This window comes from Xiphophorus maculatus, chromosome 9 (genome assembly GCF_002775205.1).
Source record: "Xiphophorus maculatus strain JP 163 A chromosome 9, X_maculatus-5.0-male, whole genome shotgun sequence".
Classification (NCBI taxonomy): Eukaryota; Metazoa; Chordata; class Actinopteri; order Cyprinodontiformes; family Poeciliidae; genus Xiphophorus; species Xiphophorus maculatus.
Genome location: NC_036451.1, coordinates 19,741,952 through 19,806,746, shown reverse-complemented (window position 1 = coordinate 19,806,746; position 64,795 = coordinate 19,741,952). Strand labels below are relative to the sequence as shown.

Here is a 64,795-nt window from a genome sequence, read left to right as displayed (position 1 = left end):
TCCTCCTATCTGGCCTTTATTAAACTCTTAAGGGTGTCCTGTTTGCACACCAAAGTGGAGCATATCCATGAGTTAGAATGCCCCAGTCAAAGTCCAGACTAAAAATCCAATGCAAAAAAATTGATTTTCACAGACACACTCATAACAAATCTGTCCTATTTCGGACAAAAATTGATAAATCACTAGATTTTCAAAACTGATACTATGAAAACCACGTATCATTTCCTTCCACTTCACAATTTCCCATTGAAAATCCATGAAAATGAAAAATGTTGAAGCGATCTGAATGCTTCTGCAAGGCGGTTGGTAAGTTGGAGGCCGCAAATGAGCGATGGATTTCTGTGGAGTAATTTACACTGCACACAATTCACATTCACATTCACAGGATTATTTAAGCCTCAGTCGGTGATGAGACCCCGGAAAATCCAAGAGGGACACTCTGCAGGGTTCACGCAATGAGACGGTGGAGGAAGGTGGAGCTGAAAGAGGAACACAGCAGGGGGACAGTTGGAATCCACTTGACTATTTCCTCATTTGCAAGAGAAATGTGAGAAATATTTTAAAAGTATTAGAAAAAAATTCCACCCTCAATAGTAGTTTGAACATTTCTGAAAACATTTACTTTTCATAACATCAAATATTTCTATATGATCAGTTGCAAAGGTGTAAAAATAATCTTGATCACAGGATTTCTTTTTTTTTAGGCTTTTTCAAGTTACAGTTTTCATCTCATTAGTGACTTTCCCCTCTAATTATATCCATCACAAGCAACTCAGGGACATCAGCAGAGGAATCCAGGCCAGAGGCAAAAAGCTATTTCTGCCAGCTTTGGGCGTCCTGAGTGGAAACTAGCTTATTGGCATATTTTCCAACGCTGCTCCACCAAAGAGGCTTGTGACCATGAAGCCTCGGAGAGTTTTCAGTCACACTGGGCGCAGCAACAAACGTCAGCCGGCACAAAAAGGATTAACTGGAAAGGCAAAGGTCAAAAGGGGTGTCACATTTGCAAGTCACAGTGCAAAGCATTCAACTTGTTGCACGCTCTGCTTCTGCAAAACTGTGACTTATGCGAGCACGTCTGGAAAGTCCTTCGCCAAAAGAAGAAAATTCTGAAAGTTTTCTCTGAAATTTGTTTCTATATTTACAATTTGCACAATCTGCAAAAAAAAAAAAAAAAAAAAAAACGAATTGAAGGGATTTATCAGTCAGTTGAAAAGTTTCAAAAGAGTCCAGGTGGCAGAAGACACTGAATGATGCAGAAGTTTCGACACAAGAGGAAGGAAGAGAGTCCGGAGGTGCTGCTCTGGAGTTATTTACGCGCTGCTTCAGTTCCCCTTTTCTTTGGCATGACTGGGCGCACGCATGAGTACAACAGAACGCACCATAGGGCCGTCACCTGCGCTAAGCGTGCAATTAGAAAGGGACAAATAAGAGACTGCTTCTGCACAGTGGGTGTGTGCTCATTCGCACTCATGCGTGAATGTGTCATCTCGTGCCCAGGCACATTCAGTATGTGTTTTGGAAAAAAGGAAGGGGAGCAGATCAGCTGAAGGCAGACTGTAGGAAAAGGCGCGTGAACCTGCCCCAGGAGGCAGGGGAAAAAAAACAAAACACTCAGGGCCTGATGGAAAAATCACATGGGACTGAGGGATGTGACCTGAGAAGAACGGGGGGAGAGAGGAAAACTACGTTCACTGCAGGGTTGGCTTATCCAGAGCAAACAGATGTTAGCCTTGTTTGGACAGAGCCAAGCGTCGTCTGCACTGGGATCGCTCGTATTTATCTGGTTGCGTTTGCTTTGCTTCACGAGCACTCGACCACCTTCCTGCAGGGGGGCTGCATTGTGACACTTACATAATCCGCGACACACGTGGCAAATGTTCCTCCTGTGTGTTGGCAATCAGTCACCGTGTGGCAATAGGGCCGCCAATCATGTATGGGAATTTTCTTCAGGTTCATCTTGATCTACGTAAAAGTTGTCAAAGTCAACCGTCTCTGTCATCTTGTGGACAATCTACCTGATTTTATAGTCCGTCACGTGCACAGCCGCATATGTTCAATTTTTGCAGCGATTCAGTTCAATAAGGGAAATGTATAAATAAAATATATTGATCGCACACAGAGAGAAAAAAATTGTTTTATGTTCATTTTGAAGCTTAGTTTTTTCTCAAATTTGTAGTTTTACACAATACCAAGGAGAGGAGTTCAAATATTTGCTACCAATATGGAGGAGACAAAAAAGGTCACAGTAAAGAATCCAGCTGTTCACAAAGTGATGCAAACTGATGGAAAGTTGAGAGGAAGGAAAAGCGTGTTAGGAAAAGGGGCGGAAATAGCCTCGAGAAAATTACGTTGAAACTGATTCCTCACCTAGAGTGATATTTTTAAAGAGTTAATTTAGATGACTATGGTGAACAGCTAATAAAAACTGGAAGATTTCACTGCTGTGACTGAAATGTTAAAATCAACAACAAATTGCTTATGCACACATAAATCTTGATCCTTTGAAAAATGTATGACACACTTACAGTCTTTTTGAAGGATTACGCAGACTATCTTCTGTAGGATCATCAGTCTTATCCTTGACTATGTAGACCAGGACAAAATCCCTTTGTTGTTGATCTTATATCATATTGCAATTTTCTCAAAAACAGAGATTAGAGATTTAATAATGTGTTAGCCATAAACATCAAAATTAAGACCTGCGATATACTGCACAAATATTTCCAATGATATTGTAATTTATTGAGATGTACAACAGTATTATAAAATTATTTCTGTATATTATTAATCTTTCTGCACAGAAGTGGCTACAATGATACCCTGTGAAATGCACTACCGCATGTGCTTTCTGCTTTGTTGATGACTTAGGACAAATAATGAGAAACATATAGCCTGAAAGTGCCTCTTCGTTGGCCTCATAACTAAATATAGATCTGTGAATAGTGTTGCTGAGGTCACAAAAGGCCAAGCTTCTCCCTTCTCATTTCCTTGAACAGAACCAATATCCTATAAGTGCGTCGCTCGACCTTTGACACAGATTCAAAGAGCTCTCCATCCTCACCTTATGGACCTGACACAAATATTCACACTTCCTAAATTGGCACTGTACATACTGTACGCTGATGATAGGTTCCACCCTGCAGATACACACCGCTGCAGGACGTCGAGCTGGAACGTCAATGCTCATTATCAGGAACCATCTTGGCCAGAGGTAACTTGGCATCGGCCCAACTTGCCATGGACAGATTTAATACATGCAAGAATGCAAATTAAATGTCCCAAGCAAAACTATTCACCTCCAATTAGACCAGGATGTGTTTGCTAACTTATTGGGAATGTGATATTTATTGCGTGAGAGCGCAATGTATTTGCAACATCACACGAAAGAAAAACAAATCTTCATGTCACCTGGGCTCCGTAGTTTGTGGCTTACTTTAAACTAGACTTTTCAACAATTAACTGTTTTCTCTTCCTCTTCCACCACGACCAGATTCTTTTGAGTGTGCAACCGATATTTATTCTGTCCACGGGTTTTTGCTAAACACACAGCTCCCCCAGAATTACACTGGCACTCCTGGTCACTCATTTGACTAAAGTTCTCCTTACCTGTTGTTGTGTGACTCTTTCATGACAAGAACAAGCCAGCTTCTGGGAGTAAAGTCTACACAAGGTCAGGCTGACTGTACGGGACAATGCTACAGAGTAAATGTTGGATTCAGCTATAAAGGCAAAACCCTCATCACTTTTTGCTGAAGTGATTTTTTCTTAAGCAAACGACGTGTTGGATTTGTATTGTATTTCTTTGAGAGCGATTGAGCCGTTTACTCTCGCTGTTCCGAAGCTGTGTGTAAAACATCTCCTGCTTCCTAATAGGAGTCTTAAATTAGCAGTAAAAGGAATTAAAAAGTGTGTGTTGTTTATCAGTAATGAGTAACCCAGTTGAGTTTATCAAGGGACCGCTTAATGAGAAACACATTAAGGATGTGGAAAAAAAACTCTGATGTCGATTCAAGCAGATGTGTGGCTTCAACCTTCCATGTAAGCCTACTCAACCTGGGTTGCTTTTGGGGGACAGGGATTTGCCTGAAGTTTCTCTTCTTTTACTATTATTTTCTGTTTCATGGTTAAACAAATGTATTCTGAGGATATATATATATATGTATATATATATATACACACAGTTTTTAAAAAGACTCTTTTTCTTGTACAGCTGACAGCTTATGTGCTACAGCGCTTGCAACCGGCTACCCATTTGGAGTTCTTTTATAACTGTGCGCGTTTGAGTCGGCTGCTCATTTTCGGAGCGAATATGCCCAGACACTCGCATGGAAAGGACGGAAAAAAGCACTTTCCTCCTCTCCCACAGAAGCACTCAGTGCAGTGATTACCTGCCTTGCCACTCAGGGGGCCATTTGCTGCTACCACAAAGCTGATTATCTCACCCCTACAGCAGGCTGTTTGCGGCTTTGCGATTTTTCTCCCAAATGCCCACACTGCTATTTGTAGAGAAATGTTACCTAGCTGGCACAGGTTAAAATCTGTTTTTGTTTTGTGTGTGGATGTTTGTGTCTGGCTGAGTGTTTTTGCGGCGCTGCCTGGCTCTTCGTCTCTGGCAGGTGGATGGGTGGGTGTTAATGTGGAATGGAAGGCTGGAAGAATGCAGAGATGGATGACACAAGCAGGGCAGAGTGGTGGGAGGCTGGTGTCAGGGCCCCTACTCCCACTACCAGGCTGGATGCAGTATCTGACAGCTGACTGAGAGTCTGCAGGCCCCCTCTTTGCACGGTCCCACCAAAAGGTCAGCACTTCAATCAGCTCCGCTCCCTGGATGCCTCTGTTTCTCTCTAAAACCGCCTTTCATGCAAACTTGGACTCGCTTGACCGTTTCTCACAGGTGAAAGAATTTCTGCGCATAAGAAAGCCATCCGAGGAATGTGTTTATGCAGCTGAACCACACTGACATCTACGGTATAATAAAATTTCGAAGGCAGATAATTATGCACGACGGATCCTATGTGTAATTTTGGAACACTCCGGCTTGTGGAAAATTGCAGTCCTCAAAGTCATAACCGGCTCATTGGTGAGAGCATTTAAATTTTCCAGACCTTTAATTTCCTCTTCATTCCTCTCTCAGGTCTCTTATTTGCCTTCATACATCAGGCACTCCTAATATCCCGTAGCTTGCCACCTGCTATGGGAATACACAGTCCTTTGCAAAACTTATTCACAACCATTTTTTATTCACGTTTTGTAAGGTTACGGCAAACATTTTGCATTTTATGTGGGTTTTATGTGTTAGAACCACCATTCACTTTTTTCTACTTCATGTCTAGAGAATCTATCGGATCCACAAACTCCAACTCCTTTTGCCAATTCTTCTCCAAATTTATTCAAATTGGATGGGAGCTGTGTGTGAACATTTGTTTTGCATAGGTCTCGTCTTCAGTTTGTAGCTAGATTTCAATCTGAGCATTAACTGGTTCATTCAAACATATGACCGTGATTGAACTAAATTTGATCTAAAGCATTCCGTTGTAGCACAGACTATGTTTATGGTTGCTATTTTGCGGAAACCTCTGGTCCAGTCTCAAGTATTTTGCTACTTCTAACAGATGCTGCCACACCCACGTGTCAAGGTTGGGATAGTATAAGTAGATCTCAAATCAATCAATTGCACTGGATTTTATTTAGGGGCACTGTGATAGAGGGAATTGAAAAATACATGTCACTTTTTTTTTTTTTTTTTTAGATATTTGTAAAGTGTTTTTGAAAACCATTTGTCATTTATCTAACATTTGTCTACCACACAAAATGACAATAAACTACAATAAGGTTTTTGGTTCCAACTTGATGCGGAAAAGATCAATGGGTACGAATACCGGTGAGAGTATTAGTGAGAATAAGAAAAAGATTGTAGATAAATCACATTTTGTCACTGGCTAGACGTTGAATTCAAACTAGAGCTTAAAATCCTCCTTCTTAAATTTGAAACTCTTGGTAATTAAGCGCCGTCACAAATTATTGATGTAATTTTTCCATATGTGCCCAATAGAAAACCCACTGGCTGAACAGAGCACTCACTGGCGGTCCCTACAGTTTGTAACGTAGAACGGGATGCAGATCTTTTAGTTAGCAGCCTCCTCTCCTGTGGAAACAGTTCCCGGTTTTAGTTAATAAGACAGACACCCTGTCTACATGTAAGACCAAACTTTTTGTTAAAGCTTATAGTTAGAGTGGATCCACTTATTCTTAGCGATGCTGCTATAGGCTGACGCTGCTGGAGGACATACCCCGTTTTCTCCACCTGCTATTTTTCCCTTCTGCTCTCCATTTATGAATTACCTACAATTACAGCTGCCTGTAACTCAATGTTCTCAGTTGGCCTTCCTTAGATAATATTTTACCCTTATGAATTATGAACCAAGTTATACTGCATTGTAAAATGGCTGTATAAGATACAAATAGACTGATTTGAATGCATATTTCTGCATCTGTTTACCTTAAACTGTCTTATAATTTAGCACCTTATTTTAAACTATATACCTTTGCAAGACACTAGATTTCTTTCTGTAAAAGTGTAATGCAGATATTATCTAGGGCGCCAAGACTGCATTGATGTTTACAGAGTGCAGCCTCCAAACAGGACGAGCCAGAAAAACAGATGCACCGGTCCATTGTTCTGTTTCCTGCTCATACATCCCATAAAAACATTACATTGACTTCAAGTAAATAGAAATTCAAATCTTTTTTTTTTATTTTTATGGTATGCGCATGTAGCACTTTTTTACGAGTCACAGCATGCCAGTTAATGCGTCATCTGTCCCTCTCTCATTTTATTTTTTTTTTACCCCGCCACCCTTCTATTCAATCATTACACTATTTTATTTGTCCCGATTGTGACTGATAAATCCACGTGTCGCCAACTGCTGTCAGCTGCTTGAATTATCATTAACACCAAGTGTGAAATGTCAACGTGAGTGTGCATGAAGCGTGTCCAACGGTGTTCGTGAGCAGAATGAGAGCACTGATGTAAAAGCGGTGAAGAGGATTTTTGGTTCGAGCGTCCACTCAGAGACTCTGATCTGCATTTCAAGGCTGGGGAGGTTAAAGTTGGTCTGCTTGCCTCAGATCCATACAAGCTGGTGACTAAAGCCTGCATAAAAACGCCCCAAAGAGACACAGGAAAATGTTACACTGCCTCATAACGAGAATGTGTCATATTCCAGCCTTTACCCACATATAAAGAAAATCTTATGCCTCAGTTCTATCGGCTTTGTGATTAATTTTATTGCCCTCTGCATCCCTGCAGAAAGCTCAGCCATGCTGGTTTCAATGCTTTATGTGATTGTCTTTGTTCTCTGCTTCAGAGGATGCCATGTCCATCAGAGAACTGAAAACTGTTGATCAAAGCCAAATGTCAATCCCACTGTTAGTTGTCAAAGGTATTGCTTCACTTTTTTTGTTTGTTTTTTACAGTCAGTTGTTATGAACTGGATTACAGAGACATTGCTTAACAGAGGGCTACACATTTGTATTCACAGTGGTGTAGCGATACACATGCATCAGAATTGTGTTACAAAAATCATTTACTGAGGGAAAAAAAATACTCAAATCGAGCTGTCACTATTTGAAAAAAGTAACAACACTGTGTAACTGTATTTATCCACATTTTCTGATAGTTTCAATAGCAATTGCCATGTCTCACTAAGCAGTTACATATACTGAGCATGTCTCGCGTCACAAAGTAGGTGAAAGATCTCAAAAGGAATGCATCAGGTTACTCTAAAGAACTTCAAGAGCAGCTGAGGAGTTGCTCCAGGAAGTCTTCATATATGTATGCACTGTCACCTTCTTATACCAGGAGCAGTAGATTTAAAACCTTTTTATAACCGAGTTTTTCACGTCATTATTTGATACTGCCATTTTCCACTGAAAGCATCCCAAGTGGCACATTTAATTAAACGCTACAATACCGTTTTTAATTAGCACGAACCACTTTTCAAAACACATTTCTTTAAACTGAAGGGCAAAAAAAAAAAAAAAAAAATTGATCTCTTTCATGTCTGTTTCTGAGGTGACATCATTGTAAATAAAATGACTCACATGGGCTGGTCTCCTGTATTCCCCATATGGTTTATTTAATAAACGTGCTACGCTACGCTTTCCCAAAGCTGTGACTCGCTTCGTTATGGAGCACCACTCAAAGATGACTCTGTGGACTGTCATAGCCTGGATGATGTTATTCACTCCCGGGCGCAGACGGTACAGTCTTTTAATTACAGTACATGGGGTATAGACGGTGACTTATTATCCCAGGCCCTTACTCAACTCGAAATGGCTCTCCAGTAAGGGCTCTCACTCAATACTCATCCCCTATTATCAATGTGCAGCAGTTATAAAGCGGGATGCTTTTTGCTGCCATGCAGCACTTAGACACTCAGGTCTGAAAGCCCATTTATGAGACATTCACTTAATCTGGATGCGCGTCTGAGGAAGACAAAAAGAAAAGAAAAAATTTTAAAAAGCACACCGTGCCCTCACCTCACATCTATCCTGTTGACTAAAAATACATCCATAAGCAATCTGCACTGGAAACGCCACAACCTAAAAAAAAAAAACAAACAGCTTCCTCAATTTCAGAGTCTTTATTTTCCACAAACACCCAGCAGAGTTTTACACACCAGAGCCGGTCACTGTTGTGGAAAACACAAGGCCGCTTTTTGATGAAGAAATCAGAAGAAAAAAAGACAAAACTATTTGGTTTCACCTTGCCTCAAAATAAATCTGGATTGATGATTCCCACATATACAGCCGTTTTTCTCTGAAATGCCACGTGCCGTGCATTGTGAAAAACCGATGCACGAGGATGAGTCTGCACTCTTTATAAATGTTGTCAGTTGGAACGAGGTTTTGATGACAGATTAGAAAGAAGAACAGAGAGAAGGATGTGAAAGGTGTCGACCACTGCTTTTTTTAATCCAACTGCGTTACTCACTTGGGTTCCCATCTGTGCCTCACTTTTTCTGATTAAAATGGATGACTTTAAAATAAAAATGTAACCTAAATCTGAGAACGGTTTCAAATGAATGTGCAGCAATTACACAGCATAGTGGTGTGTGGAAAGCAAGGCTTTCTACACTCAAACTTACAAACTTCAATTTGTTTTAATTGGATTTTATGTAATAGACCAACACACCCCTGACTAAAATCAAGCACTGCCGAATACAAAGTATACTATAATCTAATCATAAATACAACTTTTCTATTAGGGTCTCAGAGCTCTGTTAGAGAGCATAACATGACAAAAAAAAAAAAAATCAACCTTACACTTACTGCGGGTGTTGTGTTTTTAGAAAGGCTTGTGGTTCTTGTTCTGAGAACAACAATTCAGCACGTGATTGAGGTCACTGCCTCAGAGTGAATGAGAGCTGGACGCTGTGGTTGCAAACCAAGCGTGAGGCTCCGTTTTCCACAGAACAGACAGTGGAGACATTTTACTATCCTCATCACCGATGCTTTTCGTTATCTCTCAGAAGTGGGCACTGCCAGCTCAATCTTTTGGGACATAGGATTGCAAGCAATGCTAACCCACACATCTCTTTATGGCAAGTCACAAAGCAACAGCAGTTGATACCGGGTCCCAGAACCAAAGAAATTAGAAAATTCCCAAGTTTGGGGGTTTACTGACAACATTTAGGAATGGCATCATCATAACTTTAGTGAGGGATGTTTCATTTGTCATGACAAACAAAAAATGGGTCAGCTTAAATAAGGTTAATTACTCTCTGCTGCCATCAAGTGGTGGTAATTGCTGCTGCACGGAAAACTGCAAGCGATTCTGATAAAATGACGTTACTGAATTGTATAAACAGATATGGAGGTTAATCTGAAACAACGGCACACTTTGAGCATCAAAATAACAGATTTAGGAAACACTTCACAAAGTAACTCCAAATAAATTTATTGTTAACTTCATTCACTGTACAAAGAAAGAATGGTATTTTCCGGACACTGACAGGTCTGAGCTGGAATCCCAAGAGGACAGAACATTTTCATCCAAGCAACAAGTTCTCTGAAACCAAAAAGGAGAACAAAAACACAATAATGCGTCAAATGTCCAGCTTTTTCACTCAAAATTGATAAAAGGAGCTGAGAAGTTGTACCGCAAGTCTACTCCAGAGCCTTGACGATGGCCTCGTTGGCTTCTATGCTGATCTGAACTTCTGCCCTTACTGCCTCATCAGCTGCACCGGCCAATTCGGACTGGGCTTTTTCAAGGTTGGCCTTAGCTGCCTGAAAATGAATGGAAGAAAAAAAAAAGGGATGGAGCAATGAAACAAAAAAGTGAATTCAAGCTCTGCAATCTGGAACAGGCATCCAAAGTAGGAAAATAATTCAGAGATCGTGCAGCTTTATGAGTCTGTTTTTTTCTTAAAAAAACAAAGGAGGATTTTTTTTTTACAAACCCAGACTTTGTGCTCTTTTTTCTATCAGTTTTTACCATACAAGTAAAAGTACAAAAACAAGAGTTTAATGCACGTTTCAACAACAGACACAGTTTAAACTGAAAAAAAAAAAAAAACTATAGGGAGGGAGGAAGGGATAGATGGACGATTCAACATTTTTACAGCTGTGCAAGAAATACGGTCCAGAAATAAATTTTTCTTCCAGACTCTCTTCTCCTTTTCCATCTGTGTGTAGAACAGGAAAATACTTCAACTCCAAACATTTCGAGACTGTTGGCGTGCATCTCCCAACGGGGATGTCCAAGTTGAAATAGCCAGACCGAGCAAGAGTGGAAAGTGAGGACAAAGACGAGTGGAGAAAATCCCCACCGTCTCTTTGCTCTGAAAGCTCCATTTGTCACAGTCGCGATTAGAAACGAGAAATGCCAAACATAGCTGGAAGTTAAAGGTCTCCCAGTAGGGACTTGGCACATCTGCTATAACTCGACAGTGACTGACCTTTCCCGCCTTATTAACAGTGTGGGCCCATGTGCATTGTTACTATGGAGTGAAAGACAACCAGGAAGGAAAGAAAAAAAAAAATAACTCATTTACTGCGACAGAGTCAAGCTGACAGACTGTAACACTGCCCAGAGCGAGAGACTGACAACTCTATGATGAGTGGATGATAACACGGCCCAACATTATTGTGACCAACATTTAAGCTGAGCTTCACCTCCAGATTGGTCAGATGGATAGGAAAATCTAATTAGAGTTAGAGGGAAATTAAGCCAATTGATATTGCTTAGAGAACAACTTAGAAGAGTAAAACATAAAAGCTCCCCTCCTTTGTAGAGTTTGCGACTAAACGTACTGGACGTATACTTTAAAGGGAAGCTGGCGGCTTTGACAGCTTGAAGTGATAAACTGTGACATCGACCTCAGTGCTGCGGGTCTCGTCCTCAGACACACGCCATCACATTAATATCAAACAGAGATTTGGTCATCTGTGAAAGTCAAAATCCAAAGTCAGTCAGAGACACCTCCCTCAGAGGAAACCAACTGATTAAATTTTAAATGAGAACTTTATTAAAAAAAAAAAAAAAAAAAAAAAAACAGGAGTTGTTTGAAGTGATGCTAATAGCATTAACACATGTCTGGCTTAACCACAATGTGGGCTATTAAGCAGGTTTTCCATTTAATAACAGGATCACTTACATTGTTCCCTTTGTGTGAATGAATCCAGTGTGCCAAGGAGAGGCATGGCAACAAGCTTCTCGGTTTTACAACCCGCTAAAATATAACATCTCACAGTTCCTACGGCTTAAACAGTCTAACAGAAAGGCAGTAGCTGCATTTCCATTGACCTTAAAATTGCACCAACTGGAATTATGGAAATAAATTTGCTTTATTTTCATAAAGAGTTATGTTTATGAAAATATATTTAGTTATGATTTTTCAATAAAAGGTTTTTGCACAAGGCTGAGGTGCTTTCTCAGTTGTACAGACATTAGTGTATTTTGCAAAACTGCAATAGAAACACTTTTCGCATCACACAAGTCCTGTGATAAACAACCAGATGTTAGTACTGGTGGAAAAAACGAAGAAGATGACAGGTAGGTGTAGGAGGATGATGGCGCGGCATGTTTTCTTAATGACTTATCAGCTGGACAAACTTAATTCACGTGCGTTTTTAATTGCCTTTCTTATTTCATGGAGTCACTGCATTTGAGAAATTCTGTTTTTCGACATTACAGGAATATGAAAGGTTTGTCCACATTTGTAATGGAAATGCAGCTAGTAACAGTAAACAAATAACTAAATGCTGCTCCATGTAAGCTCACGAGTTCCACTTCCTGTGTCAGATCTTCATCCTTGTCAAATGGACCGACTGACCCCGATGGCGTTTTCTGGTTTTACAAAACATATTCGTTTTGTTCTCTGAAGCTTGGAGCGTAACAGACTAAAGTTATTTTTAAAAAACACCCACATCATCAACATCATAGCTGAAATACGTTAGACATGCTCCAATTACTCCTTTTCTGGACAATACGCATTTCCAGTTGTGTTTGAAGTCTAACTTGCTGGTTCAGATTTTGAATGTGCTGCAGGTTTCTTGATGGAGGTAGTAGTTTATACCCAACAGAAAAAAAGGAATAAGAAGATTATTTCCTTTAATTCATCTGCAACTCAAAAAGGTTTAATGCCATAGGAACCGTGATTTGTTATATTTTAGCGGTTTTGATGGCAGGAACCTTGTTGCTGGTGGTTGATGCTGCGCAGAGTTAAGTTAAGTTTGAGAGTTAAGTTTTAATGCATTTAATAAACAAATTGCTTTGTTATGGTATTCTTTGCAGTTTTCAATAAAACAATTATATCATAATTATTACTATACTATATATATATATATATATACTATTAAAATAAATATTCCCAAGTTATAATACTGTAAGAGTCTTGAAAGATCATGGTAACATGGTACATGTAAAGAATTAATGCCTTGATGTCAGGGCCTGTTTAGAAAGGAAGGAATGTGACAGCAGGGTATAGATTGAAACATCACATCTATACAGTTATTTTGCCTATTTTGTTTTAATCATAGAGTATGTTAAAGACAGATTTTAGACCTTACATCAATGACTTCATTTGTTCCTTGTGGTAATCTTTGACATAATTCAAAATATGTGTTCATGTAAAATAAGTCACAATTTAGCATTTGTTTTAATTTTTACAAACGTATAAACAAAACTGGATTTTACTCGAGCTCAGAACCTTCGACTGCGATGCAGCAAATTTCCATCAATTCCTGATTTTAGCGAGGCATAAACAATATGAAGCCATGTCTGAAGATCTGGGTCTTTCAAAGAGCACAAACGCCTCTTCTGCTTGGGCTAAACTTTCGCTACTTCATTTGGTGCCGTTTTTCATCCAGCCCAGTGTACGCCATGAACAGCAGAGTATTGCAGAGCTACTCCCAGCACCAGAAGCACCAGTCACACTGTTTCAAACTTTGTTAAGCCGACAGAGACGTTCTTTCAGAGCAGAATGCACATGATCTGAGACTGCAGGGACAGATAACCTTTTACAAAGAGCTCAAGAGAAAAGCTTAATTGATGTGAAGGGGGGGAAAAAAGCTGACCGAATTGATGCCAATTGTGAATGAGTAACCAATGGCACAACAACACAGCAAACTCTCCTCATGGCATTTTGTGAGTTTTGTAGCTTTAAAAGCACCAAATATTCAGTTTACACACAAACGGCATTAGTTTTCTTATGTCAGCAAATTTGACATTAGAAAATGTCAAATTTTGTAATTTGACATTTTTTTTCTTATCTTATGAGGATAAGAAAAAAAATCCCAATAAACCCTAGCTTAAACTTTGTTTTAATTCAACAATCAGATGTAAACATTCATTGGTAAGAATGTGCTGCACCTTCCTTGATATAGGTAGTAGTTTTTAATCAAGGACAAAAAGGAATGGCTTATAATATTAGAGTACGCCCTCAATGTCCCAAAAAGAAATCAGAGGACATTCCGCTTCTAATTAGCTTGAATACTAAAACATGGTGGGGTTGGTTCATTTAAATGCAGTTGTTGTGCAGAAGAAATTGTGATTTTTCCTAACTGCCTTCCTTATTCTTATTTAATTAATCTTCTAACTCTGGTAAACTTTACTGTCTCACCAAAAGAATGCCTAAATTGTTATGTAAAACATCTAGCAAATTAATTTGATAAACTGAAACCATACGTTTTTACTTGATTTATATTGGTATTTTGAAAACTGCTATTACCTAAATGTTGCCTGGAAAATCCAACAAAAGTTCAGACGATATTTGTGTCTGAGCTTCTAAAATCAACTGCAAAATGCTCATTAAACATTTAGCTCTAATTGTAAACTTGTGTCTTTTTCCAGTTACCTTTATGACAAGAAGCAACTTGTAAAAGAGATGTGAACTAGTATGTCGTAGTCGTAAAGATTTATTGAGCGCAGACGTAAATACAAAATGTTAAGTGAAAAACTGTAGAGAAATGTGCTGTAATGGGCATTACAAGTTATGCAAAGTGGAATAAACTGAGGTGGAATTCCAGAATAGCAGAGAAAATAGTTTTTAATCTAGTGTATTAATTTAATTAACACCTTACAGCACAGGTGAGTAATACAGCAGAGTTTATACTCACTGCTACGTCCAGCTGGTCCAGGGGAACAGCCTCCTCAGCAAGCAGCTGCACGGAAGAATCAGCGTTGACCGTCACTGACCCGCTACTCACTGCAAAAACACACACAGTGTCTTTTAGTAAGAACTTCTAAATGTGTGATTCTAGATGTGTGCATGATAGGCAAAAAGAGCAGTATATGCCCAAATACATGTGGTCTAATAGAGTTTAACAGGATTCCTACACATTTCTCCTACTCGAAAGTCTTTGCTTTTCCATGAATCAATTAGCATAGTACTCGGTGCACAAAGACAAATCAAAGTTTACAGTGAAATGTAAATGTAAGATGCCATGCTAGGACAAGGTCATTGCAATTAACGGATTTGTTTTGGTTATGCGTTTTTGACGTTTACGTTCGTCTACCGGACGTCTCCACCCCCCGGACTGTCCCCTGGTCTATTTCCTCCTCTCCACCCCCATCTTACGTTCGTTCGCTCGCTCGCCTGCCCTCCACCACTCCACGACATTTCCCGTATTCTCAAACCCAAAGCTCGACAGGTATGGGGCAAGGTGAGAATTCATCTATTAAACTCACTGAAGATGAATACATAAACTAAAAGCTGGAGCATAGACATTTTTTATAAGCGTATTTGTGAGCCTGCTCTTTATTATTAAATTGAATATAATTTCAGATTTTTGTATAACTTTTATTCTTGTTAATTTAGAAAGTGAGCCACTATTATTACAGGTTAGTTTTCTAAACTACAAAAAAGTAACTTTTAGGGAGGCTCAAATATGAAAAATTGGACTGATATTGATATCTGATAGTAACACCGGTGTTATGCCAGATTTACCAATATTTTATTTGATCCTTTTTTTAAAATCCCATTACTCGATTAATCGTAAGAATATTCAATAGATTACTCGATTACTAAAATATTCATTTACAACAACGCTGATTTGTTCATTTAAATTCAAACTGGTTATATTTGAGGTTTAAATATAAATCACTAAATACGTGCCTAACATTGTAATCAAATTCCACATTTTGCCACAGTGTGATGTACATGTTTATGATACAGGCAAAAGTGCTTGTGTAATAGCACCAGAGTAAGGTCTTACCAAAGTATTTGGCAGAGGAGCCGTCATCATTAAAGACAGTGACGACACCGGGCCTGAGCACCTGCAGGGTGGGTACGTGAGCCGGGAGGATACCGAACGCACCTGTAAGTGTGGGGACGTCAACCTGTTTCACACTGGCCTCTCTGAAGAACACCTGGGAGAGAAAACACACATATAAAACAACATTTATTTTTGTCAGATGTTTTTTTCCCCCCCCAATTATTGCATTATTTACTAGTCCTTTAATTATTTGTGATCTCTATTTTTTTTTTATTTTTTATGTCTAGCTCTGTTTCTCATCAACAGCACGGTTGTATTTTCTTAGTCCTGAAAACCAATTTCACATCTGTGATCCTAACCCACCCCCCTGCATATTTATTGTAAATATAAACTACGAGACATCTGAGTGAATTTGTTACCTTGGACATAAAACATCTTTTATTTTTTTAAAAGGTATTTTTCTGTTGGTTAAGGTTGATCACATCAGTTAGACAAAGATAAGTATTTAGGGTCGGGTCAACATTTTTGTTGTTGTTGTAAAAACAGGTAAAAAAATAAGTTGGTTAAATTAATAGAAAGGGTTCTTCAGTGATAATGATTAAAGACAAATGACACAGAACTGGCTAAAGCCACTGAATGACAGCCAGGCTAGCTATCGAAGCTAACCTCATCACAACGCTAACTTTGACCTAAGCCGCGTTTTTGACGTATTCTACATCTGATGCAATGGCAGAAAATGTGTCCAATTGCTAAAAACCTGCACAACACCAGGGATATGCAGGTTAGCAGCCGGTGACAATGCGTTTTAATTGCAAAAATGTGCTGTAAATACCAGACAGGCTAAGCTAGGCCTTGAGCCTAGCTAACATCTACAACCAATACCTGCGTCGGAGAGGCGAAAGTGAAGGACATTTGCGGGGCACCGGAGGCGGCTTCAGCGTAGGAGCGAGCTTGCCTCAACGCAGGGAGAGCCCGGCGGAGAAACCTGGCAGCCATCATGTTTGAAAGTTTTTATTCTATTCAAGTACAGGTGAATGACAAAAAAAATCCCCGGCCCGAGCGTGAAGGCAGTCGATGTGCGCAAGGACAAGGACGTTGGGGGTTACCCATAAGGCTTTGTGCTCGCGCAAAGACGCAAAGGACGTTGGGTAGTGCAGTTTCTTGAATTCCTCAAAAAACAATATGCAGCTCTGGAAAAAATTAAGAGCCCACTGCACTGAACTCCACTGGAAACCTCATGGTTAATGCACAAAATATTGATTTCTGAACTCTTCCTGAGCTAAAGTATTAGTGTTGTTGTTTCTAAAAATAATATGAACTTGTTTTCTTTGCCTTACTTCAGGTATGAAAGCACTGCATCTTTTACGTTATTTTGACCATCCCTCATTTTCTGTAAATGCATGCTAAATGTTTGCTTGGAATTTGGAAGACATGTTGTCAGTAGTTCACAGAGTAAAAGAACAATGTTTATGCATTTGCAATATATATTTCATTTTCACTATATTTTGCAAATGAAATGTATACTCATTTGCAACTGCGAATCTACCAAGAGACAGGCCTATCCATTTAAATCGACCGGTCAAATAAAGGAACTAAGAAGCCCTACGGCAAGAGAAGAACCTGCAGAGATCCTTAACCCAAAAGCAATTATGGACACAGCATAGCATAACTCATAGCCTCTCGCTGCCAGGTGATGGCGCCAAAATTCCTTTGTTGGCAACACAAACCATGAACCCACAAGGTTATTTTTTTATAATTGAGAAACACAGTTGAGTTGGTAGATACTGGAGCATGTTTTGATTTACTAAAATGAGGGGGGGACTCATAATTTTATCTTATTTTTCCAAATAATCTAAAGGCTTTGTTTACATCTGTAAATCAAATGAAAGGAGCTATAAAAAATAAATAGCAACAATTCCTTCGCTATGACGAAGGTGTGTAAAATATATTGTTCTACATATAGTTCAGCCTCCCAGGCTTTCCTCTGGCTGTGCTCCAGCTGTGATGCGCTTCGGGATGATTTGAGAGACCCTTCATCCCTCACTCCCTTTACCTCACTCCCTACGTCACGTGGTGCGCCTCTGACGGGGCGGTGGGCGTGTCCCAAACGGTGGCGTTTCATTCATAAATACTTTTAAGCTTGAAAAAGAACACATTGAAGTGCTCAGAGGAGTGTTTTCTGTTGCTGCCTTCGACCCCTCTACCACCTGTATGGACCGGGCTGGTCGAGTAGGTGAGTGCTGCCCGTAGCCGCTTTGTGTGTGTGTGTGTGTGTGTGTGTGTGTGGGGGGGGTGTGTTTAGGTGTGTGTGTGTGTGTGTGTGCAGCCAGTTCATTTCGTGAGCCGTGCTGCTGCCTTCGCTCAAGCTTTGCCAAACGCCGGACAGATCAAAATCAAAGGCGCCTGTGAAATATCAAGATGCCTCGCTGCATCCATTTGTGCATTTTTTTTTTTGTTTTCCAATAATTTTCCAAACAAAAACATACGGGATCAGTCTGCATTCTTTCAGAAATTATAAATCAGAAAAAGAAAAAAAACACACACAATCACAAAGAATTTTTTTTTTTTCTTGAAATCTTGCTGCTATTTTTCTTTCTTTGTTGGAGGCGTTAAGATAATTGGCGCTAAAAGATGGAACAAAATCTAAACGCGCTGTGTGACACCGGTAATGCAGCTGGTAGGAATTGAGATTTTAAGCGTGAAAGGATACGGTACTGCTGGGTCACCCGCGTCTCACCATCTGCTTTGGCAACTAATCAGCAGAGCTATTTTCAGGGCTTTACAACACAGCGAAACCTGACAGTTCTTTTACAAACTCATGCCACAGCTCGGGTTTTTTACGGCTCCACCAGACACTGAATATCTATCATTTTCATGTAACCATTTAGACCAGGCGATGAAAGTTATTGTTATTGTTATCATGCTGTACTTAAAGCAGTTTTCGTTCCTTCGCATGGTGATGCACCAATCATCAGTTTCTTGTCCGACACGCCGATTTTTCATTGGCCGGAAGATTTAGCCTTCAACCAGTCGCAATTTCTGTTTCAACCAGGACTATAAAACTTCAAGGAAAATTAGCTGCAGGTTCTTCGATGAAGCTAGCTAAAAAAAATAAAATAAATAAATAAATAAAAGTACAGTTGTTCTAATTTTCACGTCAAAGTCTATGTCCCTAATCTTTGTGTTTGTTATTAAACTAAGAAAAGTATCAAAAATACTTGCTGTTGGTAGGTGCAGTGATAGATTAAAAATGGCAAACTATTACTTCTGATTCATTCACTGTACAGAAATAATAATAATAAAAAAAAACAACAACTCATTTTTAGTACTTAATTAGCCAATCATAGCCAGAGCTGATCAAGTTCCAACCCTCCACCAAGTCATCGGGAGAAATAAAAGAAATCTTCAAAATAGTCTTACAGTAATTGTTGAATATGGGTAACTGAATCATGTCAACAGTGTAATAACATAATAATTCTCTTATTTGTTTGCCTCTTGCCAGACATGCAGCGCTTTCGTCCCATTGCTCCGAGGCCAGCGGGGCGGTCCTGAGGGGGAAGCACTGCTGCTCTGCTCTGGCTCAGTCGGCTGAGGATGCAGCAAGGGAGCCGAGGAGAGTCCTGAGCTATACAGCCTAACACACACACACATACGCACACACAAATCCAGAGCTGCTGCTGCTGCTGCTGCTGCTGCCGCTGCGCGCTGCCCTCCATCAGGGTAAGATCACTGGGCTGGCAGAAAGCAGGATGTGGTGCAGCAATATACTGCAAAGCAAACCATTCTTTCTTAGATGGCTTACAAGTGTATGGAAGTCAGATGGGAGCTAGGTAACAGATTAAAGATTGTGTTGCTGAAGTTGAGTGCTGCAGTGATTGACTGGCAAACAAGAAGAGCTGAATGCTGCTGGCATGTTGCTTCTTCCTCGCTGGGTGAGTAGCATCATCCGTACGTGTGTATATGTGTGGGTGTTTGATGCAGCAGTAGCAGTATTAAAGGGTGTGATCTGGAAGAGCAAATACAAGGCAGCAGTGCTGAAAGAGCTGGTGTTTCTCTCTGTTGTGCGAGAGGATATATGGGGAATAGATTCAGTTGTCAGGCTAATCCAAAACTATGTGTGGTGGTGTACAGCCGAAGAGTTAATGATTCAATTTACAAAAGCCATTTCAGTGCCTGGGCACTTCCAAAACCCCAGATATTTAACCCTTTTTTAAATTTTTTTTTTTTTTGCAGCATCCCTCTAGTTTCCAGGATAGATTTTGCTTTCAGCTGTCCTTAAAATCAACAAATTATAGCACCCAGTTAGATTCTAGGGAGCTAATAAACACCATTCTGTCAGCTTGCTTTTTGGCTGACATGCCTGGCTTTATTCCCCTGGACAAAACAGCACATTTGGTGACTGACTTTGTGATTTGATAAACAGCTCCAATGACAGGCGCTTCCTTTGTGCATTTGTGTGCTTGCGTTGTCTCTCAGGGGGACTCTTTAGCTGGCTAGGACCATGAGCAATGAGTCTGCCGTCTGGAACATCCTACCAGAAAACTCCACAGTAAGTCTGCTTTCCACCACTGACTTTGTTCTCAAACTTCCTGTTAAATGCATGTGTGTGTGCGTGTGTGTGTGTGTGCGTGTGTGTGTGTGTGTGTGTGTGTGTGTGTGTGTGTTGCGTGCAGATCAGCACCAGAGCCATACTTTCCCCTCATATTCTCTTCTGGTCGATTGACTGGCTAATAGAGAACATCCTGACCTGGGTCTGATATAATTAAATCTCTGATCTAATCTCAGCTTTAATTTCCCTTTACAGAGAAATTATGGCGTGACGTCAGACATTAACACTTGTTGTGTTGTCTCTTACAGAGCTCAAAGATTGTCAGTGTGATATCCAAAAGTCTGCCATGTTTATGCAGGTGGACCTCAATATTGAAAACATCATTTAAAAAGTGAGATTTTTGTTTTCTAAATCAATTGAAACTCTTAGGTAGTTTATTTGCACACCCACGTGTGCATCTTGGCAATTATTTCTGTTAATTTTTAAAGAATCCTGACATAGGTAATAAAAAAACCCCAAAAACTAAAGTCCGTTTTCAATATTACATAAAATAAATAGACGGGCGTCTTCCATACAAAAATGTTATTTAATGGTCATGTTATAACATAAACAAATGATAAGGGAGACAGAAGACAAGAATTTTATTGGGAAGCTAAAAGGGAGGAAAAAGTATGGTCCAAAAGAAACTAGGACAATGAGCAAAAGCTTATTTATGTGCTTGGTTGAGATTGACAAGAAATAGATTTAAGGTGCAGTCAGCACTTCAAGGGCCACCACATGCAGACATACAGTATTCAGGGCCTGAGCTACAGCTGTTGCATTACCCGAACCAGAGTCAATGTCATAAGCATCTCACCTCGGCTAAAAAGAAAAACGTCTGAACTGTTGCTCGGCGGTCCAAAGTGCAATTTTCAGATGAAAGAAAATTTGTCATTTTACAGTGGGAGCATTCCCAATGCCTCACAGGTGATCCACAGAATCAAAGCAAAGTTTCTTTAGGTCTAGTGTGATGTTTCCACAGTCAAAATTAGAAAGTCATGTCACCTGCTGGTGTTGGTTCACTGAGGTTTTCTCAACTTTAGCCAATTACAGCAACGTTTATTGCACTTCATGCTTCCCTCTCCTTACTAGAAGTTCTAGAAATCAGCTTTTACAGAAGCTGATTTCATTTTATAGCAGAACTTAATGTCTGCCCATACTGCCAAAGGCACCACTTTTGTAATTTATGCAAAAGAGCTCCCAACCAAATATTGAGTGCAGATACTGAGTTTATGCATTTCTGTTAAAAGAAAAAAAAAGTAATTGTTACGTAAATTTTCAGAGAAACTGAAATTCAGTTTTTTATTAGCTGTGAGCTATAATCATGTTGGGAAGTCTTTCTCATAATTGCTGAAGTAACGACCTACTTTATGCTGTGGCTTTCTGCAGAATATCACAAGTAATACATTTTTTTTTCACATTTCTCTTACTTTGTCATGATTCTGGGGACATTAAACCTCAAGGCTGTGTTGAACAACTTACTGACAAAGAGGAAATGTTACATATAATGCGAGAAACAATCTTAGTTGCTAACTGTTTTGGTAGATTCTTTAGCGCATCATTGCTTCATCTACGCTCTTAAGGTTCTTACTTTAGATCTTGTTTGTCCTTTAGACTTCAGAATTCAGTGTGAATGCAAGTACCGGTACTTGAAAAAATGTATCAGTTTTACAATGTCTCTGCTTTTTATGGGCACATTTGGACATCTGTACTGATGTATTTTACTGCACTTGTCCAGACATTGAGTAGTGTAATGTAGCATAGAGAACACCGGAGAAAAATAATTAAAAGACCACGATGATTTCGGGTTTAAACGGGAATTGCTTTGTCCTTCTTCTTTAAATGTGTGTTAAACAAAAAAAGTGCTAATTGTGGCATCCACCTGTGCTGTGGGTTACGCCCTCAGCTGTACTCCTTCTTCTCCCATTGCTAATGTGAATCTTAGACAGGTTAATAGTTCCTGGAGTTTATTGATCATTCAGACAGTTGTATATATAGATTTAGTTTATGCAAGCCAACCAACCGGTGGGCTTAAAATCAATCTTTTAAACTGCATGGTGCTGCTGTTATGGGGGAAGCAGCCATAAATCGGCTCTATTGTTAAAGCTTCTCATGTTGCAAAGTAAACAATTTTGTGCCGTTCGAAGGTTAGCATCTGTTTGTCACCTTCTAGCTTACTTTGCAGAAAATAGCAAAGCTATGTGGTCTCGCTAGCTAAAATATTTAGTTATGGTTTAGTTTTGGCGAGTAAAATTAAGAAGACAAGTTCAGTTATCCCAGAGAACGTCCAGAAAGTTATCTTTTGTATCTAAAAATATGCACTGCTTACAGAAGGCAGGTGGCTGTCTTACTGAACTTATTGGACATTGCAAAACGTTGCATATAAAACAGAGCAAATAAAAACACAGAAGTGAAGTGGAAAGATAATCTATATACAAACAAAAGCATTCTAAACAATGCAGAACTAAAAATTTAATTCTTTTCATGAGGCAAAGGCAGTGAATTCAAATTAAAAAAGTAATAGAGCCGAATAACCGTACAGTAAGCTAAAATGTAATCAATTACTACAATACACTAAAAATAACTACAAAACTGTAACCAAAAGCAAGGATAAAAAGTCTTTAAATTGCTTTTAAAAACATAAAACTCTAAAGCTCTACTCAGGTCTTTGGGAACGTTGTTCCACATGTCTGTATTTACTGGATGATGCCTCACTGTGAGCTGAAGATTTAATAATAAGCAGTAAGAGAGGAACTTTCTCTGAAGGCATCAGAAGTCTAGAGGGCTTCTAAAAGTGACAGGTCAGACCTACAACATATTAATACCTTCAGTAAACTATAAAACACCTTCCTATAATACCAAAATACACAAGCAGGCTGAGCAGAGCTTTTAATTGCCAGCTTGAGGTGAGCTCTCTTTCTGCTCCTCTTCTGCATTTTAGAAAGATCTCGTGTTTTTTGTAGTGGAGCTGCTCTCTGGCAATGTTCTCCAGATGATGAAACTTGTCCTTTGTAACCATTTTAATGTGATACTAATTTTCTTTTCATCAATCTGAATGGCACAAGGTCAGTGCTTGAAGCAGGATGAGCTGTAGATTTTGTTCCCTGATGGTCTGAACAAAATAACATTGATAAAAAAAAATATGAAGATAACACCCCACCCAAAAACAAAACAAAAAAAAAACACTGTTGTATGTAACATGATTATGTCTGTTATAACCAATATGTCCTGATATTATTTAAGCAACTGTAGGAACATCTGTTGCTTTTCTGGTTTAAGCCAAATAAATTATGTTGTGTCATTTAAAGTTTTTTATACTTTTTTTTTTGGTATCATGCTGCCTCATAGCAGAAGAGCTCATCAAACAGTTTATCAGTCCAAACACTAAGTGCAATCTGTTTAAAAACCTCAAAAAGCAATGTACAGGCCCAAAGCGACAGTTTGCTACAAAGACCTGTGGTGCTGAAAAATATGAATCAACGCAATTTTAACTGGCAACAGCAAGGATTCACAAGCTGCTGTGCTTGTTAATGTGTGACATTACTGAAAACATGGACTTTTTCCCTCTAAAGTTGATTTGTTTCAGACAGACACAAGCAGCATTGTCTAGCCTATGAAAGGCAAAGATGTCGTTTTAACATCTCTGTACCTTTTTGTGTTTTTACCTCAGGAGATCCCAGTTGAGCCCGAGGAGCAGCCGGATGGCTATGTGCTCCTCCTGGTGATCCTCTCTGTCTTTCTGGTAGGAACGCTGGTCAGCATCTCTGTCTTCCTCGTCGTTTGCCGCCGCTGCTGCCGAGGAGGGCGCTTCTGTGACAGGTGCGGCATCGAAACAATGTGGTAGACCTACAGTAGGTCCACCATGTATTTTATTTGTCGCTCAACCGTTTGCTTACGCCCCCCTCGTCTGAAGTTATATAAACCTTGAAACGACATGAGACCGACAGACTTAACTGATAAAAGCAGAGAACATAATAAAAGCAGCAGCTGTATAATCTAATAACAAGAGCACAGTAATAAATGGTAACCTCATAAAGCCCCTCAGTGCTCACTTTTTGTTGACCATGTTTCAGCGAGGCTGATTGAAGTCTGCTGCTGATGTTGAGGCTGTAGGAAAGGGCCGTTGTATCGATTTTCGTTATATTTTATGTTATTGCCAAATGTCTCGGTTATCTACACACCAATCCCCCTCAAACCTACTATAATGCTCTGCCGCACATAAAAAACTCCCTAAAATTCATGCAGTTTGAGGCAAAACCACAAGTTAGGCTACAAATCCAGAAGATTTGGGAGGTTCTTTACAGTCTGTTGTTACTAAACTCAGATGCAACATTTAAGGAGAGTCTGGTGTTAGACCTAATATGTACAGTATAGACCCATTATGGAGCTGATCGTAATTGCAAAATGGATGTAACAAGACTCGCGTGAAACAAGCAACAAGTGAGACATACAGCAGATTCTAGAAGTCTACAAACGCCCAAATTCATGCAAAAAGCATGAGATCATTTCAAAACTTTTTTTTTTTTACCCCTCCAGGGGGTCTTTTGTGGGCTCTAGTGTCCCTTATATGACAGTAGGCTGACAGGAAACGGGGAAGGAGAGGGGGGAAGACATGCGGCAAATGTCGTCGGGTCCGGGAGTCGAACCCGCGACGGCCGCGTCGAGGACTCAAGGCCTCCAAATATGGGTCTTTGTCCAGCACCACACTAAGTCACAGCTTGTTCGCAACTTCACAAAATTAGAAAATTGTAGCCAAAATTTCCAAAACTAAATCTGGCAGAAGGTCTCTCAGCTCACTCATGGAAGACTGTGAACAGGAGATGTCCTAAGAGTCACAAGGATTTGGAAAATATTGGCAAAGTTCAGCTGGCAATGATGTGGGACAGTGTCTCAGTAGTGAAACTCAATCAACATGTTTGCTTAAAATGTGGCTACTTATGCTACCAGGTTATTACAGTAACCTAATTTTTTAAAACTTTTTCTTCTAATAAAATAGTGCTTTAGCTAAATATTACAGACGTCACACTAAATGTAAAGAAAAAAAAAGATGTAAATTTTCAATATCAGGTCAGGGGTGTGCAAACTTTTGACAGTCCCTGCAGTGCAAATAATAATAATAAAAAAGCCTTTACCGATATGCTTTCATTGCTGGATTGTTATTGCTTGCAGGATTGCCAGCCTACAGAGACGTGTAAGCATGTTAAAGCGTGACAGCGCAGCGTGCTTGCTCATTCTACATGGCTGCTGCTTGAATGTCAGGACCTCCTGTGGTGCTGTTATGAAAACACCTTGTTGGAGGCACTTTCAGTATTCACGGCTATTTATCTGTAAATCATCTGTGTTTATTCACTGCAGAAATGGCTGACCCCTCCCTCTCCCGCCGGTCCCTCCTCCCCCAGAACTCCCCACCCCTTCCCGCCATCCTCACCCCTCGGATTCTGTGGCTCCGTCTAACGGCAGCACATGCACAGCATCGTACACACGAGCACACGAGAGCTCTAGGTGCAGATAAACAGCGAGCACACAGGCCGAGGCGTGAAAACGAGAATCGGGCCGACTGGTACAAATGATGAGGCTAATGAGATTTCATAGCAGCCATCGGCGGTGATTAATGTTGCGTCTCAACCCAGCACTGTGCAAAGACTCCACACATACACACATGCACACATGCCTATCGGAGTCACCAAATCACACTTGTACGGCAAAGCAGGAGCCACAGAGGAAATGAAAGACACGGAAAAGCACAGATCTGGGTGGAGGGAGATGTCCCTCCAGTCACTTCACACCCACATTAGCACATGCATGCAGCTTTCAGCCCTGCTCAGTGAAATAAAATGGAGGAAAATGACTAGGGAGAGCTTTTGGTTTCTTTTTCTTTTTTTTTTTTTCCTCTCATCTCATCAAGCAAATCCTCTGCATGGGATTTAGGAGGCACTATAGAGGATCAGCAGCTAATAAGGATGATAAAACAGAGAGGGTTTTAAGAAAATATCCCAAATGTGTAATAAACTTGTTGAGAAAGAACGCAGAGCAACTGGTGAGTAGGTGTAGACGTTCTGTCGTATTGATAGTACAGAATTTAATACGAGTTTTACCCGCAACCTAAAAAGTGCGTCTAGAATCTAATAAGGCATGAGTAAGCTCTGAAAGTTATGTTATTGTTGGTAAAAGTTAGGCTTTCACTTAGCATAACCACACAGATAGGCACCCAGTGCAAAGGTTTTTCTACTCCAAGAACTTCCTCATAGTTTTGCATGAATTGATTTTAGCACATACACCTCCACAAAGGATCACCTGCAGTGATTAACTATGGATGATTTTTTTTAAACAAAATGGAAATCTGAACAGGGTGGCATGTATTGGTACTTAACAGCCTGTAATCTGGTGGTGGTAGTGTAGTCATGTAGGAGTGTGTTTTTCAGCAAGTAAAGAGAAGCTGGCAACTGAGGAGCATTCCTAAAGGAAAACCTGTTTGATGCAACAGAAGACTTCAAACTGGGGTTCAGCATCTTCCCCCAGGAGATAAACAACACTAAACAAACAGTCAGAGCTATATAGATTTAGACCATTTAGCCATTTAGATTTATGCACACACATGAAACTAAATGGTTAGAATGGCTGGGTGTCTTTATTGTCAGAAACGTTGTGGATAATTCTGTCACAGCAATAATCTGCTCTTGTGTTTCAATCCCAGGGCCAACGATGACCCCGAGAAAACTGCCACTTATATGGAGGAGTCTCAGCCTACCCACGGTAAGATGGGGATGCAGAAAGGAAGAAGGGATAAATGAGCAGACACTTAAAAGGAGGAATTGACTCTGATGGAAGCTGTTGTTTTAACCCTTGTGTCGTCTTGTGGGTCAAAAGTGACCCACTACCATGTTTAGCTGTAGAAAAAAAATACCATAAACTATCTTTTTCCAACTTGAAGTTTTATTACTTTTCCTAAATGGGTCCCATCATTAGAAAAAGGGACACTTTGTTTTTGCTTATATTTCCATGTGGGCTGCACACCACTATGGTACAAAGATTGTCTTATGGGTCATTTTTGACCCTTGGATTATAAAACCATTTAAACACCAGAAAAAGAGTTCAAAGGCCACACACAAACTCTTTCTAAGACATACACACACACACATAGGCACCCCCAAATGGCTGCCAAGAGAATTTCTCAAACATGCATGAACGAATCAAACAAACACTCCAGGTATGTTTCGAAAGAGCATTATGGCATGATAAAAAGCTAAAGTTGAGTAGATTTGACACAATATAGCCTCCAGACCCCTTCAAGATATCAGAACAAATGAAACAAAAATTTGGCAGCCTGTGCTAAAACAAAGTTTTTAACATAATACTTTTCCAAAGTATATATCCATGTATAAAATCTGTAATTTTTTTCATATTTCTATTCTGTTCTCCTTGTTTATTAGAAATGTAATTTGAGGTTGCTTTAATATTGACAGTCTTTCCGTGAAGCGCTTGCGATTTTTATTTGTTATATAAATAAATTATACTTGTTTCCAAAAATCAACCCTTTTCTATGACCAGCCATACTAAGATTTAAATTCTATAAAAGAAACTATACGGGTCAGCAACACCGAAGCCACCAATTAAGGACAATCTGTACAGTATGCTCAAACCTTGTGAAATGTTATAGGAGCTTTAACTTTTGAAAAAGGAGCTATTAAAAGTATAGACAGCAAAGAAACCGATCATTTTAGCACTAAAATGATTTTTAAGTCAAATCATTTTAGTGATTTGATTTAAAAATACATTGTGAAATTACACAACAGCTAGGGAACACATAGGAAATGATTTGGCACCACTTCATTATAAAGGCATTCGGGCGTGCCGCGGTGGCGTAGGGGTTAGCGCGACCCGTATTTGGAGGCCTTGAGTCCTCGACGCGGCCGTCGCGGGTTTGACTCCCGGACCCGACGACATTTGCTGCATGTCTTTCCCCCTCTCCTTCCCTGTTTCCTGTCAGCCTACTATCATATAAGGGACACTAGAGCCCACAAAAGACCCCCTGGAGGGGTAAAAAAAAAAAAAAAAAATAAAAAAATAAAGGCATTGAGAAACTTCCTTAACTTACGTTTAAATCAGCGTAACTGGGTTTCAATCTTTTGGGGGCATGTTGAATGTTGATGGACCTCCTGACCAGCTGCCCACCAGTCACTTTGAGTGCATTACTATATAGTTACTCATCCATCTCCTTTTCATCTTTTATTAAAACTCTTCTTCATCTATCAGCCTGAACATCTGAGTCTCTCTGACTTCCCTCTGTCTCTTTACGTTTGGGCAGAAATCACTATCAGGGTGGATGAGTCAGACTGCCTGTCTATGGCCAGCTCTCACAACCAAGAGACAGAGCGCTTCCTGTCCACCGGCCCCACAGGCCGCCGTGTCTCCTTCAATGAAGCTGCTCTCTTTGATCATGGCAAGAAACCCCAGGAGAAGGGCCGCAGGTCAGATAGCCAGCGTGCGCACACACACACGCACACACACACACACACACACACCCACCCACACACACACATACACACACATTTGAAAAGGGATTTTTACTTTTCGTTCAGCACTCGACACTTGCACTAATTGACTGCTGTTTTCTCAGATCAAAGAATGTAAACAATTCAGTATGTCCAACTTCTACGCTGGTGCAGCATTGAGAATGACCGCAGAATCCATTATATATGCTGGGGGACACAAAGAGTTTTTTTTTTGTTTGTTTGTTCTTTGCTGCCCTACTTTTCTCCTGAAGCCCTGCACATTATTCTATGCGGCCTAACCTTGAGTTTGGTGAGGCGGTGATGTCTCTGAAGTCAGAGATCTTCCCTTGATTTGGTTTCTTATGCAACGATAAGACACACCAATGTGAACTTTCTAATACAAATGTGTGCCACTTCCATTGGGTTGCAAAAGTATTTCTACATGTTGAATTTTTTTAACATGTAGAAATACATGTTAAAAATGTATTAATGTTCACTAAAGTTTGTGGTTACATTGCAACCACGAACTTTACTGATTTTTATTGTAATTTTTTCTTGTTTATCTGGATCTTTTTTAGAATTTTTTCAATTAATAAAACTGAATCCACTCCTCTTTGCAAAAATAGCCTAAAGTCATTCACATTGGCTGGACTGTGTGTTTTGGACCATTGCCCTGCTAGAAGGTAAAATCTTTTGTAAACAAGTTTTCTTCCAGGATTGCCTTTTACTTAGCTTCAATGACTTTCCACATTTCTGCTGAAGAAAAATGCAGGACTAATAGTTGTTGAGTTGACAGATTCCTCCACCAGAGATCCATCTGGATCTCTGCGGCTTCTCCAGAGAGTTTCAGTAATTTTCTTAATTTGATTTAAGTCTGGACTTCATTATATCGTTGCAGCTCTGACTGTATGCTCAGGGTCTTTTTCCTGCTGGAAGCTGAAAATCCTGTCACTTCTCAAGTGTTATGCAGGTTTTTTTTTTACAGATGTGCCTCTCATTAACCTCCTTCCATCTTCCTATCAACTGCAACCAGTTTTTATGTCCTTAATCCCACTGCTGCTACCATGCACGATGCATTCAGGGCTATGTGCAGTGTCAGTTTTTCAAAACATAATAATCAATAGCACATTTATGTCGAAGACATGGCTTGTGGCAATCTGCAAATGGGACTTCTTATGACTTTATTTTAACGCAGTTTTTTCTCTCTCTCTCTTGTTACTCTTCCAATAAAGTCAGAATTGCAAAATTAATTGATTAGCCCTCTCTGTCAGGCTTATTAATTTATTTCTTAGGTTTGTAATTATGTCACACTCTTTCCCTTTTCAAATGGACTGAACAAAACTCTTGCTGTTTGTCTATTAATGTTCTCCAGCAAACCTCTGCGATCTTTACAGAACACATCCAGTCTAACTGAGATTAAAATATGTCTAAGTGAACTCTTTTGCTAGTTGTTGATTCCTAAAGTCTGTTTGTTTGCACTGCATTTATTTTGGGTTTACCAGAGTAAAGGGGGTCTAATTCAAATTCATGCCACACTTTTCAGATCTTTCTTTTTAATTTGAGGTAGTGGTACCTTTGGAAGGCACTGCACATCCTCTGCCTCAAACACACTTTCACCTGTGCACCTCAGGTACACTCTGACCGAAGGCGACTTCCACCACCTGAAGAACGCACGGCTCACAAACCTCAACATCCCCCCGCCGGCACTCAAAATCGTCACGATTCACGAGTGTGACTCGGCTGAAAACACCATCACATCAACGACTCATCCTGTGGCTAAATCAGCTCTTTCCATATTCCAGGTCAGAGACTACAATTCTTCTGTATGATTTTATTAGATTTTTTTTTTTTCCAAAAAGCCACATTGTCAACAGATGAAGCCTAAAACGTGTCCTTTTTTTGGCTTGTTCCTCCCTTTTTAGCCAATGCTTTGCCCCCTGCCACAAACACCGCTGATCAATTTAAGTGTGAATCCCAGCTGTGCCCTCCCCGGGGATGCTCTCAATTCTGTGGTTGACACCAGCTTCTGTGAGATCTCTGCAGCTCTCGGCTCAACGAAGTCGATCTCCGGCTCTGTAAGTGACTTTACCTAACATTATACCTAGGAGTAAACCTGCAATTTACCAGAAAGTACTAAGTAAGGATATAACTACTGTCCAAAGACAATAGAATGAAACTAGAATAAAGTATATTACCAAGTTCATGATGATGCAAACATGGATCACTTGTCAAGTGGTGCATTTTCGGCCAGACTTTGCACCTAAAGACATCTCTGCAGACATTAGATTAGAGCTCACACGGATGAAAGAATGATGGTTGAAGGGTAAACGTGGAAACGCCACGTTAGAGACGGACTGTCAGAGATATTTCCACTCAGACTACTGCTGTGGGGAGATTTTTGCGCATGACCACATCTCTGTGTCTCTGCTTAGATTGAGATGATGCGAGCGAGGCCCCGGGACAGGGGCAGCAATGTCAGCATAGGAGAGGCAGCGCCGATGATGGGGAACAGTGGTGTGGGCCCCACCGGTGGCATTGCGGGAAGTCCGAGGCCCGTCTTGCAGTTTCTCACCAAACTTCGGCGCCATGCTAGTCTGGAGGGGGCCAGCCCCTACTTCAAAATAAAAAAGTGGAAGTTGGACAGCAGCCAGAGAGCATCCAGTCTGGACACAAGAGGTCATTTCTGATACTCTTTCCGTTCTGTTCCATCATTCATTGTTTTCTTGTTTTTTTCCCTGTAGATTTCTCTTATTTTGTGTCTTTGCCAACATTCTCTCATGGTAAACAGATAACGGTTTAGCAGGGAGCTCCAGCAGCCAACTGTGAGCCGCCTTTTGCCTGAGCTGGATGTAAACACACAAGCATACAAGACAGATGGCTCAATGACGTAAAGTTTGGTTGTTCCAAATCATTTTGAGCCCTTGACTTAATCCTCCCTGCCGCTCACCTCATCTACCATACACACACTACCACCGATTCCTCCCAAGGCTCTTCTATCCTTGCTCCAAAGAGATCACAAAATCCCAAACAGTCGGACAGAGCTTTCAGCTGAATTAAGTGGAACTTGGCTCCTGCTGCCTCAAGGCTTGTCAAACTCATTGCTCTTTCTTTGTGTTTGGTGTGTACCAGGCTCCCCCAAGCGGAGGCAGTTCCAACGCCAACGAGCCGCCAGCGAGAGCATGGACCAGGCCGACAATGACACTCACCACATAGACCTCATCCAGTACATTGCCCGCACCCAGGATGTCCCCTACTATCAGAGCCAGCCCACCACACGCCTCCTGTCACCCCCATCCACACCACCCCCCTCCCTCGGCAGGTATCTTTAATTCCCTTGCCATTCATCCCGTCCACTGCTTTGCTGCCTTGCAACCATGTTTTACTGCAACAAGAAAGCTATGGTAACACTGTACAGAAAACTTCAACTCTGAGTCTCAATACTCCCTCACTAATCCGTCTAGTAAATTCTTAAAAAGAATAATAAGAAATTTCTCATGCCCAGTAATTATTGCAATAAATGATAATATTGTTTCGAGACCATTTTAATAATGATAATGGCATAATAATGCAAGTTCCCTCTCTCAAAGACCAATAAACTTTAATTTTGTTTAAAAAAACCCCACTTAACGCTGAAATTATGTTATTCTAAATATCCAAAATGAAACACAGCAACCAAAAACAAATAAAGCAGAAATAAAAATCCCACACAACCAAAACACATATTAAATGGATGACAATGTCTCTAAAAACAAAACTGCCCTTCAGTATATCAATCATCAGAATGGAAATTAGAAAGCTCATTTAAATTTTTCATGCAATAAATTGATTCATTGCTTATTGCGACAGACATATACGTAGGTTCAGCAATCATTGTGTTTATTCATCTATACATTAAACGATCCATCTGTCTATCCATAAACTATCCATTCGGAAGCATTCAGTCATTTTCCGTAAAATGTCTTTCCATCCATCCATCCATCCATCCATCCATCCATCCATCCATCCATCCATCCATCCATCCATCCATCCATCCATCCATCCATCCATCCATCCATCCATCCATCTATAAATTCCTCCTTCTTACAATCTAGTTTTAGCAGGATGCACATTTCATCTAACCCTACAGAAATAACTGCTATGAATTCACAGCTAAATTCTTCATTTTAAAAATTGGATAAAAATGACAGAGTGTTCCTGATCTTTTTTAGAGGAATAGTTTTTCTGTGAGATGTAATCAGTTCCCAACACCATACCAACTTAGTGTGAAGATGCGATTTCGCCATAATCTAGCCACTTGTGTGACAAAGTTCCAGTAAACAAGAGGTCTTTTAAACTCGATTTCATGTTTTAAGCAGGATGTTGGGGATTCCCGGAGTGCTCTTCCCTTCCTCCCTCCCCTGGGAGTGGTGTGGAGAATTGGGACACAGAGTTTATTTCTGGCATAAAAACCCATTCCATTGCTGACATGGCTGGGTAATTTCACAAGGTCCTCAAACATTAAATTGTTTTCTAACTTTTTAGTTTCATAAAGTAAAAACTGCTCAGTATATAATTTTTGATTTTGCTAGTGCTGAACATTAAATAAACATATAAACATTAATGTTTCCTGTGAGTGCTTGATGATATTGGGTAATATGTAATTAACTTCTCGGAAGCTGCAATGAGCAAAATTGTTTTATGAGCCTCTTGCTCAGTTACTCAAGTGGATTTACTCTTCTTGGAAGATTTTTTTTTTCTTTTTTTCCAAACCCGACAGCAGAATATTAGTTCCTGTGGCTTCAAGATTTGGCTCTCAGAGGACATTCAGCAGCAGCCATTGCAAGTCATAAAAATCATTCTGTGCTCTGTGAACACAGTAATGTTTCTCAGGTCAATGCTCTGACAATGGCACTTGTGTCCTTATTTCTCCCATTTTATTTTATTATTGTGTTTTATTTTGTCTCCCAACCCCTGTGTGCACCACTGCAGGGTAGAGGTAGAGGTGGTGGTGGAGCCCAGCTGCAGCCATGGCGGACCAGGGGTGATTGGCTTGTCCCCTGATCCCCAAGAAGAGACCCCCTCTGTGGTGAGGATGGAAGGCGGCTACTTCTCAGACTCCTTCCAACCCCAGGATTCACAGTCACTTTACCGAGACATCTGGACACTACGTGCATCACTAGAACAGTACGCTGCCTCTGACCAGAGCAGCAACAACGACAGGAACTCGGTTTGCAGCGATGCTGACAGTGTTTGTTCGCTGAGTGTATGCACAGATGCTGAAAGAGGAGGGCTTCCCAGTTACCCGTCCCAGGACCTAGGTGATGAGGCAGAGGGTGGAGAGGAAGACAAGGACTTCTTTGCATATGCAGATGAGAAGTTGGGTAGGCAAGAGTCAATAAAGAGAAAAGATGGTAGCACAGAATCAGAGCGTGGGGGTAGTGATGGAGAATCTGGGACTCGTAAACTGTTACAGATGGACAGCGGGTATGCGTCAATAGAGGCTCCGTCACGAGGTCCAGAGGACCTGAGGCTGTTTAGCAGCAGCAGCATCACTGACAGCCCTAAAGACAGAACTGCCCACGAGAAAAGGCATCATTTCACCAATGCAGGGCGAACAGGCACTATCGGTGAGAGTTTCGAGTCTCATCTCTTCGAAGAGGAACCTGAAGATGAGTTGTTGCTGGGTGCCAGTGGAGGAGTTCCCATGGAAATATCTGCTAGTGCTTCAAGCTGGCTGACATATGGTCAGATGCTCAACCCTCGAGAGGCTGTGCAACCTCCAGCTCAACCAATAACCCTTCATCCGCGTGACTACAGCATAGACGAGAAAACAGATGCGCTCTTCCATGAGTTCCTCCGCCACGATCCTCAGTTTGACCTGCAGGAGTCGCCAAGAAAACACCGCTCTCGCGTTCACCTTCGTAAGCAGTGGCAGCGCCACAAACAGTGGAGTGACCCCGGAGTAAGACACTACCAGTCCTCCTTTGAAAGACACCGTATCCCACTGCGGAGGGGAGAAAGTGTAAACTACCCCTTGGACACAAGCTACCACAGTACACTGCCCCGCATCGTCAGCGCACCTGACGAGGAGACCAGCGACGGAACTGGCAGCACTCCTGACACCCCAAAGGTTGAGCCAACGTCTACTGGGTCTGAATTGAGGAACAAGAAACTTACGGTCACAGATTCAGAGGAACACACATCTTCCTCTCTTCCACCTGTTCATCCCTCATTATTTGAAAAAGATGGAGGGCTGGTTGAGCAACTTGACACTCAGGAGGATAGCAAACAATGCGGGCACCCTCCTGAACCCCCGGACGAGCGTTCACCTCCTCACCCACCTAACTCCTTGGGTTACGGCCCTCAAACTATCACAGCAGAGCTCACGGACAAGCTGACTTCTAACCTGGACGAGAGGCTGTACACGGCCCTTCGCCGGACCAAGGACACACCCACCGAGTGTGTTACCGTAACAGTCGCACATGCCTCCCCCGACCACAGCCCAGTGTAGCAGGGCTCCAGTCATCGACATCGTCAGCCTCACTTTTCCTCATACACAATTTGTATTGGTTTTAGTTTGTGTTCTTTTGTGCATGGCTTGAGTGGTGAAATCTACAGCCATGAATAAAACATACAAATTACATGTTGAACCAGTCCACAAATTAAGCCTACAGACCAAGAGATCTAAAAGAAATGTACTCAATGTAAGCATTTTGAATGTATTTCATGTTCACATTTTGCAGTTTCCAAATGAACATGATTGATTATGGAAAACAATAGATAAGCAGAGAAACATGTCAAAACATCATACCTGCTTTACTGATAACTGCATCCTTTTTGGCCTTTTCTGTGTCTGGATTCAGTTTGTGTTGCCAATTATGTCTTTCCAGTTAGAATACCTGAAGCTGAACGCACGTTCAGCCTCTGCTCACTGATCCACTGTGAAACCAGGTGCTATTAGACAAGTGAAAAGCTCTTGAACTGAGTACAACAGTTAGCTGCCAGTCATAATTAGCTGAACTATAAATGAAGGATTAAAATTTGAATTAATTTGTCAAGACCATATCAGACAAATTAATCTCCATGCTGGTAGATTCTATGTCACTTTAAACCTTGCAAGAAAAGGTTCAAACTGGTTGTTTAAATCAACAAGCTTACAACCTTCTCTGAGACAAGGCACATTTCTTGTAAAATGTATCTTTTGAAGGGAACCTATTTATATTTCTCTTTGCTGAGTCCATTCCTCAACTTTGTTGCTGATTTTTTGTTTGCTTTTGTGTTTTACTTAATGGGTACTTCTACGTTTTAGAACACCTGGATAGCTTAAAGAACAATTGGTGTATCTGTTAGAACTCAATAAGCTCTTAGCACTTGGCACAGCACTGACACAACGTGTCTCTGTCTTGGCAGGAAAAATAGACCTTTTTGTTCACAGGTTTACAGCTATCTTTTAGGCAGTTACATAAAAGCTACTGAACATGATGGGTATTTATTGTGAGAAATCTTTCAAAACCACACTAAGCTCTCAAAACATGCTCTGCCTTTCAGCATACACTGATCATAACGGTGTGACCTCTGGCAGGTGGTGTGAAAGGAAAAACTTCAAAGTGTGGGATTAAGACACTTTTTCACCATCTCGTTGTGTTTTGCGAAGTTAGCCAATCGTGGGTTCTCCCTTGGCTCACCAAGCGAGGTAGGCAGAGCCCAGTGTTAGATGACTTCTGAAAGAATAAACTACTTTGCTTCTCCAGAATATGAAGAAGTAATTATAGCTGTGCTGAAAAAAACACACTGAGTCCACTTTTATGAAGTTTGATGGCTCTGATTTTTAGCCATATGCACACAGGACAAGCTGTCTGAAGTGTGGCTAAAGATATAAAAAATAATCACTGGATTTCAGCTAAGTGTAATGTTTTCAGGAACAGGTGCTGTGGGAAATAGAAAACACATCACGGATGTGATTTTTTTTTTTTTTATATGTATAATGGTTGATGAAATCTCAAACCTTTAGTCGTTCCATAATTCTAATGTGAGTTTTGAAAGCTCACACATGCATGGGCCATTGAATGACTAGTGGAGTCCCAGAGAGAGAGAGCTTGGTCAATGTGGGTTTACAATGGAGCTTTTTTGCAAGGAAGGCTTCTGATTATATCTTCATCATGACATATGTTACTGTATGGAAAGCAGCCTGTAAGTGAAGAGTTTGTCCTAACAATTGACGGGTTGTAAAGAGTTTGATCAGGGGGAAACTGGTGTGTCTTGAGAAAGGGGTCATAGGATTTCCAAAACTTCAGCTTTTGTTCAGTAAGCATCAGTATCTGTCAAAATTGGTCCAAGGAGGTGAATTGGCAACAGGGAAGTAGCTCATTTATGCACATTGGAGTGAAGGCCAGACTGTATGAGCCAAACCACCAAACCTACCAAGGTAGACCATGTACAACTAACTTTTCAAAGAATTTAACAACAAGAAGTTTTACACTTAATTTGGCCTCCAAATTCTCTAGATTTCTGTCCAGTCTGTCACCGGTGGGATTTGCTGAACAAGCAAGTCAGATTCCAGTAGCTCACACCAAAAGCATCTGGAGCAAAAGATTTAGGGAGGTTGTGGAGTTGGTGGCTCTATGGTTAATGTGTATTTTATCTGGAAAAACCGGGAACCAATACATTATAAAGCATGTCGTCATTTTAAACTTGATCTGTATATGCAGCTGTCCTTATTGGATTTCAGTTGTCTTCTGCTAAAAAAAAAACAAAAAAAACTTGAACTGAACAAAAATCAAATCGATTTACTCCTTGTGTGCGATTCCAGGAAACAGGAGCTGCCATTCGAGTAAAATAAGAACATTTGATTATTTATCAGGAGTAAAGCGAGGACGCACTACAGTACGTTATTAATCTTCAGCACCTTTGTCAGCTTGATCATAAACTGGTTATGCTCATAAAGTTTTCCTCAGATGGGCTGTAGAAATCCCTGCCTTTGTAATGTGGAGCAAGGGGATCACTGCAGACGACGGGGATAAATATTAATAATAAGAGGAGGAGGGAAGTCCTCCTTGCATCCCCCAACTCTGTCATCTCATCCTCTGAGGCTGTTGCCCTGCAGTAAATGCAAAGGACTCTTTCTCTATTTATTTGGGTGGATGATGATGATGGTGATGATAATACCTCTCTCCTGTCTGCCCAGATTATATCTTCTTCTTCTGCATGAAAAGAGTCTTCTTTTATTGCAAAGTGGGCAAGAGCTGAATTCCTTCCCTGACTCATGAAAGGAGGTGAATGCAAATGAGAGAGACCGGAGAGCCTTATGATTGCTGCTCTTTCCTTTCATTCACGCCACATGCATATTGAACCATTATGGCCCAAATATCTGATGTCATCAGCAAGAGGGTAATACGATATACCAGCAGGATAAAAGGTTTCTTGTGAAACGGGAGGACAACTGCTTTCCCTACGCATCGAGAGCCTGAAACATCCGTGACAACAACAGTTTAGAAACCACAGAGAAAATGGCCATATTTATTAAGTGAAACAGTGCAGATGTAAAATAAAATATATATGTAATACAGTTTGCTGTGCACTCCAGCACAATATTGCAAGAGCTAGGCTAAATCAATGTTCTTCATTAGATTTAGACTGATACTGTAAAAGTGAAGTAAACGGTGTTTGTATACAATCAGTAGCCTGTCAATTGCATTGGTGCCATAGCCACACGTAGGACTGCATGAGAGTTCACATTAAAAAACAGAATCTTTATCCTTTCTCAGACTTAAGGTAGAAGAAAATAATGAAGTCCATAATTTATAATTATTAGTTAAAGGCAGAGACGTTTTGTATGTTACGGAATTCACTTTTAAAGAGTCACACTCAAACGGTGTCACCCATTAGATTCTGTGCAATTTCTTGAAAAAAAGTAAATCTGTATTATTTGCTTGTTTGTGAACTTCATTTCTTTTGGGGAAGAAATGTGATGAGCTTTCATAGCAGCTTAGCTACTGTTGAGTCGAACCTATTTAACCTTAAGGGACCAAATTGTTTAAAAAAAAAAAAAGTGTTATTTTAGGCTTGTTTTACAATCTGTCAATAAATGAATGAAGCGAAGCTGGCCAGAGTGTGCTTTATTCAGAGGGAATGGTAGTTTATCAGCACATGGGAACGGATCGCAGCTTTTGTTGCCTCTTATGAATCTCATTTCATTTTTCTCTCTGCTGCTGCGGCTCACATTGATTTCTTTTCATGCCCTTATCACCTCCCCCCAAATTAACTGAATAGAAAACCCAAATCAAGTCTGTCATCTACATCTACAAAGGGGAGTTGTCAAATGTTTGTCTTCATCATGCCTTTTAGGCCGCCCCTCTTGTCAGACAGAGGGTTTAACACCTCACCACGATGAGATTTTACCCAAATGGAAACAGAATTTAATTATACTGGAATTCACAAGCAACACCACAAGTCATCATAACCCTCTGTAACATTAAACAAGTTTCCATGCCGCATTGGCTAAGCTGCATCTACATCGTCGACTGGGATTGGGTGGTGAGCTGGTCGTTGAGCAAATAATGGGACCTCATGAAATTTTAAAAATCACCTGCTAGCTTGCTGATTAATTAATGTAGGACATCAATCAAATTATGTCTCCTTTGCCTCCCGGCACCACAAGATTTTCCACACCGATGCGTCATACAGCTCAATAAAATTGCAAATTTGGTACTTGCATCTCAATTTGACTTTTTTAAACTGAACTGACAAACCTTTCTTTCTCCCTCAGACTGCTGAGATGCACTTTGCCTCGTAATTCTGTAGATTCTGTTCTCTTTCCTGGGTGAAACAACTGCAATACCTCATGCTGCCATTGACTATATTTTCACTATCAGATTGTTTTTTAGTGCTTATAAGTTTAACTTTGTTTCTTTCTGAGACAAAAGCAGATTTTTAGGGGCTTTAACTCAATTTACTCCAATTTCCTTTTGATTAAAATTTCATCCTAGATAAGTGAAACTATGTCTGCTTTCTCTGAATTTTCTGTCCTCTCATTCAAAGTCAGCAAAACTTTGTTGGAGATTTCTGACTTTTGTTTCTTTGCCCTGCCACCACCACATGCTTGCTCTGGATAAAGGATTGCTGCAGAACAATTGACATAAGGAAATCTGCATGATTTTCCTGGATAATTAACTTTTTACTAATTGGTATTATATGGTTGACTGACTTTGATAAACGGAGGAATCAAACAGCAGGGATCAAACTAGACTGTGTGTAATGGGAGCTGATTGGATTGGATTGAGAAAAAATTGATTTTTATTTTTTAATGAATATTTTGATTCCATAAAACAAATTGCACCAGCTTGTGCCAAGTACCTTGGGATGATATTTGCTGTGATTTGGCGCTAAGCAAATAAACCAAATTGAATCTCTTCAGTCCTTAGAGAAGTGCTTAAACCATGGTCAGCAGTACAGTATTTCCCAGTTTCTATTGATGGTATGTCCTGTCACTCTGTTATGCATTGTTCCCTCTGGAAATCCAAAATGTTGCCAAACAAATGCTTTACGAGTAGTAGAGGCATCTTCTATTACAACCTCATCAGGTGGCGCTGACCTCACTTGGCTTGTGTCTGGAAGATAGCAGTCACCTCAATGAGAAATACTGTGGTGTTTTGTTATGGTGAGATCTTGTAGGTCTAGACCCCTACTGCCAACAGTAAAGTGAGAGAGAGATTGTATGGTAGAAATTGGACTAAAACAGATTAAAAGAAAGATTATTTCTGCACCACGAATCTGAAGTCACTTGTCTCAAAAGAAGCCAAAAATGTGCTTTTTAAATTTTGTTGTACTGCCATTCTACAAGTCAAATCTATATGTCAAACGTGAGGTGAAGAAAAGTGCAGTGCGATCAGCTGAGATGGGAGAAACCACAGGAAACAGAGGAAATGTTATGACGCAGAAAAGTTCCATGAATTGATTTAGCACAGACAGACAAAAAAAATATGTGTTGCATTCAAGTGTTAGTAGCTCATTCCAATTAAATGGCCATTATTAAGGAAATGGCAAAAAATAACAATGACGTAGGAAAAGGCTTGAAAGGATATAAAATGATACTTTCACACTGATTTGAAATCTATACCTATCTGCCCCTGGCTGTACAAATACATGCAGCTTGTTTCTAACACAGTTGCTATAACAGGAAATATTTTATTCTCAGCAAAATAGCTGCCAGCTTCCTGGTTTCAAACATTTCTTTGTATTACACCCTGACGGACAGCAGGATGAAAAGAGCAGACTACTAAAAGCTGCATTCATTCTTTAAAAGTGGAGGTGATTGTAAGGCTTTGGGGAGTCCGACATTAATCTTTCCTGAAAGAGGGAGACAGCTACAGCTACAGCCTTCCGTGTGATTTCATTTCACTCTTTTGCATCATACCAAGGCTTACCTCCGCCACAGTCGCCATTGTCTGCCAGCCAGTAACCGGGGCTGACACATCGGCAGGCAGCCAGTGGCAAAACCAAATTGGTTTGTCCTTCGCTATGTGTGGAGACGTCATCATTGTCATCATCAGAGTGTGGAATGAGTAATAACTTCTCAATAGAACCTACAAGGGGGAAAAAAAGAATAACAGATATGAATAGTGAAGATGATGGTCATTTTCTTTCCTTCAATATTGTGTTATCTAATAATGCAAACTAAATTAGCTGTTCCCTCTTCTCTCAAGCAAGTCAGATTTTATGAAATGATCAGAACCTTGACTTTGATCTGTGTATTACATCCCTGGATTTCTCACATACTTAAATTTTGGTCAGTTGGTGGCAATAGCAAAAATTTGTATGCAAATATTATTCTTATAAAGATGTAAAAGATAAATCTGTAACTCAAAAAGATATTCATTCCATTAAATTCTTTGCATTGTTCTTAGTGAGGTGTAAACAAAGCTCTGTATTGGGTCAAAAAATTTTAACAATGTACTGTATATAATTTAAGTCTGGATCTCTCCATCTGTATGCAGATGACACAGTTGTTTACTGACAGGAAAGCTGCATCTACAGCTGCTTTCCTGTCTGACAAAGAAATTATAAACATAAGAAAAATAGAAATATAGATTCTTCTTTATGGCAATCTTTAAGAACTTTTGCATTTGACATTATTCTGTTCCACCTCTAACTGGTTGCTAGCAAATCTAAGGGTCACTTTTAAACCAAAAAAGGATCCCGGCTACTTTTATTTCTGCACAATTTGCCCTTACTAAATCATGATCATGAATATTAAACATATTAAGCGTCTCACATTGAACATTTTATGTCTGACATAGAAATTGTAGACATAAGAAAAATAGAAATTATGCTTCTTTTATTATGGAAATATGAAAAATACATCCATGAAGAAACAACTTCTCAGGGCCACCTTCTTACCTCACAGTAATTATGGCAACAAAATGCATACAAACACCCCTGATGGTTCCTTGCAGTTGTTGAGCACCATTTGTCATGGACACAAACTTTCTACCAACCATTAAATACTGTAGTCTTTGGCTAAGTGGGTTAAGCTTTACAGTCCACACTTCAAATGATCATAACTCAAACTGGGTGCCTGTTGCATGTTCTTAATGCTTGATTGTTACCGTCTTTGTTTTCACTTTTTAAAATTTGTTGAACAAACTGCAATGACTATTGTCTGTTGTAGCAGATTGTTTTGTATGCATCTTTAGAACATCTTGGTCTTGAAAATAAGACCTTATGAGATTTAAATATAATCTCCAATTTTAAAATATAGTGTAACATAGATTTAAACTCAGACAAGAAATATTTCAGGGCTGCATGGTGGTTACGAAGCAGCACAGGGCTTCCAAAATAACCCAAAACTGGGTCAGTCATTGCTCAGCAGTTTTAAAAAATGTGAACCCAGATTTCTTGGATCGGTCCCTTTAAGTAGGAGTTCTTCATTCACAATTACATGGACTCATAGAGTCTAGGACCTCAAATAGCCATGGACTTTTTTGTACCATTTGTTCACAAACCCACCCACGAGTTGCACATTTGAAGTCTGCCCAACACACATGAATGAACACCCCTGCAATCCCTTCCGCCTCTCCTCCATCTCCCAACCTGCTCCACCTAATCTGTTGTGGAGTTACTCAGTATTCAGGGGATGCTTCTGATAGGAAAACCCCGTCTCTCCTTTTCACTCTCTCTCGCCTCATTGCTTCCCTTTACCACGATCACCACCTGCTCCTCCGCTTCCCCCTCCGCCCACACATTCCCCTGCCTCTCTCCTCCTAAACTCCGGATTGCCTTTTAGAGGAGCAGCATCAGGCGCGGTTTGAACGCGTAAGAGATGCCGATGAGTCATCGGGCTACTCTTTGCTCATGATCAGTCGACTCCTCTGTTTCTCACTCATTATGTGAAGCTAATTTAATGTGACGCCAAAAGCTGATAAGTGTGAAATAGGATTGACTGAGAAGACCCGAGCAGAATGTTAGATAGCCACAAAGCTATAAAAAGATTTATTTTGTGACTTGGACTGGGGAAAAGCATAAAGACAAACCACTGGTCCTACTGTTTTTGTATTAGTTTCCAGCTTACCCAAATAGTTAGCATGAGGTGTCTTGTCTCAAGACACAAGCAGAGACTACTTGAAATTAGCTTTTTTTCAAATGAATTTCCAAAGGGTGAATTTCAAGACAAATATTAACACATCTGAATTGGTGCTGCTAAATGGGTCGTTCTTGGGGAGGGGGAGGGGGGGGGGGCAGCGAATGTAGACGAAAGGTGAAAAATTAAAAGAGAAGAGAGACGGTCATTTAAAAAAGGAAAGGGCTGACAGAGTAAAGAGGAGAAGCAGAAGAAAGCCCTAGAAAGCTGATTATGCAGCATCTCCTTCCCACGCAATCTGCCTACGCTTCTTCTCCTCCACCTCCTACTCCTACTCCTCTTCCTCATCTCCTTGTTGGGGATTCTACTCCATGCATCCCACCCTTTCCTTTCTTGGCTGCGTCATTCAGCTCTTCATTGTGCATCCCCACCAGCCCCCTCCCTCCGCCTACCTCTCTGGAGATGGAGCAACCCCCCAACATTCACCCCCTGCCAGCTTTTGCTTGTGATGTGATATACAGACTAAAGCTTTCAGGCTTTTTGCTACAGCAGTTATGCTTCACGATGGGGCTGGAAGACAAAAATACACCCACACATATTCAGACATTATTCCAAACAACTAGCAACTAGCCTGTAAAATTCCTTGAATTTAGCTGTAGCAATTTGTCTCATGCTTAGCATAGGATCTCAATTAGATTTTGAGACACTTCAGGGTAATATTTAAAAATGTTTTCAAAGGCCAAGAGACACCCAAAGCAATATTTATTGAGCAATGGGTCCACATTTGCTTAAAGACATCTTCCTGTGTGTGTGTGTGTGTGTGTGTGGTTGTTATGACCATGTCAATCACTTCAATCTACCTCGGGCAACCTGGGGTGATGCGTGGGTCAGCACCGAGGTAAAGATGAGTGACTCACTTCATCTTGAGACATCAAGCTGAAAGTATCTACCCGACAACAAGGACATGACTGGAAAGTTATGTCTCAAAACAGACAACGAGATTCTATTAAACAGTGTCACTGCTTTTAAATTCTTTTGTTTCAATTGTTTCACACTTGTGCATATGTATTAATTAGTTTTATTTTGTAACCAGGTTGCTGTGTACTGCAGTCTTCTGCCCAGGTCCCTCTTGAAAATGAGATCTAGATCTCAATGGGTTTCACCTGGTTAAATAAAGGAAATAAAAAATAATAAAATCCACATTATCAAAATAACAAAAAACGTCCGGATAAGATAGAGCAAGAGTGACTGAAAAGGATATGACATCGGCCAACGTACTTTTAAAAACCTATACAACCTACCTGTAAATATCATCTTCAACCTTCTTTCGTCAAATTTACTAATTTAAGGTCTAACCTCCAATTGTCACTGAATTTTTATTTCAGTTTCAACAAAAAATTGCATGTCTACAATGGACGCCAGAGGGCATGATGAGTCGCAGTTACAAGAGCAACTGACAGGCAAAATGATGAGTCAAGCTCATCAGATGCAGGTCATGCCTTGTAGACAGATTGCTATAAGCACTCGACAGAGTTTGTCAGGGGTCAAATTGTGGGCTCGCAAGGCTGGGTGGTCAATCATGCCAATGCTCAACATGTGCATTGTCACAGTGGCTCAACTTACCAAACAGTGACCATCCGAGGATGCATTCCGATGTCTTTCTGGTTGCCCAACACCATCACACCAAGTGAAAAATGTCGCATTATGTGCCAATGATTACTCAAACCCATACCATATGTGACTGGACTGAGGTATAACTATGACTGGCATCAGCAAAACTATTGGTTAACTCTACTGTAGATGTTACCAATTTTGCTGTTATTAGCAGCATAGACTACCAATTTCAAACAAAACTGGCTTGCAAACACTCTTTTTATTTACTGTTCCTAATGCTTCAGTCCTCTGGTCTGAGATCTCAGAAGTTGTCTATAGCATCACCCCTGTAATGGTACTGCTCATTGACAGTACTGACACCGGGACTTTCCATGGCTTCTCATCTTTAAGTCCTCAGTAATTATCAAGCTCGATTTTCCTTCTTCTCGGATTTTCTCTTTTTTTGAATTGCCACATTTATCATAAATACTAAAATCAAACTAAAATTCAGATTTTAGAGCAAAATTAATTCTCCATTGCAAAATAAAACAAGTTGTAGAATGAGGGGAGCTTTTTCTATAAGTATAGATAAAGAGGAAGGAAGGCAGCACGGTTCGAAGCTAGTTACTTTAAAAAATGTATAGATATTAAAAGCAAATTTTGTGTGATAAATTGCGGAAAAATTCCTAAAATTATATATTTTGCAACCATAATTGGATTTTCCAAAGAGCCTGAGGTTGTAGACCCCTGCCCTATATATCTGTATGGTTGAGGGAAACTTGTGATCTTACTCCGATTTGCAGGCATATTGATGTTTGAGTGCAGCTGAGGGAATGTGATTCTAGTTTTAAGGCACTTTGAGTGGTCTTTTGATTTATGTCAGCATAGCCTTCTTTTCAGATATTGTCTAACATGCCAGATCTTGGCTTCCATTGCTTTTGTTTTCTGTGCTGTTGTCTTGTTCTTGTGTCATTTTTGACTGGTTTCTATCTCCTTCTGCCAGAACAAGAGGAACAGGGCTCTTTGTGCAAGATGTGGGTGGTAGGAACTGTGCTATACTGCCACCCACCATCTGCCTCTAAGACCCATTGGGCAGTGTCCAAGTCTTGGGTTTCAAGGGAAAATAGTATTGCAAACCAAAAACTTCAAAGAAGGTTAAGGGATGGAAGGGAAACACTAGAATATAAAGCAAAGTTTGGTTCCTCTAAGTATTACTTTTGGTGGAGCTGAATTCAGCTCAAAATGCAGACAGGAACTCTGGCTCATCAAAAAGTACAAATATTCATGAAATAGGGAGGAGATGCTTATAGGAGAAATGAAATTGGGGGGGCTATGTATACTGAAAGAATGGAGAGCGACACAAGAACCAGAAGGACTGATCAGGGGAAAATAGAGAGCAGCTGAAGGAGAATGAAGGCAGAAGGAAAGTAGGAGATGGAAAGTAGCTGGGAGGGGAGGTGAAAAGATAAGACAGATCAGAAGGATGGCAGACCAAAAGGAAAACCTGAATCTAACAACCACAACGAAAACTAATCTAAGGAAATAAGTCAAATAAGAAACGAGGAATAAGAAAAGAAAACAGTGACCCGATTAATACCCAAAGTTAAAACACTTATGGATCATAACACTAACGACTAGATGGATGTATCTATAACCAGCACTCTTTATATTTGTTTTCTGAAACTACTATGATTAGCACATTGGTGTGGTACTGGGGTTTGTAAAGTCTGAGTACTGCTTGACGACATCGTCTGAGGCAGTTTTCGACTGGACAGTAAAAACTGAAAATGGGCCTTTATCCATAACTGAAATGTTTGGCAACAGAAGGCTGCGTAGTACAGCTGTTCACACCTTAGTTGTAACTGGATTTCATAGTATGACTTAGAAATTCTTCACAATCCTTACCATCTATACTTACAGATATTACCCCTACGGTGAGAGAAACATTGTGAATTCTCTGATTTTAGAGGTGTTTTTACCCTTCTGTACTCTGATTAGCTGCTCACTTGAGTATAGGCAGGAAACAAGTATGTTTTTATGTGTTTCCTCATATAGCTCATGTGCATTTACTTGATTGGGACTTTGGTGAGGCATGTGGCATGTCGGGTGTGTATTTTGTCACATCTGCACTCAACCACTCGCCCGCTGGCTCAAGGGGAGCTTCTGTTCACCACACCAAGCCGCTTTTGTTATATCCTTTTGTGATTTCCTATAAACATGTTGGACTGACTGAGTTGAAATTGCTCTACACATTTTAGTTTCATCATCACTTTTCTTCCATGTAGCTTGGAAAACAGTAACTCCGGGCATTTAACCGCGATATTGACTCTGTTGCTAAAACTAATTTCCGACTATTCAATCTAAAGTTGTGGCAGGCGTTAGCTGCGAGGGGTATTTTTCACTTCCTCGTCATAACAAAACACTGTCCAAGCTCTGTGACAATTAAGCAACAGTGAGTTCTCTGATGATTCCCTTCCAAAGGCAGAGGTGTGGCGTTGACATGCGAGCTCTAAACGTGCATAGTCCTTTAATGGGCGAACAGGAAGCGAAGAGTCACAGTGTTAATCAAAAAGAAAAGAAAAAGCACCACAAAGGGGGGGATCAACTTTAAAATTATTCTCTTTAAATCAGAGTTAACAAGTGTTGTTGGGAGAGAATGTATGTTAGGTGCCCCCCTGCCTCTCAGTGCCTCCCTCATCTCCTCTCACGCCTCCCGGTCTCTTTCACAGCGTGCTTCTCAACTCTGGGTTTACTGATTAGCCTTCTCCATAAATAAGTAATCAAAGGGAGAGCAGAGATATTCCGATCGCCCTTATCATCGCTCGCTTGCACACATCACAAACTCACGCACATTCAATTGATCTCAAGATACCAGCTGTCTTGTTCTTTACGCAGAGATATAGAAAATTTGTAATAATAATCAGAAGAAGAAACATGAGCCAGTTTTTAACCTCGATGTATGAAAACATACACACTCTGGGGAAAATTTACCATGAGTGTGTTAGCATGTGTGTGAGGGACAGGAAGCCATAGGGACGGCGAGATGGAAAGAACGGGAAGAGAGGGAAACATACAGTCGGTGTAAGTGTGACTAAACTGACTGCAGCAGAATGACTCACCCTGTTGCCACAGCAACCCAAAGACACACTCTCCTCTCCTCTAATGTGCGATTTCAACAACTTGTCGAAAAGGTGGCTGAAGGGGGAGAAATGTACATTTATGTAAATCATTAGGGGAAGGGAGGAGGTGGTGGAGGCCAGCGCATGGGTGCACACAACAAGCATTAAAGCCTTTAAAAAAAAAAAAAGAGCAATAACAACAACAAAAAAACAAGCTTGCAGCCCCATTACAGAGTGCGTGTGTGTGTCTCAGCAACACTGCAGTATAGAAGCCAGCAGCACCTTCTTCTCCACCGGAGTGGATGAATGTGTATGTGGGAGTTTAGAAGGACTTTAATAAATAATTCCTGTGGGTAAAAAGTGTAATGTCTGGCCTCTGACCACCAAACTGAATCCCCATTTGGATTTCATTTGTTGCAAAGATTGGCCACTTCCAGTTTCCTCGCTTTCATAGGATTCAGCTGCAATTGATGTTCATTTTTACCAAGTTTATTTATTAATTTTTTTAAAGATTTCTCACTCTGCTTTGGTGAAATGACCACTGGCACTTTGCAATGTTTTGAATGAGCTTCATGAATTCAGTAAAACATGACATTGGTTGTTTGTCACATCTTTTGCTGAAAGGGGGAAAAAAACAAAACATGATTGCTTCAAAATATTTTTTTATTGAACACAAAAGTATGTATGCTGCCACTTTTGTCGTTACGGTGAAATGTCTCAAGAATACCAAAACCAGATTTCATGTTGTGGCATTCAAAGCAGCAATAATGAAGTAAAGAGAAATGCTTTTTGAGCAGAGGTGCTACTTTATTGACTTAATTCTCTTGAACGAGCGTTCAACGAAATATAGCCAAGCAAAAACGATGGGGATGAAAATGAACATACGCATTACTCACAATACAATTTCCACAGTGTCAGAAATGTGTTACTATCTAACTTCAAAATAAATGAAAAGAGCAACTGTGATACTAAACCAACACTCAGTTATAGAAATTAGGTAAAACGGAGCATAATTAAGTAGTAAGTGGATACAACAATCTGCAAAGCATCATGGGAACTCCATCCATCCATTCCCCAACATGTTACAATATTAAACATAACCTGAATAAATACAAAAAACAGTTTTCAAATGATTATTTCCTTGTTTAAGCTAAAGTTAATGAATTGTATCTAAATATGCACTGTTTCTATAACCAGAAATTAGGTTTTCCTTTCTTTTTTCTTTTTTAGGTCACTCTTTTGCAGAACTTCAAATTCAAAATGAAGGCTTCCGGGTGGGCTTTGGACCGTTCTCCCTCTGCTTGTGACCAGAGGGGTTAAGATAAAGTTCACAAAATGATGGATTGCCCACTCACATGGCACCTTCTGGGTTTTCTGCTAGAGAGCAGAATTTATGGTTTCATCACTTAAAGGGAAGTTAAATGGTTCCCGAAGAAGCAAAGTAGCCCCAGACCATCATGCTCCCACCAGTTTAAAATACTAATATAATACTCTTTTATTTTTAAAATGCTTCGTTGGCTTTACAGTAGTTCATTTCTCCCCCCCTCCCTTGTCAATAATCACTGTTCCTCATTTTCATTGTGATTTGCTGGATTCCCCACAGCCTAGAAAAATACTTCGTAACCCTTTAGAGACCAATTAATGACAAAGATTTGATTCTTTAATTGCTTCAGATTACTTTTAGATTGAGAAATGAATGTTTGCCGCAGGAGTTGCGAACAGGAGTTGGGATAGTTTTTTTCCCCCCCATTTGCATTTTGGATTTACAGTAAAATTACCTTCATCTGAAACATTTGATTGTAGCTAAGTAGCAGTAATAGAATACATTTGTAAGGGGGGAAGGCCCTACTCACAGTACCGTACGTGTGTCTTGAATTTGGATGTGAAAAGAGTTGATTTAACATCCCACCATGCATAAGCAATTAGCCTGACATATTTAACCTGCAATTAGCTGGCAAGTGAAAATGAATCTAGCCGTGTACCTCCCCACGTCCTTCCACTCAGGAGGCGACAGGAACACCAAACACACAAGTGAGGGGAGCGAAGAATGATGGTCTTTATACTCCACTTAATTGGGTCCTGTGTGGACACATTCTCAGTTCAAGGCAGCTCATTAAGCTCCTCTGCAGAAAAAAAAAAATGTTCCAAATAAAAGAGTAACACAATTACAGAAGATAAGCTCATAAATAAATAGATATAATTTCCCCCTAGACTCAAAAGACAAGTTTATCTTCAGGTTGTGTTCTGTAGAGCAGAGAGAAGATCAAATAATAAAAAAAAAACAAAAACAAAAAACATTTTCTTCAGCTTCCTTCTGCCGGCAGTGCCTGTGTCAGTGATTGAAGGCGCTTGATTAAAGTTCGGAGGTGACTACCACTCCGTGGCCTTTTGTTATCACATTTGACTCACCAGAGAGTCAACGCAGAGAGAGTGGGAGGAAGTACAAAGTTGTTTTACACCAATTATAAAAGGAAATCTCAAAAACTAAAACAACCACAACTTTATACACGCTATAAAAATACACTAACGAAAGCCACAGAATTGAAAAATATTAACGTCCACTCCTTAACTGCTTTTTGTCCCCATTAATACAGAATAAGATGAATAAAATACAGTGACCTGAATAAAATGAATCTGATCTCTTTGCTTCCTTTCCAGTCACAAATTCCCTGTCATTCATTGATCCCCGTGACATTCAGCTGCTCTTTCGCATGTTCACACAGCTGTCAGAAAACAGCAGATTAACAGGCCTCCCAGTTTGGAAGGCCAGTAAATAGATTAAATATTTGACTTGTTTTGACAGTTTAAACATTAAGTCATATTTGATATTTTTAACCCTTAGCTATCAGCTTGTTCCGTTGATCTGTAGGCTTCAATGAACTTAGTGTTTTTATTTTCTAGTAACATAGTTATCAGTAAAGCTGTTTTGTTATATTCCGGTGACTTTGACAGTCCGAAGCTTTTGCTATCAAATTAAAACCTATGAGCACAGAAACTAGCCGCGAGATCACACATTGTGATTCAGTCATGATGGACTGATATGTTCATTGCCGTGGGATGCATGTGTGGGAATGTGTCCATGGGTGTGTGAGTGTGTGTTTACGAGTGAATTTTGGCTTGCTGAAAGGTTGACACCGGCACCATGCTGCAATTAACCAAACAAGAGACAGTGACATATTGAGCACTGCTAACACCTTCTGTTAGTCAGCCTGCAAATCTCTCTTTAGGCCTTTGCTGCTGCCTCAGCTACAGCATCATTTTACATCCTGCAGTGTACCAACGTTAGGTCAGATTAAAGTTTTATTCAAAACGTTTCCCAGAAGCTACTAAGCAAAATAAGGAACGTATTGAGTACATAAAATGTAAAACCACAACATTGTATCACTACATATATATAGAGAGAGTCAGTCACTGTTTTTTTTTTGTGTTTTTTACATTCCTTTAGTTGAAATAACTGCAGTGAATGACATGGTTCCTATAGACAGTCTAAGAAAAATTAACCCACTCCATACATTCACCTTCTAACTCTGAACTGTTTTTTTTGCACGTAGTTGTTTTTATGTCACATACGGATTTTACAGAAATTTTGAGAAGTCTCACATGAACTTGAATCGATAAGGTTTTCATAGAATGTTCTATTTTTTCACACGACTGAAATTTGAAAAGTGTACTACAGGTTTAGCACTTCAAAAAGAGGAACGTATTTGTTATGTAATAGTCAGTTTTAAAGGTGGGATCATGCTCTTGTTATGAAAGCCTCTTTGAAACTTTCTTCCTGCACTAATATTTCACATGTTCATTGGTCTGTATTTAAGGTAGATCAGAGGATCTAAAAAAACTCAACACAGAGATTTTATAACAAATCCAAAAGTCTATAAATGTACAGATGTGACATATAATGAATTAAATCTTCAATAAATCTTCCTAGCTTTTTTATTATTGTGTTGAGGATGCTATTGCCTGATATTTTTTTTTGTTTTCATTCATATGTTCCTCTGTCTCATCACCCTGCTGGGCTACACTGTGTGTGCACATCTACACACCAGCACACAGTTATGCAAAGCCAAATGGCATCATTCTCCCCAGAGAGGCGCTCATCCTCCTCCTCTGCTGCCCTCACCTCACCGCACCGGAAGAAATAAGAAAAATAAAATGCTTGCAAATCAGTCCATACCCCTCCCCCCCAAAAAATTTTATTCAGTATTTTCTAAATTTGAAATTCTTTCTTCGTGTAACAGTTTTTCAAGCTCTTCAAGGAAGACGAAAAGGGACAAATCTCCCCTCTGACAACCGTGCAGGAACAACAAGCTCACACATCCACAACTTTTCATCATACGTGGGATAAGTATGCTCAGGTGTGTGTGTTGTGGAAATGCTGGCTGTCTCTCACACATACACACACACACACGCCTGCACGCGCCTACAAAAAGATTAAAAATATGATCATTGTCGGGATCTGTGTTTTTCTGTGTATTTAGAGTTTCTGTGTCCCTGAGTCTTCGTGTTGTCCTGTCTTCCCCTTGATTGTTTCCCAGGTGTGTCTCGTTTCTGTGATTACCCTCCCGTGTATTTAATGCCACCTGTGTGTCTAGTCATTGTTTCGTCTGCTGTCCATTCGTAAACCCTGTTGCTACCAGTGCTGAGCCTTTGTCTTCTGCTGTGCTGCCAGGATTTTGGACTTTGGATTGTGTGCTTCTCTCATTAAAATCATAATTTCTCACTTCAACCTGGGTCTGTACAGCGTTTGCCTCACCACACCGTTTCATGACAATCGTGACCACTGTCCTGTTTTTTTTGTCAAACATTTCAATCAGCGTAGTTGTGACGCAAGCACTCAACCACAAACACGGTTACAACTCTATTGTGGCCCCAATTAGGGCTTGATGGAAACAACTGGCAGCCACTCAGATTCTTCTGCCTCAGCCGCATGAATATTAACAGTGTCATTCAGGAAGATCAAAATCTACTTGAAATTCTGTGCATCATTCAAACTGCTAATCTGTATTTGTTTGTCGAGATACTTCTTTATGCATAAACATGAAGTGATGAACACATTTTTGCAACTGCCTTTCTTTCGGATCTGAATAAGCAGAGATGTGAATTTGTGCGGCCTGTTTAAATCTCAGACAGAGACTTCATCAGGACCTTGAAATGGCCGGTCATGCCCTCTAATGTGAGGCAATTAAAACAACTCTGCCGAACTCAAAAGTTGCTCTCTAGTAATGTGAAGGAAGATTCTTGATGGCGATTATGATCAAAATCATTTTTCTATCAGAGGCATTCAGGTGTGGCAACAAAATTAAACACACAAACAAATAATATTTCACAACACTTTGGTGACATACAGTACAGACCAAACGTTTGGACACACCTTTTAATCCAATGAGTTTCCTTTATTTTCATGACTATTGACATTGTAGATTCACACTGAAGGCATCAAAACTATGAATAACACATGTGGAAATATGCACTAAACAAAAAAGTGTAAAACAACTGAAAATACCCCTTATATTCTAGTTTCTTCAAAGTAGCAACCTTTTGCTGTGATTACTGCTTTGCACACACTCTGCATTTTCTTGATGAGCTTCAAGAGGTCGTCACCTGAAATGGTTTTCACTTCATAGGTGTGTCCTGTCAGGTTAATAAGTGGGATTTCTTGCCTTATAAATAGTCATGAAAATAAAGAAAACCCATTGAATTAGAAGGTGTGTCCAAACTTTTGGTCTGTACTGTATGTGTTTGAAATCTATAAACAAACTGAGAAAAAAACCCAGTAAGATTCACATGTATGCCTTGTAATATGTGATTTTACAACAGATGGATCTGCTGTCAGTGACATCATCCATGTGGCCTCAGTAGGTGACTCACTCCTGTTTGGACTGCCAATCAGCCAACAATGCCATGTGGATGTGGCTTTTTTCTCTTATCACACAGGTTGCATAGAAACACCTAGTAGATGCAATAAGCAGCATCCTCTCTGTGTGAGTAATGTTCAGTGATGGAAGGGCCATTTGTTTTGTAACAACTCAGAATGATGCAAGCTGAGTCTCTGGAGGATCAAGCACGTAGCTTTCAGTGACTCTGCATGCGTGTGTGGGGGGGTGCGTGTGGGCGTGCGTGTGTTTGTGTGTAGGTTTGAGGGAGCTCTTTTTTTAAAACCCAAACCGTGTGAAGGCGTACGTGCATATGAGTGGGCACAAGCGTGGAAGGTGTGAGCGCGGTGAAGAGAGCGCTGTGTGTGGGACATGCATCCATTTTACCGTACAAGGAGCTGCATTTGATGTGAAATATTGCATCCTTTGTGCTCCTGTCACATGCACAGCCCATGTTTTCCTGCCTTGTTATCGTCTCCACTTTATTTCTGTTTCTCCATTGTCAATACCCATTATTTCCAGAAATTACTCTCCCCTCTCCCTCCCCCACACCACCCCCTTTCCTGAGGGTAAGAGCTCTTCTATCTGCTCCCATTATCCAGCATTAAACAGCTCATCTTACTCCGCCACCTCCACCGCTGCTGTTACACAAAAAAAGCATTAAAAGAGGCAATTATTGGGAGACTTTGCACAAGCTCAGCAATGAACTAAAAAAGGATTTTACCAGAACGAGTTTTGCTCTCCTGTCCTTCTGTGCCTAGCCCTTCAATGTTCAGCCGGGTTCCATTCTTCTTTTTGTTTGCTTCAATGGTCTATTTGAATAGCCATGAAATTATTGTTATGACTGTGTCTTTTCGATGGACTTATTAACATGTTTCAAGCATATTACAAAGCTACACTTTATAATATGTTATCCTAAAGATGCCAATCCTGTATGTTCTATGTGAAGTTTGCATGTTCTCTTTGAGTATGGATGCACTTTCTCTGGGTTCCACAGTCCAAACGTAACGTACACATGTTCACGTTACATTGCCATAATGTCTAAAAGTGTGCATGCTTGCAGGTTTGTCCCAATGTCTTTGCATTGGACCCTTGATGGACTGGTGCCCTGTCCAAGATGATCACCCACAGCTTACAAAGCATTTTACAAAACCATACTTAAGTCATACATTCTTTCCAATTGATCCTAATCGTCAAGCAGAGTGTCAAAACCAGTTTATCATTCAAATTAGCATAAAAAGTTTTCTGCCTAAGGAAAGCCAACAGATTGCATTAATGATTTTCCTTCCAGCACTATTTGCAAAAGCCACTCTAGAGTCAGTTTCTTCCTGCAGGCTCTCGTTCATCATAAACATCTTACAGAGTACTCAGCTAGCCTACTGTAATATTTGCAGTATTCCGAACAGTCTATTAAAAAGAAAAACATCACATGTAAATGCATAAATACATACATATGTGCATTTTACAAGACAGATATTGATTTACACAGGTTTATATATAATTTTTATCTTCTCAAAAGTTTATTTACATTTTATGTCCATACTATGAAATGTGGGAGTTTGTGTAACCAATGCTGAATCCCTTGTTTGGATGCTATTACTTTGGTAATAAGTAGCATACCACCATCTTGGTAAGTCATGATGGGTAAAACAAAAGTGTCAATGCAGACTGCTGGTATATAAAAAGAGCCTAAAATTCAGTGGCTGCTTTTTGGCTTGCCGGTGATAATACTCGGTGCTTTTTCGTTTAGGACTTGTTTCTGACCGCAAAGTGAGGCCAGTTGTTGCCTTTAAAAAAAAAAAAGAGACATTTCATTGTCTTGTATTCAAGGGAAATATTTCCAACAGGAAGTGATTTAACAACAAAGGCCTCCATCCCTCGCCCAGTGAACCTGATAAACTATAAAAGGTGAGGCTCTTTAATACTGCATGGACTCCAGCATGGTTCTTTAGCTCATGAAGTCAGTCATAGCATCCATATTTACTCTGAGAGGGGTAATTAATTTTAAACACTCATCTGCCCTTTAGTTTGTTTAAATATTTATACAGCATTCAGTCTTTTTTTCTACCTGCCATTTATCACCATCCATCGTTATCCTTTCTGCCGAGCCCTAAGAGGAAACAGCTTCTATATATGGCAGACAAATTGATTTAAGTCTCTGCAATAATTCTTGCTTGTTGACGAGCAGAGAAGAAGAAAAAAGGAAGCTCATTGATCAGGTTGTCAGAGAGTGTTCTGCAACAACAAGCAAACAAAAAACGGACGCAAACGTCACAAAGCCGTACAAATGAAACTATTTTGTCACCGACAAGTTTAGAAAATTATATCAGCGAATGGATTATAGACTCACAGATATGTTTGTTTTTGTGATTGATTTATTGTCGGGCCGATGCAGTGAATTAGGGTCTCTAAGCTGCCACACAAAACCCAATTCCGAAAAGAGAATAATGAGAATAAAAGCTCCCCCCACCTCCTTGTTTTTATTATATTTATCTGTTTCTGACAGCTTTCAGCATTACACTGGCAACAGATACACTTCAGTCATTTGTGGCCATGGCAACTGCTGCTCTTGTGCAGTCAAGAGTCTTTAAAGGGCCAGCGTGCAGACACAGGCTGGGAAGTTGGAATATGACATTTTGTATCAGGTCCAGTGTGATAAGTGAATAGATCATAGTGCTGGATGAGACATTTATAACCCCTCTATCTTACAGATGGGAATCGTTGAGATGAATTACAAAAATTGTGTAAACAATTAGATCTTCAAAACTCACATATAAGTTATCACAGAGTTCTTTGCATAGTGTGATATGAGAGGACATTTTATCTGCAGTACTGACATATCTGCTCTTGACATAAAGCTAAAATCCAGGCAAAACAGAAAAAAAAACTTAAACATGAAATATGTCAAAAATAAAAGTCATTAGGGAAGAAATACATCAAGATTTATTGCCACTCAAAATTCCGGTCTAAGAGATAAGTCCTCAGCTCCTTCTTGAACAAGTTCATGAAGGCCACAGAGCATAAAGAAAAGCTCACAACGTTCCAAAGCACAGGGGCTACAGAGCACTGTTGCTTTTAGTAAGCCTTGGTTTAGGAACAGATAGAAACTTTTAATATACTAGGATTTAAAAGTTATAAAAAGCTGGATATCACTTGCATAGCAGTGATCAAATATATCATCAGTTGTAAGAGGTTGTATGAGAAGCATGAGAAGCACCAATAAAACTGGACCAAGAACAAAACCTTGTGGAACTCCATGATTAAGTGTTAATGTACTACAGTCTCCGAAAAATAAAACTTTTGAGGTTTGTATGAGCATGCATGTGCATAATTACATTCACATGCAGTATGTTGTGATGTGTTATTTTAAAATCCTGCCTGAAGGATTGTGTTCCTGAAACTCTAGCTAGGACTTAATGTTTGGATGAAGTATCTAGAGTGAAATTTCAGCGAATGTTTTGTTTATGAAAGAGCAAGACAAAACTCTGCCTCTAACAAAGACAGACGTTTCCGAGTTTTAATTGCCGTTTGGCATCAAGCAAGATGTGTTTGTGTTTTCTGCCCATCATTTCTACGTCATTATCTGTGTTTATATCTCAGCATGACTTTTGAGACTGCTTATGTAATTTTGCTCCACCATTTGAGGTAGGTGACATACAGAACAAAGTGACTGGCTGCCTACAGTAAGTCAATCATATCAAGTTGAATACCAATTCGCACAACGCAATCTGGCAGCTTTAAATGAGGTCTGAGGAACGCTGTTTCTATAAGTGGCATCTCAAGGCGACATAAGGTTGCTTGAAGTGTGAAGACAGCAGATGGTCGTTGTGATCACAAGATATACCGGGTAGCAAGAAATATGTCTGAAGATGTGTTTGTTATGCAACTGGAATGTTCCTGATGCAAAGAATGTTTTAGTAAAAAAAAAAAATCCTTGATGTTGCTTTTGAGTTTTTGATTTCTTTGATGATACTTTTGTCTCCAAGGTCGTGTGGTGACGTTTAAAGCAGCAGATTGATCATTTGGGCAGAGTTCTGCTGGTTAACTCAACTTTTGATTGTACTTCTCTCCGGTCTTGTCACATTGTTTAACATCAGAGCTCCAGTTAACCTAAAGTTTCTACAGATAATACTGACTGAACAAAAATAGTGATAAGTCTGTGGGCTATTTGTACTTGTAGGTCGTAATTTCCAAGTCCCAAGTTGAACTTAAAGCACTCTCAATTCTGTTCCTTTCCACTCTTCAGACTCGAAGGAATCCTGATTTCTTAACTTTCATCTGAAATGGCATTGGGCCGTTATTATACTTTTTCTTTACACTGAGGGCTGAGATACTGCACTCTATAAACAGTCAGCTCTCTTAAAAACCACCTCATATGGCCTTCCCTTCTTGTAAAAGGTATAAATGGCTGTTTGATGCATAACTACCAGGTTCAGAGTTTCCTATGGTGTGGTAGACAATAACATCATCTCTGTATTAAAAATCATTTTTATTTGTCCTTTGTAATGTTTTCATTTTCATAGATATGAAATTTTCAGAATTGTGTTGAGCCATATTCACCAAAATTAGCAAAGAAAAAAAACAATAAAACAAAAACATCACTCTCTGTATAATGAATCTGTATCAAATATGAATTTCTTGATGTCAACTGATCCGAACTGGTTTCAAAAAAAGCTTTTTCAATGCTGTTCTAATTTGGATGGACAGAGAGATCCTTTCTCAGAGAAAATCTCATTTCCTGCACATGCAGCACACATCCACTTATCTTAAAAAGGGAATTATTGGCCTTGAATATTTAATAACTAATAATTTAAGCTACTGACAAATTAGTTACTTTAATTAGGCTATTATGAGATGCAGATATTTTTTGATTCCCAAAGAAATCTGAAATTTGGCTTCAGTTGTAACACCAGCATGTAGTTTAGACGTCAGAATGTCTAAACTACATCTGAGAGATCACACTATAAACATTTTAATGATAACTATTTTAGGTCTATCTATATTCAGTATGCGAAGATCTTAAGGAGATGTCAGCTTGTCTATCAAGTTCACAGGTTCACTCTTCACAGCTTTCACATGTCCTCCCAAATGCAAACCCATGAGCCATCTTTGGAAAGATGAACATTAGGGGTTGTTACCATATACACTGGGGAGAAGAAGGGCGATCCGGGGCAGAACTAAACAAGAGTCTCTGTGGGAGACCCTTAGTCACGACTGCATTGTTGTCCTGCTCTGGTTCTGGAGTGAGAGCACAGAGAGCCCTTGGCAGTGCGGAAAAAGTTACACCCGGCTAGAAAACAAGGGTGTGGGGGGCAAGCGGGGTGGATGGAAGGAGAAAGGTGAAGTGAGAAGGTGTAGGCTTCTTTTTAAATGAGTGGAGCATGCACGAACATCAACCATGCCCATTAATGAACTGCTGAAGGGACTTCACGTCTGCAACACTAAACAGGAAGGAAGCAGAGAAAGAAGAGGGGGAGAAGGAGGAGGAAAGTTGAGCGCAGAACAACTGAAGGGGTGACTCTTTCTGCCCTCATCACTTTTCCAACCCTCATTGCCGGTTCAATCAGTAACACACATTAGGAGTAAATTGAGTGGATAGATGATGAAGCTGCTTTCAACCAGTCTAGGGCAGGCGCGCAATTACCACTGCCCGACTGTGTTTAGCTGTGTGACGTGCTAAACAACATGGCTTAAGATGGGTAACAAGTGCCTAGACATGAGGAATACGTGATTTCTGCTTCTCCGACTTGTCGAAAGTAATTATAAAAACAGACCAGATGCTTTATATTCTTGATTAGCCCAGGGGAGTGCAAGATCTTTACTTTGGAAAATGTCAAATAGATGAGATGCAAATGCAGAAAAAATGTCACTGTTGAAGAAATCGGACTGAATCAGGTCCGAGAAGGGAACAAAAGAGTCGTGTTTATCAAACAAAAAGAAAATAGCATATACATAATATTTCAGAGACTGTAGACAAAAGTCTTAGGCAACCTAAGATAAACCCTGGCAACAAGGGAAGGAATTTGAGAAACGTCGTTTGAGCACCCTCATGTGGACTTTTTGGTGTACTGCAACTAAATATCTGCCATAAAAATTCAGTGTATATCATCCTCATTTTGTGTCAAATATGTGCAGTTAAGCCCAGAATTATTTGTACCCTTGGCAGAGTGATATTTAAAGTTGTTTTTCATTCAGCGAGGGAGTTTGTTACTGATTAATCCAGTAGATTTCTTCATGCATCCGTTTTCTGAAGATCTCATTGATGATGCAGCACACAACACAAATGTTTATGCTCTTTAGAAAGGGACACAAACCATGTCCATGGCAACTGCTGCATTGAATTTGCTTTAAAGATCAACATAATGCTTTTGCTATCCATGCTTGTACTTGAGGGTAACCTTCTGCTCAGATTATTTGCACACACCATGCCTGTGAAATCTGGGTTACCTGCACTTTAAGGATTACTACACCCAACACCCAGAAAACAACAATAGACTCTTCAATGTAAAACCAGAGGAGAATGAAACATCGAAGGCAGCAGCAGACTCTGAAGAATTTCAGTCAACTGAGGGGCAAATCATTCCCAACTAAGGCGTTCTGTCTAATAAATACAAAGAGCCTGATCTAGTTGACCAATACATCTTCATAGTTGTTGTAACAAGCAGAGGTACATCTGAGTCTATTTTCATTGTTTGGATGTGACCGTTGGCTTTACTCGATGTCTGTATTGGAATAAATGCATTTCCTTCTCTTCAAAGCATCTGTAGGACATGTAGGTACTCCTCCAACTAAGCAGAGGAGGAAAACCCTCCAAATCCAAAGAAGCAGAGAATAATCTTCAGAGAAGCAAATGAAGTATGTTTAGCACTGGTGATCTACGGTTCCAACTCAGTAATGTGAGAAATGGAAACCGATGCCCCCTTGCACTAGAAAGTCCAAATACATATCCATACAATGCATTCAGTATGGGTTACTTTGCCTAGGTAAACTGTACTTAAGCTTAAGTTTGGTGAACTGACATGCACAGCATATTACAGTAAGTTATTTTGTTGTTTTGTTTTTGGATTAATATAGTCCTGCAACTGTTGGAAAAATATGGTGACCTAAATATGTGCTTCTTATTTTACAGTTGCAAGTACTGCATTTTTTTCTTATTCAGGTCACAGACATCCTAAGCTCCTTTTTAAAGAAGGGGCTTAGGATGTCTGTCAAATTTAACTCAGACTTTTATATTTCACGCATTAGAGAGATATAGTAAATGTTAACCCTAATAATGCTCAACCTAATGCTATTACTAATTTGCCGAGCAACATGTTTTAACGTATACTTTTTTGAATTATGTTAACACATTTTTATGCATCTGTTAAAATGTATTCTTATTATTAATAATATTTTTATCAATGTTTCTACACGTCATTTCTTGAATTATAATTTTTTATATATATTCTTTTTATGTCATGGAAATATCTTGCTAGCGTCTGCCAATGTCAGCTGATGCTCTGGGATTCGCTGTTGTGCATGACAGCCCCCTCCACTAGATGGCAGCAGGGACTCGTGCAGTAGCCTATAACTTTGTCAGTAACATGCGAGATGCGACGTATTGGATGTGTTTAATGCTACTTGATATACAAATTAAATATATTTAAATGTCTTCAAACTGACACATGACAACGTCTCAAAAAAGTCTTATATTTTGAGGTTGGGCCAAAAAAAAAAAAAAACCATGCTACATTAATTTGTACATCTTAACAAATATTACCTAGACCATGATGAACTGAGCAGATCTGCCAGAGACCCAGAGAAGAAGCAGGCCACCCACAGTCTTCGCTCACCGCTCTGTCTTTTCGTCCGTCCTCACCACCTCAGGCAGCATTCCTTTGTCCCCCTGGGGATCTCTGCTGAAGAAGGCCAAAATCATTCACAAAACACAGATACTGCACCATATGCTACCTTCATTTGCCTCTGCGGAGATCAGAAGGGAGCATTAAAAGCAGAAAATTAAAACCAGTGATAGACACATGGGCAAGACTCACATAAGTTTGTCATCACTGCACGCTGCAGAGTTGGGAGGTGAACGAGTGCAGGAGCAGGGAAGTCCAGGGCAGATGTTCATACACAATGGTAATACAGATTATTTTTCAGTCACCTGTTGTGTGAGGCTCTAACAGATGGGTTGAATTAAACACGAACGCTCGTCCCGTTAGCTGACAGGTGCAAAGTACACGTTATATTTAATGTTTGCATGTGCGCTCCACATGTGACAAAAGCCTAACAATGGGGGAAAGAAGCACTATCCAACAGGAATTCTTAGTGAGTGTGACTCTGGCTTTCTGCTTGCTCTATAATGTTTATCCTTGATCTGTCTGCTGTGTCCCTTTGTCGTCATTGTGATATTTGTTTGTTAATGTTCTCTAAGAAACATCTAAGTCTTAAAAAATGGCTAACACTAGGACTAAATTACACACAGGAGTGCTTTTGTAATAAATAGGTGACTTTTTGAGCCACTGGATTTTAGTGAAACGTATTAGAGTAAAGGGAGTTGAGTACAAATATATCTCCTATGTTCAGATTTTAAATTTAAAAAATTGCAGCAACGCCATGTGTATTTTTCCCTCCAGTGCCTTGTAACGTCACAAGACAAGTTTAGGTATTAAATCATACTTTAGCAAGGCACCATAAGAATTGAGCTACAGCATGAAAATAAATGTGGAGTACAGAATATTGAAGAATGGCATACAGAAAAAAAATAACCCTGAGAAGTCAACTAAGAATAAAACCATAAAGTCCTTTCAGTATTATGCACTGAAACACACAAAAGGTTGAAATTCCTTCCATAAAAAGACAAAAAACCCAATTTTTTCCTCCACCTAAATGAGTCTAATGTGTTATCAAAATGTTTTGTGAGGTCGCCTAAGGGCTCCTCCGCCTGGAGATGGAGGGCATGGATCATTTCCCGACTGGAAATTGAGTCAGAGTCAAATTGTCCTGCCCTGGCTTATTACTGGCTGAGAGGATCGCCCATCCCAGCAGCATAATTCCATCTGGGCTAAATATTTATACAGAGGGGGAACGACATCACTTATCCACAACACATCCACTCACTTCAGGGGAAACTACTAGCTGGGTGAAGTTTTAGAGATCTGCTCTGTTCATCAGAAGAACACCACGTCTTTTTGCTGACGCTTTCTGATATTTGTCTTTTTGGAGAAACCTTTTTTTTTTTTTTTTTTGACAGCTTAGACAATGGGGTGTTTGATATTTGCTTTGGTCGTGATTCTCTCTCTGTGTCAGATTGGAAGAAATCCAGTTGATGGTGAGTGGCCTGTTTTGTTTTTTTTTTATACTTGTGAAAACATATTTTATAAAGTTAATCTGTCTTTCAGGATAAAAGACATGCTTCTGTGAAAAACAGAAAACAATGTTATCAGAAGCCCGTATGTTAAAATCACCTCAAAGTCATTTTTTAGATTGTACTACATAAAAACTATAGACAAGAAAAAAAATAGACTACTCCTTTGACAGATTGAAAGTTATTTAATAATACGGAATATACATTTTACGTGCAACATCATTCATGATGCCGGTTTAAATGTTTGGGTTTTTCTTTTTACGACATGTCTCTTTATGAACTATTTTCAGCGGGGATGTGCTGGCTGCAGCACGGTCCAGATCACCGGTGTGACATGGTGCTGATGAGAGAGGTGAGCAGAGAGGAGTGCTGCGATGGGGGTCGCCTGGACACGGCGTGGTCCAACACCAGCCTGCCGCTGAATGAAGTCAGCCTTCTGGGCTTCCTGGGTATCGTCTCCTGCAAACCGTGCAGAGGTAAATAAATTATCCATGATAAATCTGCCACTCATAAAACAGAAAACAAAAGAATTTTTTGTTTAACATAAATTATTTGAATTAATTACTTCAGAGAACTATGTTGAGAAAAATGTGAAGCGTCGTAATGAACCTGAAAGATACATTGAAATTTATGTATATACATAATGAGTGCTGAAATATGAAATAAAACTAAAAATTGCAAGTCTGGCAGCATTAGATAAACTACATAGAATTTTAGTCAATAAAACTCTCCTCTTTGTGCTATAAAATGCTTTTCTTTTTTCTTTTTGTATTATAAAATTTTGGAAATTAGTTCCCGATGTGGCTCTTTAACAAAATGCAGACCTGGATGGCTCCAACTGTTCCCATAAACTTCAAACGTTACTCTCATCAGCTCCAGCTAACTTTCTTTAGATCAAGCATGCTTGTGTCAAATGTCAGTAATAACAAATTCACCTGCAAATGTATAAAAGCTCATTTTACCTTAGAACAGTTTTTAATTAAGTATATACAGTACAGACCAAAAGTTTGGACACAACTGTGTGTCCAAACTTTTGGTCTGTACTGTATATACATATTTTAAAAATCATGTTATTAACGAGTAAGAAAAAAAACTGTTATTTGAATTTTCTCTCCACTTTGCAATAACATAAGTATGTTTCAAACAACAAAAAGAGTCCCACAGCCTGGAATTCCTGTTTCTGAGCCCATGTCTGGGAATCAAATCGTAGGAGGAATGCATTTGGTATCATAAGTTCTGAATGAACAAAACCCTGTCAGTTCGGTACAAGTACATCAACATAATCATGTGTCGCGACACCTTAGACAACTAAAAAGTTACAGCTGAGGGTTCCTGAGAACAAGAACCAAACTTTGGATTTATCCTGGACCCCGAAGTGGTCCAGCTAGCGACAGGAAATACGTTTGTGATTCTTTGCAGGACTCCTCAGAAGCTTATCAAGCCAATCTCAGTCTAAAAAGTCCTGAGGGCTTTGATTAATGCTGACTCTGCGTTCTATAGG

The 64,795-nt window shown here is 39.9% G+C and overlaps 3 protein-coding genes across 4 annotated transcripts in view; 2 read left to right on the top strand and 1 right to left on the bottom strand.

Moving 5' to 3' along the window:
* Positions 1-9,943: 9,943 nt before the first annotated feature.
* atp5f1d (ATP synthase F1 subunit delta) lies at positions 9,944-16,831 on the bottom strand. Its single transcript, XM_005795589.2, has 5 exons — positions 16,609-16,831; positions 15,727-15,880; positions 14,629-14,717; positions 10,167-10,296; positions 9,944-10,075 (listed from the first exon to the last, which is right to left on the bottom strand). The coding sequence occupies exons 1-4, from the start codon at positions 16,723-16,725 to the stop codon at positions 10,174-10,176; spliced, it is 483 nt and encodes a 160-aa protein (XP_005795646.1). The 5' UTR covers positions 16,726-16,831; the 3' UTR covers positions 9,944-10,075; positions 10,167-10,173.
* Positions 16,832-17,830: 999 nt separating this feature from the next.
* Positions 17,831-38,883, top strand: LOC102230771 (voltage-dependent calcium channel beta subunit-associated regulatory protein). Of its 2 annotated transcripts, none has more exons than XM_023339921.1 (11): positions 17,831-17,959; positions 19,229-19,446; positions 20,203-20,275; positions 23,985-24,133; positions 27,009-27,067; positions 28,620-28,782; positions 30,437-30,608; positions 30,729-30,881; positions 31,239-31,482; positions 31,936-32,125; positions 33,775-38,883. In XM_023339921.1, exons 3-11 carry the CDS (start codon positions 20,228-20,230, stop codon positions 35,294-35,296), a joined length of 2,700 nt encoding a protein of 899 aa, XP_023195689.1. In that variant the 5' UTR covers positions 17,831-17,959; positions 19,229-19,446; positions 20,203-20,227; the 3' UTR covers positions 35,297-38,883. The 2 variants fall into 2 exon arrangements, with proteins under 2 accessions (XP_023195689.1, XP_005795766.1); XM_005795709.3 differs by having other exon boundaries at positions 19,229-19,658.
* A 24,119-nt stretch (positions 38,884-63,002) lies between these two features.
* Positions 63,003-64,795, top strand: part of fstl3 (follistatin like 3) — a 5,268-nt gene continuing 3,475 nt past the window's right edge. Inside the window, exons 1-2 of the mRNA XM_005795710.2 lie at positions 63,003-63,258; positions 63,585-63,770. Coding sequence (XP_005795767.1) covers positions 63,189-63,258; positions 63,585-63,770 — 256 coding nt within the window. The 5' untranslated portion in view covers positions 63,003-63,188. The remainder of the gene's footprint in view (positions 63,259-63,584; positions 63,771-64,795) is intronic.

Coding starts and splice junctions, on each gene's coding strand:
- atp5f1d (XM_005795589.2), bottom strand. CDS start 16,725: ATGATGGCTGCCAGGTTTCTCCGCCGGGCTCTCCCTGCGTTGAGGCAA. Junction 15,881..16,608: donor CTTTCGCCTCTCCGACGCAG/GTATTGGTTGTA, acceptor TTTCTCTCCCAG/GTGTTCTTCAGAGAGGCCAG. Junction 10,297..14,628: donor TGGACCAGCTGGACGTAGCA/GTGAGTATAAAC, acceptor ATTCATTTTCAG/GCAGCTAAGGCCAACCTTGA.
- LOC102230771 (XM_023339921.1), top strand. CDS start 20,228: ATGAGCAATGAGTCTGCCGTCTGGAACATCCTACCAGAAAACTCCACA. Junction 30,609..30,728: donor CAGCTCTTTCCATATTCCAG/GTCAGAGACTAC, acceptor CTCCCTTTTTAG/CCAATGCTTTGCCCCCTGCC. Junction 32,126..33,774: donor CCACCCCCCTCCCTCGGCAG/GTATCTTTAATT, acceptor GCACCACTGCAG/GGTAGAGGTAGAGGTGGTGG.